Genomic DNA, 72089 nt, shown 5'->3' on the forward strand with positions numbered 1-72089 from the left:
TGTATTATTACTGGCGATGAGTCTTGGGTTTATGCTTTCCAAAAAGAACACATCACAGCAGTTCAGGTTATGGTTATGTTGGCAATTTTCTTCGATTATCGATAATATTTTGATAATACTAGGTTGTCAAATATTCCGCCTTTTTGTTTTTTGAATTTCGCGGCTATGTATAAAGCGCTACACAGCTCGTATCTGGCTATACATCTTTGAAAGGTCTTAACATAACCTACAAAACGACGCTTTGCATGGTTAGTTTGGATATTGCGTTCAACAGTTATAAACGTGTAAACATGGAGTTCACTAACGCGCTATTTTAAAATTTTCCTTCGTTCCTTGAGATTAATGGTGTTTTGGGGGATAGTACTCTATCACTTCGAACTGAGGACGAATGGTTTCGACGATTCAGAGCGGGTGAATGCTAAGCCACCCGGCGGAAGACCTGTGACAACGAATACCGATCAAATCATGGAAAAAATCGTCTTAGACCGCCATGTGGCATCTCTTGACATCGCGCAGAAGATAGAAGTTAGTCATCAAACCATTTTAAACCATCTACAGAAGGCTGGATGCACAAAAAAGTTTGATGTTTCGGTGCGGCATGATTTCATACAAAATTCAACGCCTGCGATATGCTGCTGAAACGGATCGAACTCGACCCATTTTTAAAGCGGATGGTGACTGGCGACGAAAAATGGAACACATACGACAATATGAAGCGAGAACGGTCGAGGTCGAAGGGCGGTTAATCGTCCCAAACAGTGGCCAAGTCGGGATTGACGGCCAGGAAGGTTTTGCTGTGTGTTTGGTGCGATTGGAAGGGAATCATCCGTTATGAGCTGCTCCCATATTGCCAAACGCTTAGTTCCACCATCTACTGCGAACAACGAGACCGCTTGAAGCTGCCGATAGACCAGAAACGTCCAGAATTGGCCAACAAGAAGGATGTAGTGTTCAACCAAGACAACGCCAGACGACACACTTCGTTGATGACTCGTTAAAACTACGGGAGCTCGGATGGGAAGCGCCAAATGATTACCACCTGTTCCTGTTCATGGCAAACGCCCTTGTTGGGTAAAGTTGAACTCAAAAGAGGCTTGTGAATAGTGGCTGTCCGAGTTCTTCGCAAATAAGGAGGGGATTTTCTGGTATAATGAAGTTGCCGTCAAAATGGAAATATATTATCGAACAAATCGGCGCATATTTGAACTAAATCCGAAAACAGTAACACTTTTCATAAAGCATTGAATAAAGAGCGAAAAAGCGGAAGGGAGATATGTTACAACCTAATATTTGATTGTTATGCGTCGTTTGCGCATTTTACACAGATTTTGAAGAATGAATTAATAATTTTAAAATTATGAACAAAGTCTTACTATTTTTTGCTCATAGTAGTATGTATTCAAACTTCGGTTTACAGCAACACTTATGACTCCCTTACTAATTTCTCTCATATTTGCTAAGCCAACATTTGTATTTAAAATTCTTCTGTTGATTTCTATTTCTATTGCAATTATTCAACATGGTGTTGCAAATGGTCTTTGTTATTGCCATTCAGGGTTCTTCGTTCCTTTTTTCCCCTGCTTTTATTCAACTCGCGCGCATTGTGTTCTGCTTTCATTGTGTTTCGTTGCGCATGGCGCTTTTGATTGTATTTGTATTGTTGTTGCCAAACATGCCACAATATTGTCGGTGTTAGTTGGCAACTTTGCACTATTGCTATTCGCATTGTGATTACTATATTGATTGTTGCCATTGTGCTGGCTGTTGAAAACTTTATGTCGCACTTATTGCCTGGATAGCCGCTCGTAGCTTTCTCTATTTCTGCGACCAAAGTTTTTTATTACAATGCGAATTACTTAGCTGGACGGCTTCTCGAATAGGGCTGCCATTGTGCTAAAAAAAATTAATTACATGGGTCATTGCACGGTTTTGTAAGTGCCGAGGTTAGATGAACACAGCGTCTTAAACATCACGTGATTTACATTTTTTGGTGGAATTCTGGCACCAAGTAAAATTAAGAGAAAATATTTTAAGAATTAAATTTCGAGCAGAAGAAATCAGATATGTAATTTCAGAAAAGTGTTAGAGATTAGTTTTTAAAACTCAATGTTCGAAAACTTAAGTCTAAACTTTAATTAGCCTATAAGCTAGAAATATACAGAATGATTCATGTAGGACACGAATATTGATCTAAAAATATCTTCACATATAAATCAGACGATAATTCTCGGTTCCGGACTTAGCCTTCGACCAATGAAAGATCTAGCCAAGAATAGTAGCGTGATCCATTTATTCTTAAGATTACCAATTTGACTTTTTCTCAAAGAGGGAACACGAGGACAGATTCTGATTAAAGTAGTGCTAGAACACAAAAAACTCGCTTATTACAAGTATTTCTCCTTAATATTTAACTGTACTTTTGTCACGTGACATACAATTTCAATCTTTTATGATTTGGTATTTGATTTAAGAAACGTTCAACCTTAAACTATAATTTTATTTTTTATACTCGTACATATTTCAACATTTAATTTATAGCATAAAATAAATACGGTGCTTGCTCATTTACTAAATCTTTCTATTATTTCTTCTGGTTCCGCAGCAATGTCGTAGTCATTTTCATTTTTCATTGTTGTTGAAAAAGCGCTACTTCTGTTTTGAGCTTCATTTTTTGCAGTTCTCTGTTTCCGGTCAAGATTTTCCCAAAACTTGTAATTAAGCATTCAATGAGTACAGTTAAATCCTTTTCTTCCAAATTTAGGTCGAATTTTGGTAACAGCTGACTCAAATTTAAACTTTCAGAACTTCATCGGAAAACCGCGTTTTTAAATCTTGCATGACCGTGTCAGTGAATTCTTCGTTTTTTACTATGTCTGAATTTATTGAACAAAGAAGTGCGTTAATGGACCATATCATACTGCATTGGTTATTCGTGATCATTTCGTCACATTTTCAACTAATATCGTGCCGCAACCACCGCATTCGCCTGATTTACCTTCGTGAAACTTTTGTCTATTCAGCAAATTCACATGACCAACCCGTTAGGACACCGTTTTGACTCAATTGAGGATATAAAAGCTGAATCAAAGAAAGCTCTGATGGCCATCACGACGGAGGATTTTTCCAAGTGCTATGATGACTGGAAAATTCGTTGGCATAAGTGTTTTGCAGTGGGAGGGGATTACTCTGAAGGAGATGAAATGGACAAAATTCACCTTTCAATTTGATCACAGTAGTATTTCCTTATAAATGTTTGTACATATGTGGCTCGTATTTGCTTTCGTAAACATACAGACAAATGTGCCAAAGAAGGGATATTTATATGTACAAACATATGTAGATATGTTTGTCCTATTTATTTGGTTTATTTTGCAAAACAAAACGCAGGGTCAATAACTTGTTTCAAACCTCTTTATTTATTTTTTAATTTAAGTCTGACTAGTTATAAGTAGTGACATAGACATACATACATTAATTTTAATTTATTATGTCATTTATTTAGTTTTATTTTTTAAGTCATAATAATCGGCGGAAATTATTATAATTTTTTTTATGTTAACCTACTTCCCCTATTAATTAATTTTCGCGAATTTCCCTTTTTATCCAATCCAAATACGGACTAATGCGCGTAAAAATAAATGGAAATCCCTGTTCTGGCGGAATTTCATAGCTTATAGCTTCGACACCCAGCAAGAAATACGACTGCATTTTTCCAACGTTCGCTAGCGACATCAGCGCACCGCCAGAATCTAAAATTTTGTTGTCATGAACAGCTTTATCTTTCGCACAAACGTGTTTTGCTGTCAAATTAATGCCGGCTTCAGTCAAAAAACGATCCTTAAATTGCTCCAAGCTGGATATATGAACAATGGATTTCATTTTGAATTCTGCTACTTCCTCGAACAAGTGCGCGCCCCATCCGGATATTTGCAGTATCTTGTCGTCGTTAAAACTAGCCGATAAGTGTTCAGTTTCGAAGGGTAAACAAATCGGTGCTACGTAACGTGTGGTATGTACCGACTCGACCAATTGCAGCAACGCGAGATCGTTATACAGCGACTCGTATTCGGGATGTTTGATTACTTTGCTCACAGCCAAATCGATTGAGATTGACTCACAATCTATTTGATCGGGCAACGCCTGATTTTTACAATCCTGCATCACCATTGTAGCCCACACACCCAAACGTACGCCGGTTAAGGTCCACTCTGGCTCATTCTCATACAGACAATGCGCCGCGGTGAGCACAAAGCGCTTGTGTATAAGCGTGCCGCCGCAGTAGGGACGAGTTTTTCCCATTTCTGTAAGGTACATAATTATTTATAAATATTGATATATGCATGTGTATATGTAAATATAGTTCAATACTTGTATATAGGAGCAACGCTGTCCAGGGATATTCCTCGCTGCTGGTAATTGAACCGGCGTCGAAATAGTTTTCAGCTGGGAACACTACGCCGCAATATGGCGGCAGCGGTAAACTCAATTCTTCCGCCACCAGCGCCTCTGGGCAGCAAACCTATTTTTAGCTGTATTATTTATATCAATTGTTATAATCTTTTCGTTTTCTTACTCACTTTTGGAAACTTAGCGCCATCACCGCAGAAGCTAGCATTCAAATATTTAGCATCATTTTCAAAAAAGTCAGGTTTCTGTAGAACCCGCAGCAGCGATTCGCAATGTATAACGGAAATACAAGTGCCATTAGCACCATTAGGTGTTTCACATTTTTCTACTATAGGAGCAGCTTAAAAGGTTGAAAGCAAAAAAGAAGACATAATGAAATATGGATGATTTTTTCGATGAATTTTCTTATAAAATCGAAATTAAAGCAGCAACTTGATTTTTGAATCACAAATTAATGTTCACCATATTTTTCTACTCAGGCTTTTGAATACCATTTATACATTTTTTCTTCCTCAAGAACAGTTGTTCTTAAAACAGACCAGATATCAGTTGGACTTTGGCTATCACAACAACAGTGAGAGCCAAAATGAAAGAGTTTCAAGAATAAAACACTTATCTAATTTATTCAATGACTTTTGAAATAACTTTGAAGGACTTTTCCTTCTCTTTAAATAAGTTACTTCATGACCGTAATGTTTGAAGTATTTTTTTTTTAATTTTGTCGTAAAGCCAGACCAACATATAGTATAATATATAGAAAAAAAGGAACGAGCTCATAAAAGCGAAAGCCGGGATTAAGGATACAAAGACAGCCGTAGAGGCAAGCTCATCCTTTTTAATTTTTTAAGGAACTAAATCCGAAGAACTTCATGGGCCTTGTTTCTTACCACTATAAAACATTTGTCTATAGATTTCTTTTAACGGCAAACTTTACACTTACCTGCTCATAAACCTAGGAAAAGTTTAAATTCGGATATATTTATGTATGGTACAGTTACTTACCTGTTGTTGTGGGAGTTTCCGCTTCTGGTACGGGAGAAACCACCGTTGGACAACAATACTGAAAGAAATACTCTTAGTTAAAAAAGAAGCGACCAAGCTCAGGCGTCGCCGAGAAATATAAAACTTCCTAGATATCTAAATTAAATCACTCCTGCAGACACTTCCTTGATATTGATATGTTCCCTACAAAAGAAAGAATCTAGTGCCATATTTATGAAGTCTCTCGCCACAATCTAAGAAGGACTAAGTAGTTTATCTCCAGAGAAATCACTAAATACTACTGTGCCCAAAAAAATAAGGTAACATTTGAATTTAAACTGCGCGCGTCCAAGGATTTATAGAGTTATTTTTTTAAATTGGTAGTACTGTCAGTCACATTTATGTCAAATTTCATGTCAAAATATTCATTAGTGTTTGAGATACGTGTCGTTTTGTGAGCTGCTAAAAGTGAGTTTTTCGTTTTTGGCGATGTCGAAATTTGTTGAGCAAGGAATTTGCATTAAATTTTGTTTACGGAATCAATTTTCTGTTGCGGATACGTTGAGGATGGTGCAGAAAGCCTTTGGTGATGAGGCTATGTCTAAAAAAATGTTTACAAGTGGTATAGTGAGTTCCAAGCCGGCCGTGAACGTGTCGAAGACGAAGAGCGTCCAGGGCGACCATCAACCTCAACCGACGAAGCTCACGTTCAACAAATCAAAGATTTGGTGTTGAAAAACCGTCGATTAACAATTGGAGACCTTGCTGATGAAGTTGGCATATCGAAAGGCTCAGCCAATACCATTTTGAAGGATGTTTTGGGCCTCAAGCGCGTCAAATCTTGACTTGTACCGAAAACATTGAATTTGTTGGAAAAAAGACATCGCGTTGAAGTGTGTGAAACGATGCTTTCCGACTACCAGGGTATCATGAAACGCATTATAACTGGCGATGAGACTTGGATCTATACTTACGACCCCGAAACAACCGATCAATCGAGCGAATATCGTGCCAAAAGAGAGCCGAGACCAAAAAAATCGCGCCAAAGTCGCTCAAAAATCAAGATCATGTTGACTGTTTTCTTCGATTATCGTGGTGTTGTGCATTATGAATTCCTTCCAACCGGTCAAACAGTCAACAAGGAATATTATTTGAACGTTATGCGTCGTTTGCGTAACGCTATCCGCCTAAAAAGGCCGGAATTGTGGAAAGACAATTCAGGACAGACCTTCAGGACAGACCTTAACAGTTACAACAACACAATAACTAGTAGGACATGCTCTAACCGGGTCTTTTGCTACATTTGTGGTCTCTTTCAATAACCTTTACTCATGAATCACTTTTAACTTTTTCTCGACTGAAGAAACATTTTATACTCACTCTATCTGAATTATCACATCTGCTCTTATCCAAAAATTCCATTTCTTCTTGTGTTGATGGATCTTTTCTAAGAAGTATTGCTATGGCCAAGCAATCAGCTGCATCCAAACAGGTACCAGGCACACCCCTTGGTGTTTTGCACACCTGACCGGCTGAAAGAACATTTGAAGAATGTACAAATATAGGTTTTCAGTACTAATAAGCACATGAATACACTGCTGAAAACGAGCACTTTTAGTGGACAATTAGCGATAATAAGACGAGTTTGGAATTGAGAGTATTGTCTTCTATGTCGGTATTTAAACTTTGCATATCCGAATTTTATATGTTAAATATTTATATAACGTATAATAAGGTCCATTTTATTTGAGGTATGGTTTTATTGGTTAAAGAGGTCTAGTTTCCATTTTGGATCCTGTCTTTATCCTGTTAATAGTACTGTTAATAATACTAGAAGTATTACAGAACTTGCTTTTGGAATATCGCCATCAAACACTCAAAGCTCTCAAATCTGATGATCTCGCGCTAGTTAATTTCACTTCTGTTTTAAGAGGTAAGTTTGACAGAGAGGTATAGCGCAGTTCGTTAAATTTAAAATTATGACTCAATTACGGTTTTTGACTGAAAAGCCGGAATACCCTAAACATGGAGGCTTTGTTTACTAATCGCAGCAAACAGAATAAGGTTTCATCGAAATGTATTTTCAGAAACCAACGTTAATAACAGCAATTCGTGCAAAAGTTTAATTTTATTTCAAGCGACGCGAGGAACTGAAATAATATCTAATGAAGTCTCGACTCTTTCTGAAATTTATATATGTATATTCATTCGAACGTATGTATTATATCTAATATGATCTGTTATTTTCCTATCTCTCACTAACCTGTCATCAAACGAATTCCATACCAAAATTCAGTATTACTTACAGACTTAATCGAGATATTCAACACCTGTTAATGAACTCAAGCATTGTAACAAATCGCCATAAAAGTTAAAGGACTGTATGTTTTCCCGCAGAGCGTTTATTCATATTGTGCACACTAACCTGCATCAGAAATTATAGGCACCTTATCATCATCATCCGGGCAACACACCTAAAAGAACACGTTCAAAATTTTCAATTCACCCATATTTATTCCCGGAATTTCGTTTAAGATTTATGAAAATACTCACACTAAAGGAATTGTCGTTACTTTTACATTGCTTATCTTTTAAATATATTGTATCTTCTTGTGTTATATCGGTGTTTATAGCGATGTTATATAAGACACTACAATTTTGTATCTTAACACAGTGACCGACAATACAACTTTTCTCGATTGGCGGAACTAAAAAACAATAGATGTGAAGTTAAATAATTACTCTTTTATTTAGATCACTCACCGAGTGTCGTCGTGGTTGTAGTCTGAGGCACTGGCCTTTCAGATATAGGACAGCACGCCTGAAAATTTAATTAAAAAATTTAGCAAAGGTTTCCATTTTTCACTGTTACCTGAGTTCTTACGCTATAAGGTTGGTTTTTGTAAGTGCAGACCTCAGCATGAGATTTTAATATAAAATGGTCAATGTCTGTCATAGGTTGCTTTTTAACGATGGCCATTAAAGATTTGCAAGTCTTAATATTTACACATTCGCCGTCCTCACCGTATGGTGTTGTACACAGATCTGTAATCAAACCGACTTATATTTACTACAGTTGTAGAATGAGTTGAATAAGAAAACTCAAGCTTCTACAAATAAAATATTGAAAGCAGAGCACTAACGACTTAAGTATACTACAAGGTATCAAAGATACTGCGCTTCTATTACTAATAATCAATTGTTAAAGTACTTCAGGCCTAACAAATGCTACTGTCTATGTTTATAAGACCGCTGCTTCCAAAAAGTCTATTGGCATAAATTAGATGTGGTTTAGCCAAGAAATGTGGCAACACCGTGTAAAAGTTAAATATTTATTTGAAATTAGGAAATAAGTAGTAATACCACACGAGAAAAAAAAAAATTATTTTCTTCACAAAGGAATAATGTTTATACATCATTTCCGTATACTTTAAAGTAGTGTTGTCAGCTGCGAAAAGTTCTTGATATTGTATTAACTATGTATACATTTGGGGGTTCTACAAAAACAATAATCATTATCTCATTTTGAGTTTGATTGGTCAGTAATTATGGCAGCTATATGATATGGATGTCCGATCAAATTTCGTTATGACTTAAATTTATAAATTAAGATATAAATTTGTAATTTGACGTAAGGGATCGTAATAGCAAGTGGGACCTGCGGACAAAAAATTTTGAAATACTGTGACACATCCTGCCCTACTACTAAAACTACAACAACCAAATTTGGCGAGCACCGCCCACATTTTGATGAAATTCGGGATCTGACCTACCAATTTCAACTAACTTTAGCATTCTTCTCACATGTCTATGTCACAGTGTGAAAATCGAAACACAACCATGCAATGGTATATATATATGTGCGACAAGAAAGCGTTCAATCGCGTCAATAATTCCCTTAGCCCCCATTTATTTAACATAAAGATATTCCAACTTCCGGCTGACTTTATACAGGTCAATATTTCACAATAAAATGTCAGAACATGTTTTACTCATAACAGTATATCTTTGTGACTAAAATATGTAGACACAATTGGGTGAAGACTTGGCCGATATTATCCCAACTCCTATGTATTATAGTACGAATCATGATTTTCTTTTTCTAAGAATCCTTATTACGAATTATGAGTTATACAAAATATTTATATATAAAATTCCTTAGATTCCGATCCTCTGGTTCACGTTTTACATCTTAAGGTATTTCTCTGGCTTTGATTCTTTCAAGTTGTAAGAGTATGAAATGTTCTGTTGCACCCGAACTTAGCGATTTCTTACTTATTTTATTTAGGATTGACTTTGGCAACAATTTCGCTGAATCTCGAAAAAGCATTTAAAAACGTCTTCTAAAATCAGCCCATCAGTAAATCGAGGAACCTGCACTTGCTCGTGGAGAAACTAATGCGTCCTAAGAGGAGTGACCACTTGGTGCAAACATTCCTACCACTTTTGCTTAAAAAGCACTACCGGAAACATCGGTCGAGCGCTATAATTTGATAACAGATTTTGCATAGCCGAAAATGGAGGTTATTTAATTGTGAAATAAGTGAAACGATCTGTAGGAATTGAGATGCGCATTCTCTCGAGTCCTTTCAGATGATATAGCATTCATTGACTGGAAATAGCTTCTTTTTCACATCGTGTTGATGAATTATTACTCGTCGTCGCTATGCATTAACAGATATGCTTCGTAAAAAATTAACGAATTTGAGGTTATGATCACTTCAATTAAATTGTTTTTTTAAACTTTATTTCACTATTTCATAAGGTCCATATTATCTCGCGCGAAGAACCGACACTCACCTCCTTTAGTGCTTGTGGTTAAAACCAGCACGCAAAATAAAAACAACTGTATTCCAGGAAATACACTCATTTTTCAAATACAAAATAAATTTAAAGCGCGATTAAAGTCCAACTTGGGCAGCGTTCTGATATGCACTGTGCCGCCTATGCGCTCAAGCTATACTGATTAAAATTTCAGCGCAAATATTTATGTACTTATACACATATATACTCGTATATACTCTCTTATGTATACAGAGTTATTCAGATGAATTTCTTATCAGAACTTTTAGTACATATATAAATATTTTAATACCCCCAATGGGGTGATTCTTAGAGAAGGTGTTCTGAATATCACTAATACGAGTACTTTAATAATACATTGTCTACTATACCATATAATACATACATGAAAAGTATATGAAAACTTGTTTAGACCCCCATAAGATTTACGGAGCAGTAAACTAAACACAGCTAATCGCTACTAATCACAAACGACAATAAATTTAATTCTGTGGGTTGCTTTTCGGGTACATAGAAATTTTATTTGAAATTTTAATATTAGTGAAATTGCAAATATTTTTGCTTAAAAAGTTCGCGATTTATATGATGAAACGATTGCGTCTTATAAACATTTTTGGTCTAATTATTCATCATACACCTACTTAAACATATGAAATTAATGGGTTATCTTTTCACTTCGTTGGATATTATAGCACCAAAAAATGTATATGCTTGACTGAAAGTTTAAATAAAAAAAGTATTAATATTTTTTTATTAGCTTCGTATTGTTGGTACTTTTTAAAAAATTATGTATAAGCCTTTTTCATTTGATTCCCATTATTACATTATACCATCAACAGGGTATATCAGGTTTGTCTACATATAAGCACACTAGTCCCCAGTTTTTGAGATCTCGATCCCTAATTTGTTCAACGCTTTTTTCTCCTCAAAAAGTTACACATTTGTCGGAACCGCCGCTATCGGCTCATTATAGCATTATTATTTTAACAAGTTTTAACGCGAATATGTCGATGAGGGATCATTATTTATATATAAAAATGTTTGAAAATACGAGTATGTTATCGAATATACCTGAATAATGTCAAAATTAATACAACCGTCCCGTTCCTCTTTCTGCCTCCAATATCTATATATTGTATATAACAAGTAAAATAGTGCCAAGTTCAAATCCAACCGAACATTTTATAGTCTTGCAACCCGCAGGGATTAAAGCCAGGGAAATATCTTCCGATGTAAAACGTCCACCAGAGGATTGGAATCTAAGAAATATAACTTATACACTGACCTACATATTACAATGTAACTTATACATTGACCTACATATTCGGCAATAACACCCGACTATATCCATTAACTATTATCATGCCACTGTGCCCAAAAAATAAGGTGACATTGTATTTATTTTGAAAATTCTTTATTAATTCTTCCAAATCAATTTCACCCCCTTCAAAGTAATCCCCTCCCGGTGCAATGCACTTATGCCAACGGATTTTCCAATCTTCGAAACACTGATTGTAGTCACTTTCCGGGATGGCCTTCAGTTCCGTCTTCGCTGCGGCTTGAATCTCCTCTATCAGATAAAAACGGTGTCCCCGGAGCGGTTTTTTGAGCTTGGTGAACAGCCAGAAGTCGCACGGCGCCAGATCAGGTGAATACGGTGGTTGCGGAACGATATGGGTTGAGTTTTTAGCGAAATGATGACGAATTACGAGGGCAGTAGAGAATGATGCATTATCGTGGTGTAAAAACCAAGAATTGTCTTTCCACAATTCCGGCCTTTTTAGGCGGATCGCGTTACGCAAACGACGCATAACATTCAAATAATATTCTTTGTTGACTGTTTGACCGTTTGGAAGGAATTCATAATGCACAACACCACGATAATCGAAGAAAACAGTCAACATGACCTTGATTTCTAAGCGACTTTGGCGCGATTTTTTTGGTCTCGGCTCTGTTTTGGCACGATATTCGCTCGATTGATCGGATGTTTTGAGATCCAAGTCTCATCGCCAGTTATAATGCGTTTCATGAGACCCTGGTAGACGGAAAGCATCGTTTCACACACTTTAACGCGACGCCATTTTTCCAAAAAATTCAATGTTTTCGGTACCAGTCGAGATTTGACGCGCTTGAGGCCCAAAACATTCTTCAAAATGGTATTGGCTGAGCCTTTCGATATGCCAACTACATCAGCAAGGTCTCTAATTGTTAATCGACGGTTTTTCAACACCAAATCTTTGATTTGTTGAACGTGAGCTTCGTCGGTTGAGGTTGATGGTCGCCTTGGACGCTCTTCGTCTTCGACACGTTCACGGCCGGCTTGGAACTCACTATACTACTTGTAAACATTTTTTTTAGACATAGCGTCATCACCAAAAGCTTTCTGCACCATCCTCAACGTATCCGCAACAGAAAATTGATTCCGTAAACAAAATTTAATGCAAATTCTTTCCTCAACAAATTTCGACATCGCAAAAAACGAAAAACTCACTTTTAGCAGCTCATAAAACGACACGTATCTCAAACACTAATGAATATTTTGACATGAATTTTGACATAAATGTGACTGACAGTACTACCAATTTAAAAAAAATAACTACAAATCATTCGACGCGCGCAGTTTAAATTCAAATGTCACCTCATTTTTTGGACAAATAAAGTTTCGTTCGATTCATTAAGGTACCTCACACACAATCTGTCTGAACAATTGTACATATCGCTCATTTGCTGCAAGACCGGCATAAGTCAAAAAAATCGATTCGCCAGAAAACGCGTTTAAAGTTTTCAACTTACTACAACCTTACACGGTGACTCCAACCTTACAGTTCTTCTCAAGCGGAGCATATAAGAGGTATTCATATGAATTTTTCACTCAACATGAAGTATGATATAACGAACAATTCTGCAGTATTAACTCAAAAATCACGTTTTTTGAATTATGCCGGTCTTGCAGCAAATGAGCGATATGGAGTAAGGTCAGTAAGATATTCGAAAAGCCGGGTAATGGTTATATGGGGTCTAGGAGGAAGGATTCTGTCTGAGCAATTGCATATCACACACTTTAAATGATATTTTCGGTCAAAAGTCAACTATAGATACTTGGATCCACATTTTCGGTATCAAGGTTCTTGACCAATTTTTGGGTTCGATTTGGACAATTTCTGTTCACAAGTTGGCATACTTTAACGGAATTATTTCAGGTACTACTATTATATTCTTCCGTTCTTCTTTTCACACTGTCCTTAGAAGTTCTTTTAATATTCGAGCTAAACAAATTTGGTTATTGTAGCTTAGTAGTTTACGAGATATATATATTAAACCTATTAGAGGGCGTGGCCACTCAAACTTTTTAAAAAATTTTTACACACAGGTGCCCCTTGCTACCGCGAACCCCAAAAATTACAGTATTATAGCTCAATTGAGTTTTCAGTGAATGCCGGTTTGTGGGCGTGGCACTGCTCCGATTACGCTCATCAACGAAGTCGGATAGCTTGTTGTACTAAGGAACCCGAATACTAAGTTTCATCAATATATCTCAATTTTTACTCAAGTTACAGCTTACACGGACGAACGGACACTCCGTCACCCGGCTTTCGATTTTTCTCGTCATCCTGATAATTTTTAATATATAACCCTATATCTACCTCGACTAGGTTTAGGTGACTTAATACTCTCTAGCAAGCATAGTATAAAAGTAATGCCACTTTTCGTTGCAATATTATAACTTAAGAACGGGCTCGCCCATCCAAACTAAGCCTTTAGGCTTTGTATTGTGTGCACACATGTGTTTTATTCTTTTGTAATAATTGCAATTTGATTTTAATTTGATTTAGCAATGGCACATATAAGAGAGTTTTGCCATTGCTAAGAAGATCACAGACTGCAGATGAACGTACACAAGCCAATACATCGCAGCGTGAAGGTAATGCACAAAATAGATCCGTTGCCCTGTTGGTCATATCCCTGTACCTGTACTGAATCTTGCACGGCGATCACGTCGTGCTACTTTAGTTCCTATTGCAACCTATTGCTGTTGGCAGCGAAAAAGTTGTTAGCAAATTTGATTAAAGCTATGGTCTTAACTGGTAAATCTAAGGGAGAAGTTTTTTGATACTGCGTATCCTTATGATTCCAACTGATATGCCATTTCAATTCAAACGATTACAATTAAATTATAAATAGCCATCAATTAATAAAATATTTATTTGTTTGAATAATGAAGTTTGATGTTAAAGTAAAATTTTATTATTATTTCACTTTATACATACATACGTTGCGAAACACGTCCGGACCGCCAGTACTCTATAAAACAATTTCCGGCTTTTCACCTACATTCAAACTGTTCAAGTCGGTAGAAATGTGTGATATTTTAAAGAAAATAAAGGGGCAAGTGCATGTGTATTAAATTGGTTATATCCCTAGTATAAAAATTTCGGGCCTATGGTTGATCAACACAATATATTAAATTTAGCCTCTTCTTATTTAAAGAAATTTTTTGCCTTTATCGTAGTAGTACTGTAAAATATTCCGTATTTTCTCTTTATTTTGCTCCATGTTTGCGACGCTATAACTCACGAACGACTAAAAAGAATCGACAGTCAATCAAACACGTGTTAGCGCGTGAAATGAGCTTTCCAAAAAGGTATAGCATGGCCCGATGCGACGAATAAAACTACACGCTTTCACCGCCAACTAGCGAAAATATGGTAACGGTATGTCACAATCGAAAGAATTCCCGGTTTTGATTCTTGCAAGTTACAAGAACATAAAATGAGAACTTATTATTCTTCTTTATAAATATTTGAAAAAAACTTCTGAACTTTTAAATGAATACCTGGTGTATTATACAAGAAATTATATTGGCGAAAAGACTTGATCACATTTTCGATGCATAAATTCAGTAAATACACATAAAAGGACAGACAGACTTTTATGTTCACAAACTCCAACAACTAGGTCAGGAGGTACTTATGCATCCACCTTAAGGTCCGGACCAGGCAGCAAGTGATTACTAGTAGTTCCTATCTCGTATTAAAAACTTATTTGGTTACAGTAGTTTTGTATGAATTATAAACAACATGCTTAAGTATATACATAAGTATATGTAAACAAGGTGTGTTCAAAAAGTATCGCGAATTTTGTGTTTTTTCAAAAATTATTTATTTATTCATGAATATCTATTTTGTCCCCTTCAAAGTAATCCCCATGAGATATTATACGCTTGTGCCAACGGTTTTTCCAATCTTCGAAGCACTTCAAAAAATCATTTTTTTTATCTTCTTCAGCTCCTCCTTCGAGGCCGTCTTTATCTCGTCAAGAGAAGCGTAACGTCGTCCTTTCATGAGCCTCTTCAGTTTAGGGAACAAGAAAAAGTCACAGGGGGTCAGATCTGGGGAATACGGTGGCTGCGGCATCATTAGTGTGTTGTTTTTGGCCAAAAAGTCGCGCACAAGCAACGATGTGTGTGAGCAGGGGCGTTATCGTGGTGCAATTTTTTTGATAGGTAAAAATCGAAGACGATCCAAAACACGTGCAAGCAAAGCAGCTGTCAACAATTAAATGAACATTCAAAATGGCCGAGCTTGTCGGCATAAGTGAGAGACATGAGTACCAACATAACGCCACAAAAAATTCGAAATTCGAATATACGTAACCCGCGAATATTCAAAGTCGCTATAATTTTTGAACAAACCTCATATGTACATGGATATATGTATTATTGTTCAAAATGAAACATGTTCGTGGCCGCTAAAGAACGGAATGCAGCAATATATTTAGGCACTTATATATATTTTACATATTAAAAATACTAAATAAGATAAGAAATATGTAATTCCAACTATTGTAATAGATAACGGGGCATCTCGACAGGCTAAAGTTTATGGCTTACTAACTGTCAAATCTATTGTCATTGCCGTTGCTAAATCTGTATGTGGGCATTTATTATCATAACATAATCATTTGCGAAAAGGCGTCGGGCGCTGATGTAGCGCATGTTTCGAGGTCACGAGGTCAATGTTTTTCTTGAAAAAAAAATATTTCATATTTTCGGACCATAATAATTCTAATATACATTTTATATACCAATTAAAACAATAAATTTAATATGAGGAATGAAATTTTCATTTATGCTTATATAAGTGTAGGAATTTTATCACATTACAACCCTGACAACTACCGAACGCATGCAACCATGGTCACGCTGAAAAGCAAAAAGTAAAGTACAGTAGAGAAGAAGTAAGCGACGACGACGGACCTTGCGAGACGAGAGTAATTTAATTCGAGAAGCATTCTAAATCTACATTAGTGTTCTAAGCCTAATATGTGTATTTAACATAATAATAAAACCAAACGTTAATGAATTGAACTAAATAAAACTTGAACGAAATTTAAATAAGTAAAATAGTGCTTTTTCTCTACAAAATGGGGACTCGCCCGGAATCTGAACGAAATTGAGCTTAAAGGTTGCAGGTTTCAATCGCCTCGCATATTCGTACATATATTCCACATTGAAGACGTTGAACTATATTTAAAGAAAAGTGTGAAGTATGATGAAAAAAGAGTGAAGAAGCTATGAATGAATTTTAATAGTTGCACATAGTTCAGGGAATTGTATTGTGCAGTTGCAAATCTCAATGTATCGCAAAGTTTTTTTTTTCAAGTTCGAATAAATCCGTTACGCCATTGCTCATCAAAGCAACGAGTATTGTGAACGCAGCAAGTCTATAAGTTGGAGAGAACGAGAGACGTAAATTGTGAACATTTATACATTTTTTCTTCCTCAAGAACAGTTGTTCTTAAAACAGACCAGATATCAGTTGGACTTTGGCTATCACAACAACAGTGAGAGCCAAAATGAAAGAGTTTCAAGAATAAAACACTTATCTAATTTATTCAATGACTTTTGAAATAACTTTGAAGGACTTTTCCTTCTCTTTAAATAAGTTACTTCATGACCGTAATGTTTGAAGTATTTTTTTTTTTTAATTTTGTCGTAAAGCCAGACCAACATATAGTATAATATATAGAAAAAAAGGAACGAGCTCATAAAAGCGAAAGCCGGGATTAAGGATACAAAGACAGCCGTAGAGGCAAGCTCATCCTTTTTAATTTTTTAAGGAACTAAATCCGAAGAACTTCATGGGCCTTGTTTCTTACCACTATAAAACATTTGTCTATAGATTTCTTTTAACGGCAAACTTTACACTTACCTGCTCATAAACCTAGGAAAAGTTTAAATTCGGATATATTTATGTATGGTACAGTTACTTACCTGTTGTTGTGGGAGTTTCCGCTTCTGGTACGGGAGAAACCACCGTTGGACAACAATACTGAAAGAAATACTCTTAGTTAAAAAAGAAGCGACCAAGCTCAGGCGTCGCCGAGAAATATAAAACTTCCTAGATATCTAAATTAAATCACTCCTGCAGACACTTCCTTGATATTGATATGTTCCCTACAAAAGAAAGAATCTAGTGCCATATTTATGAAGTCTCTCGCCACAATCTAAGAAGGACTAAGTAGTTTATCTCCAGAGAAATCACTAAATACTACTGTGCCCAAAAAAATAAGGTAACATTTGAATTTAAACTGCGCGCGTCCAAGGATTTATAGAGTTATTTTTTTAAATTGGTAGTACTGTCAGTCACATTTATGTCAAATTTCATGTCAAAATATTCATTAGTGTTTGAGATACGTGTCGTTTTGTGAGCTGCTAAAAGTGAGTTTTTCGTTTTTGGCGATGTCGAAATTTGTTGAGCAAGGAATTTGCATTAAATTTTGTTTACGGAATCAATTTTCTGTTGCGGATACGTTGAGGATGGTGCAGAAAGCCTTTGGTGATGAGGCTATGTCTAAAAAAATGTTTACAAGTGGTATAGTGAGTTCCAAGCCGGCCGTGAACGTGTCGAAGACGAAGAGCGTCCAGGGCGACCATCAACCTCAACCGACGAAGCTCACGTTCAACAAATCAAAGATTTGGTGTTGAAAAACCGTCGATTAACAATTGGAGACCTTGCTGATGAAGTTGGCATATCGAAAGGCTCAGCCAATACCATTTTGAAGGATGTTTTGGGCCTCAAGCGCGTCAAATCTTGACTTGTACCGAAAACATTGAATTTGTTGGAAAAAAGACATCGCGTTGAAGTGTGTGAAACGATGCTTTCCGACTACCAGGGTATCATGAAACGCATTATAACTGGCGATGAGACTTGGATCTATACTTACGACCCCGAAACAACCGATCAATCGAGCGAATATCGTGCCAAAAGAGAGCCGAGACCAAAAAAATCGCGCCAAAGTCGCTCAAAAATCAAGATCATGTTGACTGTTTTCTTCGATTATCGTGGTGTTGTGCATTATGAATTCCTTCCAACCGGTCAAACAGTCAACAAGGAATATTATTTGAACGTTATGCGTCGTTTGCGTAACGCTATCCGCCTAAAAAGGCCGGAATTGTGGAAAGACAATTCAGGACAGACCTTCAGGACAGACCTTAACAGTTACAACAACACAATAACTAGTAGGACATGCTCTAACCGAGTCTTTTGCTACATTTGTGGTCTCTTTCAATAACCTTTACTCATGAATCACTTTTAACTTTTTCTCGACTGAAGAAACATTTTATACTCACTCTATCTGAATTATCACATCTGCTCTTATCCAAAAATTCCATTTCTTCTTGTGTTGATGGATCTTTTCTAAGAAGTATTGCTATGGCCAAGCAATCAGCTGCATCCAAACAGGTACCAGGCACACCCCTTGGTGTTTTGCACACCTGACCGGCTGAAAGAACATTTGAAGAATGTACAAATATAGGTTTTCGGTACTAATAAGCACATGAATACACTGCTGAAAACGAGCACTTTTAGTGGACAATTAGCGATAATAAGACGAGTTTGGAATTGAGAGTATTGTCTTCTATGTCGGTATTTAAACTTTGCATATCCGAATTTTATATGTTAAATATTTATATAACGTATAATAAGGTCCATTTTATTTGAGGTATGGTTTTATTGGTTAAAGAGGTCTAGTTTCCATTTTGGATCCTGTCTTTATCCTGTTAATAGTACTGTTAATAATACTAGAAGTATTACAGAACTTGCTTTTGGAATATCGCCATCAAACACTCAAAGCTCTCAAATCTGATGATCTCGCGCTAGTTAATTTCACTTCTGTTTTAAGAGGTAAGTTTGACAGAGAGGTATAGCGCAGTTCGTTAAATTTAAAATTATGACTCAATTACGGTTTTTGACTGAAAAGCCGGAATACCCTAAACATGGAGGCTTTGTTTACTAATCGCAGCAAACAGAATAAGGTTTCATCGAAATGTATTTTCAGAAACCAACGTTAATAACAGCAATTCGTGCAAAAGTTTAATTTTATTTCAAGCGACGCGAGGAACTGAAATAATATCTAATGAAGTCTCGACTCTTTCTGAAATTTATGTATGTATATTCATTCGAACGTGTGTATTATATCTAATATGATCTGTTATTTTCCTATCTCTCACTAACCTGTCATCAAACGAATTCCATACCAAAATTCAGTATTACTTACAGACTTAATCGAGATATTCAACACCTGTTAATGAACTCAAGCATTGTAACAAATCGCCATAAAAGTTAAAGGACTGTATGTTTTCCCGCAGAGCGTTTATTCATATTGTGCACACTAACCTGCATCAGAAATTATAGGCACCTTATCATCATCATCCGGGCAACACACCTAAAAGAACACGTTCAAAATTTTCAATTCACCCATATTTATTCCCGGAATTTCGTTTAAGATTTATGAAAATACTCACACTAAAGGAATTGTCGTTACTTTTACATTGCTTATCTTTTAAATATATTGTATCTTCTTGTGTTATATCGGTGTTTATAGCGATGTTATATAAGACACTACAATTTTGTATCTTAACACAGTGACCGACAATACAACTTTTCTCGATTGGCGGAACTAAAAAACAATAGATGTGAAGTTAAATAATTACTCTTTTATTTAGATCACTCACCGAGTGTCGTCGTGGTTGTAGTCTGAGGCACTGGCCTTTCAGATATAGGACAGCACGCCTGAAAATTTAATTAAAAAATTTAGCAAAGGTTTCCATTTTTCACTGTTACCTGAGTTCTTACGCTATAAGGTTGGTTTTTGTAAGTGCAGACCTCAGCATGAGATTTTAATATAAAATGGTCAATGTCTGTCATAGGTTGCTTTTTAACGATGGCCATTAAAGATTTGCAAGTCTTAATATTTACACATTCGCCGTCCTCACCGTATGGTGTTGTACACAGATCTGTAATCAAACCGACTTATATTTACTACAGTTGTAGAATGAGTTGAATAAGAAAACTCAAGCTTCTACAAATAAAATATTGAAAGCAGAGCACTAACGACTTAAGTATACTACAAGGTATCAAAGATACTGCGCTTCTATTACTAATAATCAATTGTTAAAGTACTTCAGGCCTAACAAATGCTACTGTCTATGTTTATAAGACCGCTGCTTCCAAAAAGTCTATTGGCATAAATTAGATGTGGTTTAGCCAAGAAATGTGGCAACACCGTGTAAAAGTTAAATATTAATTTGAAATTAGGAAATAAGTAGTAATACCACACGAGGAAAAAAAAAATATTTTCTTCACAAAGGAATAATGTTTATACATCATTTTCGTATACTTCAAAGTAGTGTTGTCAGCTGCGAAAAGTTCTTGATATTGTATTAACTATGTATACATTTGGGGGTTCTACAAAAACAATAATCATTATCTCATTTTGAGTTTGATTGGTCAGTAATTATGGCAGCTATATGATATGGATGTCCGATCAAATTTCGTTATGACTTAAATTTATAAATTAAGATATAAATTTGTAATTTGACGTAAGGGATCGTAATAGCAAGTGGGACCTGCGGACAAAAAATTTTGAAATACTGTGACACATCCTGCCCTACTACTAAAACTACAACAACCAAATTTGGCGAGCACCGCCCACATTTTGATGAAATTCGGGATCTGACCTACCAATTTCAACTAACTTTAGCATTTTTCTCACATGTCTATGTCACAGTGTGAAAATCGAAACACAACCATGCAATGGTATATATGTATGTATGTGGGACAAGAAAGTGTTGAATCGGGTCAATAATTCCCTTAGCCCCCATTTATCTAACATAAAGATATTCGAACTTCCGGCTGACTTTATACAGGTCAATATTTCACAATGAAATGTCAGAACATGTTTTACTCATAACAGTATATCTTTGTGACTAAAATATGTAGACACAATTGGGTGAAGACTTGGCCGATATTATCCCAACTCCTATGTATTATAGTACGAATCATGATTTTCTTTTTCTAAGAATCCTTATTACGAATTATGAGTTATACAAAATATTTATATATAAAATTCCTTAGATTCCGATCCTCTGGTTCACGTTTTACATCTTAAGGTATTTCTCTGGCTTTGATTCTTTCAAGTTGTAAGAGTATGAAATGTTCTGTTGCACCCGAACTTAGCGATTTCTTACTTATTTTATTTAGGATTGACTTTGGCAACAATTTCGCTGAATCTCGAAAAAGCATTTAAAAACGTCTTCTAAAATCAGCCCATCAGTAAATCGAGGAACCTGCACTTGCTCGTGGAGAAACTAATGCGTCCTAAGAGGAGTGACCACTTGGTGCAAACATTCCTACCACTTTTGCTTAAAAAGCACTACCGGAAACATCGGTCGAGCGCTATAATTTGATAACAGATTTTGCATAGCCGAAAATGGAGGTTATTTAATTGTGAAATAAGTGAAACGATCTGTAGGAATTGAGGTTAAAGATCTTCGACAGCGCATTCTCTCGAGTCCTTTCAGATGATATAGCATTCATTGACTGGAAATAGCTTCTTTTTCACATCGTGTTGATGAATTATTACTCGTCGTCGCTATGCATTAACAGATATGCTTCGTAAAAAATAAACGAATTTGAGGTTATGATCACTTCAATTAAATTGTTTTTTTAAACTTTATTTCACTATTTCATAAGGTCCATATTATCTCGCGCGAAGAACCGACACTCACCTCCTTTAGTGCTTGTGGTTAAAACCAGCACGCAAAATAAAAACAACTGTATTCCAGGAAATACACTCATTTTTCAAATACAAAATAAATTTAAAGCGCGATTAAAGTCCAACTTGGGCAGCGTTCTGATATGCACTGTGCCGCCTATGCGCTCAAGCTATACTGATTAAAATTTCAGCGCAAATATTTATGTACTTATACACATATATACTCGTATATACTCTCTTATGTATACAGAGTTATTCAGATGAATTTCTTATCAGAACTTTTAGTACATATATAAATATTTTAATACCCCCAATGGGGTGATTCTTAGAGAAGGTGTTCTGAATATCACTAATACGAGTACTTTAATAATACATTGTCTACTATACCATATAATACATACATGAAAAGTATATGAAAACTTGTTTAGACCCCCATAAGATTTACGGAGCAGTAAACTAAACACAGCTAATCGCTACTAATCACAAACGACAATAAATTTAATTCTGTGGGTTGCTTTTCGGGTACATAGAAATTTTATTTGAAATTTTAATATTAGTGAAATTGCAAATATTTTTGCTTAAAAAGTTTGCGATTTATGTGATGATACGATTGCGTCTTATAAACATTTTTGGTCTAATTATTCATCATACACCTAAACATATGAAATTAATAGGTTACCTTTTCACTTCGTTGGATATTATAGCACCAAAAAATGTATATGCTTGACTGAAAGTTTAAATAAAAAAAGTATTAATATTTTTTTATTAGCTTCGTATTATTGGTACCATTTAAAAAATTATATATAAGCCTTTTTCATTTGATTCCCATTATTACATTATACCATCAACAGGGTATATCAGGTTTGTCTACATATAAGCACACTAGTCCCCAGTTTTTGAGATCTCGATCCTTAATTTGTTTAACGCCCTTTTCTCCTCAAAAAGTTACACATTTGTCGGAACCGCCGCTATCGGATCATTATAGCATTATTATTCTAACAAGTTTTAGCGCGAATATGTCGATTAGGGATCATTATTTATATATAAAAATGTTTTAAAATATGTTATCGAATATACCTGAGTAATGTCAAAATTAATACAACCATCCCGTCCCTCTCTCTGCCTCCAATATCTATATATTGTATATAACAAGTAAAATAGTGCCAAGTTCAAATCCAACCGAACATTTTATACTCTTGCAACCCGCAGGGATTAAAGCCGGGGAAATATTTTCCGATGTAAAACGTCCACCAGAGGATTGGAATCTAAGAAATTGTATATATATGTATACTAGATACAATATAACTTATACACTGACCTACATATTCGGCAATAACACCCGACTATATCCATTAACTATTATCATGCCACTGTGCCCAAAAAATAAGGTGACATTGTATTTATTTTGAAAATTCTTTATTAATTCTTCCAAATCAATTTCACCCCCTTCAAAGTAATCCCCTCCCGGTGCAATGCACTTATGCCAACGGATTTTCCAATCTTCGAAACACTGATTGTAGTCACTTTCCGGGATGGCCTTCAGTTCCGTCTTCGCTGCGGCTTGAATCTCCTCTATCAGATAAAAACGGTGTCCCCGGAGCGGTTTTTTGAGCTTGGTGAACAGCCAGAAGTCGCACGGCGCCAGATCAGGTGAATACGGTGGTTGCGGAACGATATGGGTTGAGTTTTTAGCGAAATGATGACGAATTACGAGGGCAGTAGAGAATGATGCATTATCGTGGTGTAAAAACCAAGAATTGTCTTTCCACAATTCCGGCCTTTTTAGGCGGATCGCGTTACGCAAACGACGCATAACATTCAAATAATATTCTTTGTTGACTGTTTGACCGTTTGGAAGGAATTCATAATGCACAACACCACGATAATCGAAGAAAACAGTCAACATGACCTTGATTTCTAAGCGACTTTGGCGCGATTTTTTTGGTCTCGGCTCTGTTTTGGCACGATATTCGCTCGATTGATCGGATGTTTTGAGATCCAAGTCTCATCGCCAGTTATAATGCGTTTCATGAGACCCTGGTAGACAGAAAGCATCGTTTCACACACTTTAACGCGACGCCTTTTTTCCAAAAAATTCAATGTTTTCGGTACCAGTCGAGATTAGATGCGCTTGAGGCCCAAAATATTCTTCAAAATGGTATTGGCTGAGCCTTTCGATATGCCAACTTCATCAGCAAGGTCTCTAATTGTTAATCGACGGTTTTTTAACACCAAATCTTTGATTTGTTGAACGTGAGCTTCGTCGGTTGAGGCTGATGGTCGCCCTGGACGCTCTTCGTCTTCGACACGTTCACGGTCGGCTTGGAAAAACTCACTTTTAGCAGCTCATAAAACGACACGTATCTCAAACACTAATGAATATTTTGACATGAATTTTGACATAAATGTGACTGACAGTACTACCAATTTAAAAAAAATAACTACAAATCATTCGACGCGCGCAGTTTAAATTCAAATGTCACCTAATTTTTTGTACAAATAAAGTTTCGTTCGATTCATTAAGGTACCTCACACACAATCTGTCTGAACAATTGTACATATCGCTCATTTGCTGCAAGACCGGCATAAGTCAAAAAAATCGATTCGCCAGAAAACGCGTTTAAAGTTTTCAACTTACTACAACCTTACACAGTGACTCCAACCTTACACTTCTTCTCAAGCGGAGCATATAAGAGGTATTCATATGAATTTTTCACTCAACATGAAGTATGACATAACGAACAATTCTGCAGCATTAACTCAAAAATCACGTTTTTTGAATTATGCCGGTCTTGCAGCAAATGAGCGATATGGAGTAAGGTCAGTAAGATATTCGAAAAGCCGGGTAATGGTTATATGGGGTCTAGGAGGAAGGATTCTGTCTGAACAATTGTACATCTCACGCTTTGAATGATATTTTCGGTCAAAAGTCAACTATCGATACTGGGATCCACATTTTCGGTAACTAGGTTCTTGACCAATTTTTTGGTTGGATTTGGACAATTGTTGGTCACAAGATGGCATACTTTAAGGGAATTATTTCAGGTACTACTATTATATTCTTCCGTTCTTCTTTTCACACTGTCCTTAGAAGTTCTTTTAATATTCGAGCTAAACAAATTTGGTTATTGTAGCTTAGTAGTTTACGAGATATATATATTAAACCTATTAGAGGGCGTGGCCACTCAAACTTTTTAAAAAATTTTTACACACAGGTGCCCCTTGCTACCGCGAACCCCAAAAATTACAGTATTATAGCTCAATTGAGTTTTCAGTGAATGCCGGTTTGTGGGCGTGGCACTGCTCCGATTACGCTCATCAACGAAGTCGGATAGCTTGTTGTACTAAGGAACCCGAATACTAAGTTTCATCAATATATCTCAATTTTTACTCAAGTTACAGCTTACACGGACGAACGGACACTCCGTCACCCGGCTTTCGATTTTTCTCGTCATCCTGATAATTTTTAATATATAACCCTATATCTACCTCGACTAGGTTTAGGTGACTTAATACTCTCTAGCAAGCATAGTATAAAAGTAATGCCACTTTTCGTTGCAATATTATAACTTAAGAACGGGCTCGCCCATCCAAACTAAGCCTTTAGGCTTTGTATTGTGTGCACACATGTGTTTTATTCTTTTGTAATAATTGCAATTTGATTTTAATTTGATTTAGCAATGGCACATATAAGAGAGTTTTGCCATTGCTAAGAAGATCACAGACTGCAGATGAACGTACACAAGCCAATACATCGCAGCGTGAAGGTAATGCACAAAATAGATCCGTTGCCCTGTTGGTCATATCCCTGTACCTGTACTGAATCTTGCACGGCGATCACGTCGTGCTACTTTAGTTCCTATTGCAACCTATTGCTGTTGGCAGCGAAAAAGTTGTTAGCAAATTTGATTAAAGCTATGGTCTTAACTGGTAAATCTAAGGGAGAAGTTTTTTGATACTGCGTATCCTTATGATTCCAACTGATATGCCATTTCAATTCAAACGATTACAATTAAATTATAAATAGCCATCAATTAATAAAATATTTATTTGTTTGAATAATGAAGTTTGATGTTAAAGTAAAATTTTATTATTATTTCACTTTATACATACATACGTTGCGAAACACGTCCGGACCGCCAGTACTCTATAAAACAATTTCCGGCTTTTCACCTACATTCAAACTGTTCAAGTCGGTAGAAATGTGTGATATTTTAAAGAAAATAAAGAGGAAAGTGAATGTGTATTAAATTGGTTATATCCCCAGTATACAAATTTCGGTCCTATGGTTGATCAACACAATATATTAAATTAGGCTCTTCTTATTTAAAGAAGTTTTAATTTTTGTTATTATAGCTGACTTGAACTAAATCATAGGCATACAACTAAGTCTAAGTTTATAGCCTTCAATATATATAAGTTAAGAATATATGATTGTAATAGATGTTTTATTCTTTTATCAAATTTTTTAATATAATGGGTTGTCAAAAAAGTCTTGCGGTATTTTTATTGAATTTTTTTTTTTTTTATTGAAATTGAAATGAATTTTTGATGACTCATGCCCAGCTCTTGACCGATGCTACGGCTGCTACTATGCCGGTCTCTTTCGACCAATTCAGCGATTTTATCGCAATTTTCGACGACAGACCTTCCGGAGCGTGGCGCATTTCGACCACCTCTACACCAGAACGAAAACGTTGAAACCATCTTTGTGCGGTGGAAATGGAAACTGTATCGGGTCCATAAACTGCACAAATTTTATTGGCGGCTTGAGATGCATTTTTGCCTTTATCGTAGTACTGTAAAATATGCCGTATTTTCTCTTTATTTTGCTCCATGTTTGCGACGCTATAACTCACGAACGACTTAAAAGAAACGGCAATCAATCAAACACGTGTTAGCGCGTGAAATGAGCTTTCCAAAAAGGTATAGCATGACCCGATGCGACGAATAAAACTAGAACTACGAGCTTTCAGCGAAAATATGGTAACGGTATGTCACAAATCGAAGGAATTTCCCGGTTTTGATTCTTGCAAGTTACAAGAACATAAAATGAGAACTTATTATTCTTCTTTATAAATATTTGAAAAAAACTTCTGAACTTTTAAATGAATACCTGGTGTATTATACAAGAAATTATATTGGCGAAAAGACTTGATCACATTTTCGATGCATAAATTCAGTAAATACACATAAAAGGACAAACAGACTTTTATGTTCACAAACTCCAACAACTAGGTCAGGAGGTACTTATGCATCCACCTTATGGTCCCGACCAGGCAGCAAGCGTTTACTACCAATTCCTAACTCGTATTAAAAACTTATTTGGTTACAGTTATTTTGTATGAATTATAAACAACATGCTTAAGTTTATATATAAGTACATGTATACAAGGTGTGTTCAAAAAGTATAGCGAATTTTGTGTTTTTTCAAAAATGATTTATTTATTCATGAATATCTATTTTGTCCCCTTCAAAGTAATCCCCATGAGATATTATACGCTTGTGCCAACGGTTTTTCCAATCTTCGAAGCACTTCAAAAAATCATTTTTTTTATCTTCTTCAGCTCCTCCTTCGATGCCGTCTTTATCTCGTCAAGAGAAGCGTAACGTCGTCCTGTCATGGGCCTCTGCAGTTTAGGGAACAAGAAAAAGTCACAGGGAGCCAGATCTGGGGAATACGGTGGCTGCGGCATCATTAGTGTGTTGTTTTTGGACAAAAAGTCGCGCACAAGCAACGATGTGTGAGCAGGGGCGTTATCGTGGTGCAATTTTTTTGATAGGTAAAAATCGAAGACGATCCAAAACACGTGCAAGCCAAGCAGCTGTCAACAATTAAATGAACATTCAAAATGGCCGAGCTTGTCGGCATACATAAATGAGAGACATTAGTACCAACATAACGCCACAAAAAATTCGAAACTCGAATATACGTAACCCCGAGAACATTCAAAGTCGCTATACTTTTTGAACACACCTCGTATATACATGGATATATTATTGTTCAAAATTAAACACTTAGGCACTTATATATATTTTACATATTAAAAATATTAAATAAGATAAGAAATATGTAATTCCAACTATTGTAATAGATAACGGGGCATCTCGACAGGCTAAAGTTTATGGCTTACTAACTGTCAAATCTATTGTCATTGCCGTTGCTAAATCTGTATGCGCTGATGTAGCGCATGTTTCGAGGTCTTGAACTGTTTAATTTTTTTATATTTTTTTACAAATGTTTTTCTTGAAAAAAAATATTTCATATTTTCGGACCATAATAATTGTAATATACATTTTATATACCAATTAAAACAATAAATTTAATATGAGCAATGAAATTTTCATTTATGCTTATATAAGTTTTATTTTAAGTATTTTAAGACTTCGCTCAATTGATAATCCATTTTTTATAATTTTTCTGCAAATTAACAATGTTAAACTAAGTATTATTTTTTTTGGAAAAATTTATTAAATTATTTTGAAAATGTACTTTATTTTTATAATTTAACACAACCGTCTTAATACTTGCTCTACTAGTTTTAATATTACCGAAATTAAACTGGCGCACAGTGGCATTTCGGCGGAAAAAATAGGATTTTTCCACTTTCCAATTTCAAAACTTTAATGTTTTTGGTTTGTAAAGAAATATTTGGATAAGAAAAATTCAGCAAGGTTTTTTATAAAAAGTGAAATTTTTTAGTTAAAAAAACTAACAGAAGTCGACGGAAAGTTATTCAATAAAATCAGATTAAAATTATTGTCCAAATAAAGAATTTTTTTTTGTGTGTAAGTTTATAGCTATGACTTTTCTTTTATTTTTTAGTGAAAATATAGCACCTACTTGTTTATAAAAAAAAAGATTTATTGAAATTGGCAAAGGAAGCTAATTTTTATAATTTTTCAAAAATTATACTAAAAAATATCAACTTTTCATTTTTTGATGGAAAAAAAACTTTATGTGCTTTGCCTTGCTTAGCCCTCTTACTATAAAGAAATGAAAGTTACAAGTCTGTACTTTCAATTAAAAAAAAAATAAACCGCCAATTACCGTCCCTTTTAGTAACATCGATTTTAATTTCAAAAGTCGCTTCCAATATTTCATACAAATAGTCAAAAAGCCGAAAAAATGTAGTATACTTTCAGGCGCTCATGTAAAGGGCAAGGAAATTAAATTAATAAAATTAATATTACACAAGCTCCTTTTTACAATGCTGGATGGTAAAACCGCTCAGATAGTGACACATACTACTGCAGCAGCAGTATGCTACATTTGTATAGCGAAACCTACTGAAATGAACAACTTAGAGTTAGTTTCCATGAAAACAATTAAACCTGAGGCATGTGAATTGGGAATTTCAACCTTACACGCTAGAATCAAGTTTATGGAATGCATTCTCCATATAGCTTATAATTTACCATTTCAGAAATGTGCTGCAACCTTCCAAAACAAAGAAATTAAAATACAAAATAAATTAAAAATACAAGCGGCCTTTAAAGATAAAATGCGGTTGCGAGTTGATTTTGTTCAACAAGGTACAGGAACTTCTAACGACGGGACCCACAAATGGTTGCGGATATTACTGGCGTCAATGAAGAACTTATCAATCTATTCAGGATAATTCTTCAAATAATTACATGTGGCGAAAAAATTGATAGTGACAAATTTAAATTATATACGTCGGAAACTGCGAAACTGTTCGTACAAAATTATAGTTGGTTTCATATGCCTGTTACTGTGCACGAAGTACTAATGCATGGTAAGGATATAATGGATGCTGACGTATTACCAATAGGAATGCTTTCAGAGGAAGCCGAGGAAGCCAGAAACAAAGACTACAGGAAGTATCGATTGATGTTTTCGAGAAAGTGTGATAGAATTTCCACAAATACTAATGTCTTCAACAGACTTCTCATAACTTCGGATCCTTACATAAGTAGCTTAAGGCGTCATTCGAACAAAATTTCCTTAGAACTAGATCCCATTGTTAAAGATATGGTGCTTGCATAATATTACAAATAAAAACTAACACAATTTTTCCCCTGTTACATATTCAATTAAAACATTGCATATTATATTGGACTTTTATCAAGGTAAAGGTATAAATAACGTCACTTTAATTTTTTTTCATCAGGAGAACTCTATTAAGAATTTCAAGTCCCTAGGTCCAAAAATAAAAATTTTGGCAATTGCAGTTATATGGGAGGTGGGTGTGGCAGTGGGCGGTTTTCCAAGATTTTTTCAAAATTTCTTAATTTTGTCCAGAGAAGTGTTTCTGCAAAGTTTCATTGTTGTACGACCACTCCTTCTATTTTTTTCCAAGAAATGTATGGAGCGGTGCCACTGTGTGGCGTCGGTATATGTGTAAATGGGATTTAAAGAAATGAAAGCTGATTTGTCAAACTGCTGAAGTGACAGTTCATTGCTTTCAATATATGGCATACTAATTACTATTCTATAAGCAGTATGGAGTCCCACAGGCAATACGCATAGCAATACAGTTAGTACATAATAAATTTTTGCCTGCCAAGATGCCCCGTTAGGCGGAGACAGTACAAACCAGTGCAGTGGCATAACCAAGAATTCAAATGAAGCAAAAATCGTGTAGTTGAGTTTTATTATTATTATTAATATTATTGTATCTAATTCGTTCATAGAATATGTTTTCTTTAAAGCATAAGTTAAAGTTCTTCTTTAAATAAAAAGAAAAGTTTGTAAATGAGAATTTCAGCTGTGATTAATAATAGCAGTATTGAGGATTTTACATCAAAAATCAATTAATTCAATATAATAATATAAAGTAAAGTTTAAACAATTAGTATTTCGTGGAATGACCGTCGTTGGAAAACACAGCTGCGCATCTCCTAGGCATGGAGTCCACTAAACGCTTGTATTTCTCGATAGGAATGACCTTCCACGCCTTCCATAATTGCTTCGTATTTGACGAATTCTCTTTCCCTAGCTTAGAAACGATATTTATTTTTCCCCTTCTAGTGGTAGAAATCTAAAGAATCTGATTTGATCACACAAATCAAGTATTTTTTATGGCGTGCACTATCCAATCAATAAATGAACCAACACGTGCGTAAATTCCAATGGAATTTTCACTTCCACATTTTTGTTCCAAGCCGCTGTATGAAATTATGCCGATTAGATACCAATTTGTTCTTCCATTTACATTTTCTGTGATCATTAGCGGTCCACCAGAATCGGCAGGACACGAATCGTGATCTTCACCTGTAGCACACATTTTGCTGTTACTTATTAAAACATGATTGCAATAGTAACGGACTTTCTTTCCTTTTCTTTGCTTTTGAACGACTGGTATTATATGAACCGTGGTTTTTAACTTAATAGGACTATACACTTCATTTTCAGTGCCTCCCCAACCGCTGATAACGGCTTGCTGTTTCTCGTATGAGTTATCACGTTGGCTATAATCGATTGGCAGACAAATGGGTTGTACATTTTCAGTGAATTTGACACCATTTTTTATACGTAACAATGCTACGTCATTATCCATGCTTTTTTCCTTATACTGTGGATGTTTTATAATTGCATCTATTTCCTTTTCTTGAAGAGGTAGTTCACAACGATTTTTATTACAACCGTGATCTGTATTCAAATTCCATTCACCCAAGCGAACTAGAACATCCGATAATGATGTTTGATTAAAACAATGTGCGGCGGTGACAACAAAGTATTCGTTAATAAGAGAACCAGAGCATCTCAAAAAGAAATTGTCTTTGTCTGGAAAGGGAGTTTATTGTAATTGTTTAATAGTTTTGTGGTTTTTTATGAAATACCAAATTTGACATACCTCCTTCATTTCTGAGTAAAATCAATGCAATCCAGGGATATTCATCAATATCAGTTTCAGTACCACCGTAGATGCGATTTGATAATGTTAATGTTCCACATTCCTCAGTTGTCGGTAGAATACCCTAAAACATGAGAAAGATATGAAAAAATATGTGAACTGAACAGACTGCTCACACTACACCATAGTTCCATTTTTTGTTTTAATAATCAATGAAACGACTATCACACTATCCACTTTTAACACCCTTCTATATTTTTTAAAACAACTAGACATTGTTTCCAAAAACTTTGAAACCAAAAAAGTCCAATAAAATCCTCTCAAATTTAGAACACAGCGAGTTTAACACACTCAGAATTCTTTGTTCGGAGCGTACAGCATTAATAGTGGTGCAGAGAAAGTTTACTGACAGTATAGTCAATACGAGCACCTTAAACCACGTTGAAGTTGAAACGGAATTGGAACTCATGACACTCAAATAATTCGGCTCCACTGGTCGCATAGATCGACCAGAAGAATTAATATAAAACATTTAATAAACTCTTGCACTTAGTGCCATTTCCAGAGCAGCAATCAAACCCTCTGGAACATTCTCCATGAAATTCGTTCTGGTGGTCAATCTCTCACCAATTGTAGAATAAGTGTTCGTTTTGGCTTTAGAAAATAACAGTTTACATTCTAAGTCCACTCTGACAAGATAGGCCATGCATGTAATGAGTCCCCGTTTGATACTAACCATACATTTGCATTATCACTCAACCGAACACATCTAACATAACGTTACATAAATTTTTGGCTATGTTGTCGTTGGCGGTTGACTTATGGTAATTACCACCAAACTGCAACTAGGTAAGCCATAACAGAATAACGAAATATAAACAGATTAGTTATTTACACATAATGTAGGCGTGGTTGCACAAAATATTTAACGAAAATACTTTACCTTATCCGCTTTTCCTCTTCTTGTTCTTTCTTCTTTGTCTCTATATATTAGTATACTTTTGATTTCCTCTCTAGGGCAGCAAACCTGTAATCCGAAATATATTATTGAAAGAGTGTTTTTCCTCAAAATTTTTGTAATGCTTACTTTGTAACTGAAGTTATAAGGTCCACAATAACTTTCTTTTAAAAGTTTGGTTTCCCTGCATGTTCTGTTTACCTTTACAGAGAGTATTCTTAAGGACCTGCATTCGAGTATCGGTACACAATTTCCGTATTCGCGTCTTGGGGTCCTACATTTTACACCCTTAGCTGCAATATAAGGTTAATATAGTAATTTTCGATGCATTTTTTAAGTCAAAGAATTACATTTTCTTAAATGGAAATTCAGATTTTCCGACAAGAGCTCTAGAATGAATTTTCTGTTTCCGTGATGTGCTACTTTACATACATTTCAATTCTTCCAAATATCTTTCGTTTCCCTACAGTTCTTTTATAATTCAACTCTTTGAAATTTTGAGCCGAGATACTTCTAGAACATTTCAATATTTAAGTAACTTAGATGTCTTGTTGTTTTAGAGCCAACTCAAACGAAAACGTCATGATTCTATGTAATAGTACAGATACGGTAATTTCACTCGTTATCGTAGTTGGAGTGTACGGAATAGGCTTTAACGGATATTTAATTTACTTCCATATATTCAATTCAGTTCTAACCTATTTTCTTGAGAATCGAAGGAGCTTCAGATTTTATTAGCAGTGACAGATAACGCGTCTTTAGACAAATTAATTGGATCATGGCTGTTAATGAATCAGGTATGTATTTTCATATGCAAATGAAAATCTCTCACTACTTATTTAATTTAATTGCAAATTCCCCCTTCCTTTTTTAAACAAATAAGTATATGAATGAAATTCTTTTATCACTTACCACCGACAATTGTATTGAAGAAACACAGAGCACAGCACAAGCTCAACAACAAAGCAAAACAATTATTGACCGCCATTAACAAAGGAATCAAAATATTCACAAGTACAATTTACAACCACTTTTGACAGCGATCCCGACTTGACTAATCGGCACTAATTATATTGTACGTAACACAATGTAGAAACTTCACATATTTTGTATTCATTAAAAATTATTTTTGTTACGATATGACCTATGTTGAACCGAAAACTTTGAAACTGAAGTGCTTACGCACAAAAATTGGGGAATTCAGATTGCAGATAAATGACGAAACACATTTTATTGGATATCCGATGTTACCTTCGGAGAATAATCAACTTCGTTGCAGACTTAATATTAACTGCTCAAGATACCATTAAAAAAAACGATTAGTCATACATAACTTGAGAGCGAGCGAAATACGTCGCGTCGAGTTACCCCATGAGTAGCAGAAACACAATCACAATAATAATTGTAACCCATGATTCACATTTTTGGAAATCTTATGTATGTACATACATATATGTACATCTTATATATAACAAGTAAGGAAGGGCTAAGTTCGGGCGTCACCGAACATTTTATACTCTCGCATGATAAAGTGATAATCGAGATTTCATTATCCGTTATTTACATATTTTTTTATTTTGCTGTAAAATTAATTAGAATTAAATTCTGAGAGATTTACCGATATATTCGGTGAAAAATTAGGTTAGGTTAGGCACTGAGCTCTTCGTGTTCGATATCAGGGACCTTGAAAAGTTATAGTCGGACCACGACAACTTTTAAGTGGGCGACGCCACGCCAATTTTCAATTTTTAAAAAAAGCCTGGGTACAGCTTCCTTCTGCCATTTCTTCCGTAAAATTTAGTGTTTCTGACGTTTTTTGTTCGTCGGTTAACGCACTTTTAGTGATTTTCAAGATAACCTTTGTATGGGAGGTGGGCGTGGTTATTATCCGATTTCTTCCACTGTATGTAAATTACAAATAACCGTCTTGTTTTTTGTTAGTATTGCTTTATTGATCAGACCATCCTGTCTGATGAGTTCTCTGTTTAAAACTAAACTTACATTCTAAATGTCTTAAACCTGCACCTTGTCTCAGTTGTTGTGGAGTTATTGCAGCGGATACGACGCCGACGCTTGCGTTGGCAGTTTGCCGCTACCGCTGTGCCTTACCTGTCAGCGTGGGAATGTGAATTCGCTGACTCAGGCCATGCGCGGACTTTATTGTTGATAAAGGGCAGCTTATGTTAACTCCTCCCCTTCTAAATGAAGGCCGTCCACGGACTTCTTAAGATTGTTTATGACGTTCTGAAGATTCTGGGATTTGAGTCTTCTTTTTCGCTCTCGGTATAGTTTAAATAGACCGTAACAGGTAATTAGTATGACAATGCTAGTGAGACCTGATATCGTTGGTCCCATCATAGTCCTCCCTTCGATTTTCCCGATAAAACGCAGGTTTTCCATACTTATCTTGTGAAGGTATGGAAGACTCAAAATCTCTTGATGACTGGTGATATTGAGGAGCGCCGTCGTTGCTGATCCTGGTAATTTTTTAAACATGCCGTTTATGTTTTTGAAGTAGGATCCATTAATTTGAATCTCATTTTCGAAGGAAAGTAAATAAGTTCCCTTTATGGTCTTCTCGGTGTCTGCGGTAGTCTTGACTAAAGCGGTATTATCGTTAATGATGATTATGCCATCATCGACCACCATAATTGGTTCAAGGTGGCTAGGGCGAGTGCTGCAGTGGGCAACATTACCAGAATGAAGCTGCTGGGCGCACGTTGGATGTTGTAATTTTTTGCAAAACGTTGATGTGAGCGTTGCGCTGCAATTTCCAATCGCCAAAATTTGATTATGACAATCGGCAACATTGTTGTCATTCCCAAGGTGCATTCCCTTGTGTTGTACAGGAAAAATAATAATTTTCTTACAGATTAGTACTGGCTTGGGATATTTGATAATAAAATGTAGAAGATTACCAGTGATAGTTGTGTTTGTAGAGTGCATTTCAATAATGTTTTTTATATCATTTGAGTTTAACAACATGGGATTTATTATCCCTATCTTTGCAAGGGTAGTAGTTGAAATTAAAGTTTCAATTTCATTTATAATGATCCTATTTCTTGCAAGCAACATTTTATACAAGTGACCAGTGTCGATCTGTCCAGCTTTTGAGTTTTTAATGATGTGGTTAACCGTTTCCGTCAGTGCATTTATCTTTTCTTGTATCCTTGTGTTTATTTCTACCTGATGTCGCTCTGAGTCTACGAGTTCCTGTTGTCGGAACTTTAAGTTTTCGAAATCGTCAAAGTCAGGCGTACCTGCGATAACCTTTAGGGCAGTACCCAAAACGTTAATGCTCCTAGCCTGCCTGTGATGGATGTCCAGTGTTGTCAGAAGCACCTTTATATGTGCAATGTCTGCGTCGAGTAACATTCTCATATGGGATAGAGGGAATTGCGTTGTTAAGCCTTTGGTTTCCTCAACTATTCCCTTGTATACTGTAAGATTAGTTGTATGCCTTAGATAGCCAAATTCCTCCCAAATCGTCGCGTCACCATCCTGAATCGGTATGTAGTCGGAAGTCGAATAGTCGGTCAATTTTGCCGTCGTCGTTTGAATAAGAAGTATCAATCAGTATCCTGAAAGATAGTGTGAAAGAAGCTTAAATAATTTACCCTATGCTATTTAAAGAATTCTAAAATATGCTAAGAATTTTCCCTTACTTTAAGTTGTCCTTGTGGACCACCCTCCCTTTTATGAGAACCGTGGTTCCCAAGTCTGCTTCAACTTCCTCCTCAACATATAAAGGGGTTAATTTATTTCCGAGTCGTCTGTTAGTCTTTACCAATACTCTTTCCCCCACGTCGAATACTCTATTCGTCTGGAGGGGTTATTCCTATCCATTTGTACTTGTTGAGCCTTCATCATTTTCATGGTTATCTCATTCCTCAGCTCGGGTGGGTTGGCGTGAAGTATTTCGATTGGTTTCATATTGGTCACCGAGTGAATCGTTCGATTGTATTTAGTTGTTGCCATTAATATGAGGTCTGTCGTCTCGTTAATTTTTCTGTCCAGTTTCAAACATCTGGCTATCTCCAAAAGTGCACTATGGAGGCGTTCAACCTGCCCGTTCGAGGTGCTATGAAGGGGTGGTGCGTTTACGATGTCCACACCAAAACTATTCCTCAACAATGTGGTTATCGTTTCAGAATTTAGAGAAGCTTCATTATCACAATAAATTGTTTTTGTGTTTGGAAATATATTCATTAACTGAATGATTGGGACCTTTACATCCACAATTGTTCGAGAAGGTATAGGCTGCACCACCGCAAATTTTGAGAATTTGTCCAGACAGGTAAGAAAGTACTTTTTATCTGTCGAAAAGATATCAATGTGCAACATTTCCCCGGTATAGGAGGGGATTGGAGTTACACCATGTTCCTGCTTACGTGGGTGTCTGTCGTATTTGGCCTTACCACAGATCCTACAATTCGCGACAACTTCATTCGCCAAATTTGTCATCTTTGGGAAATAGTAATCGCAGAGGATTTGTTTAATATTCTCCTGGGCTGCTCTGTGAGCTCCATTGTGCTCAGCAACAACAATCTCCCTCTGCTCGTTTTTGTTGACAATATCAGACACCATGTTTTTGCAGTGCCAAAACTTTGTTGACGGAAAACTCCTTACCAATTCATCTTGTATGCTGGCCAATGTTGGTAGATCGCAATGTATGGCATTTACCACATTTGGGTTTACAGCTATTTTTATCTCCTCAATAAGGTGCTTCCTATTTGTAAATTGAATTATATGACGAGTTTTATTGCCAAAGTATATGAAATTCCGTCTTAAAGTCATGTCTGCTTCTTCTAAAACGATTTGGTTTCGGAAGCAATTTAATGGTTTCTCAGTTCCTTCTATCGTATCGATAGTGACATATCGCTGTGGACTGTAGCCAAATCTGATTGGGCATCCTCCTCTAGAGCGTGGATGTTCTGTCGTGACAGCGCGTCAGCAAGATCATTTTCCTTACCCGGTTTGTAAAAAATTTTAGCGTTGTGCTCATCGATAAACGCTTTCCAGCGTTTAATTTTGGCATTTGGGTTTCGGTCTGAAACCGCAAACGTAAGTGGCTGATGGTCTGTAAAAATGTTTAAATTTTTAACGCCATAGAGATAGATTCTAAGGCTTTTTAGGGCCCAGACTATGGCAAGTAACTCGAGCGGTTGGTTAGTTGCAAAGTTTTTCTCACGATCTTTCAAAGTCCTTGAAATAAAGGTGATTGGCCTATTGTCTTGTGACAGTACTGCCCCTATACCCAAAGATGAAGCGTCTGTCGTTAGATCAAATGGCTTCCTGAAGTCTGGGTAGAGTAACATAACATCCTCCGATGTAAGGACTTCCTTCAATTTGTTAAAAGCAAGTGATTGTTTTTCGTCTAGATCCACTTTAATCTTTTTCGATTGTCTGGCGCTAACCTTACCGTTTTCTCCTTTCAAAATATCTGTTAAAGGCTTTGCTATTGCCGCAAAGTCCTTAATAAAGCAACGATAGTAGCTTGCTAAACCTAGAAAGGATCTGACATTGAAAAGAGTGGCGGGCTTCTCGTAGGCATGTATAGCATCTACTTTGCTGCGGCTCGTTTTAATGCCTTCCCTAGACACAACAAAGCCTAAGTATTCAACGCTTTCCTTAAAAAATTGTGATTTCTCGCGCGAAATTCTCATATTAGCTTCATGTAACCTCTTTAACACCCACTCGATATGCTCGATATGTTTTTCTTCGGTTTCTGAAAAGATAATAACGTCATCGACGTAAACGTAACAGGACTTTCCTATTTGTTCTCTCAGTACGTCGTCGATAGCCCTTTGAAAAATGCTGGGCGCATTCTTCAATCCAAAAGGAAGCCTGCAGAATTCGTATTTTCCGTTGCCTACCGAGAAAGCGGTCTTTTCCCTATCGGATTCTGCGAGAGTTATTTGGTGGAAGCCCGATTTCAGGTCGAGTGTTGTGAAATACTTGGCCTTTCCTAGATTTGATAGTATTACGGTTACATTGGGGATGGGATATTTGTCATCGATGGTTTTTTCGTTTAATTTTCTGAAGTCTATTACAAGACGTTTCTTCACATTGCCTTGTGCGTCCATTCCTTTTTTATCTACAACCCATATTGGGTTGTTGTATGGTGATCTAGACGGTCGGATAATACCATTTCTTAGTAAATCGCGAATTTCAGTATTCACGAATTCCGCTACACCCATTGGATAAGGGTATAGCTTAGAATATACCGGGTCGTCACCTTCGGTGCGAATAGTGGCGACAATATTTGTGTTAAATGGTAGGGCCTCATTAGGATCAGAAAAAACGCGTAATAAATTTTTCAACATTTTCTGAAATTTGCCCTTTACAACCTCGGGGACTTCTATGTCCTCTACTCGTGTGAAATTCACATTTGCACACTTTAAAAACTTTATTTCTTCTGAGCCATTATTAGTTATTATTCTTTTTGATTTTAAATCTATTGTTGCGTTTGTTTGCGTTAGCAAATCCAGACCTACTATTCCGTCGAACGTTGAAAGAGACGGGAGAATAAAAAAGGTACTGTTTGTGTCGAAAAGGTTTACCGTGCATTTTTCTTTAATGTGAGTAAAGCCATGGATTGACTTTACCAAGAAAGAATTTTCGACAGGTGCTATGTGCTTAAGCACTTTTAGAGGCTTTATATAGTTCTTTGATGCCCCCGTATCAATCAATAATTTTAGTTTTCTCCCTGCAACTGTTCTTTCAATGAACGGTAGCAAGGAGTCCTGTCTAAAAAATTTAACTGGTTAGGTTCAGTAAGGTCGTCTTCGATTGATGAGGCCTCTGAGTTTGCTACCTCATGATACGTCGTATCTTCTTGATTAGAAGTAGAATTTACGTTTGGCAGGTAGTTAACCCGTTGTTGTTTTGGTCCTGTGAATTTTGCAGAACATTACTTGGTCTCTTCACTGTCTGTCCGTATTTTTGATTTTGATTATTAGGATATCGGGATGAGTATCCACTATTTTTCTGTTGTGCTGAAGGTTCTCTGAAGCGTTGCGAGGTATCAACGTCCATTGGCTGTACTGGCTCTAGTTTCGGCGGAATCCTGCTGTTGAAGTCCCGCGTTCTGTTAAAATGGGGATTTTTCGCAAGATACGTGTCATTCGTCTGATATCTACTACTTGTACCTTTTTGCCTAGATTGCTCTATATTTAGCCTTTGGGATTTGTCTTCCAGGCTCCTGGCATATGTGCTTGCGAACTGGTATCGCTCATGGTTAGATTCCACCTCCTGTGCTAACGCTAGAGCCGAAGGTAGATCTTTAGGCCGGGCTGAGAATAACACATCACTAAGGGGTTTCTTAGTCCCTGAAATAAATACGCGTAATGCATCCATTCTGTATTTTTCGTTCAGTGATGCAGCAATTGATTTTTCGTAAGTCATTATCGTTTTGTTAGTTAAAAGGGTTAACTTTTTCTCTGCCTCATCGTAATATTGTAGTAGTGACAAACTTCCTTGGCGGAGAGTTGACATCTCCAGTTCGATCAAGTAAATTGGTCGTTTGTCGGAATAACTAAAATCGAGTCGATTAATTATGGCCTTAAAATTTAGAACGGTATTAAATGAGGCCAGAACCATGATGGCAACAGCCTGATAATGTTAGCTGCTACCCTCATAGCCCTCAAAAGCTTTGTAGGCGGTGTGTGCCGCCTGCCGCCACGATACATAATTCTCCTGCTTACCGTCGAAGTCCGGTAATGACTTTACAATATCGAGTGGCTCCTCACATCTAATCCCGGGTACAATTTCTGTTTCCCTATATGTTTCTATGTTCGGTGTGTCGATTTTAACGTCATTTAGTCGTTGATTAATAATTGCAAGCTTTTGTTCGAAATTTTCTCTTTGAGTGGCAAGTGCACTACAAACTGCACTTTTAACTAATGCCCTTAATTGGTCTGGTTCCAGCGCCATTTCTTGTCTTTTGTCTGCCACTCTATATTCTGTCCACCAATTTTCAGTATTATCCCTATTGTTGCACTGTTTTTTACTAACTTCTATTCCGTTAAGTCTCTCAAATATTTTGTCCAGGTCCTGATCACTCATGAGCTTGAAGTAAAACCGATACCACTAAGCTGGCCTGCGCAAAATTTATTTCTCAAAAACTCGTGCAAAGATTTACAGTTATATTTAACAAATGTTTTCTTTTTTATCTACTTTTTTTATTAGAGCAATTCAACATACTATATTTTTTGCTCTCTACTTACATATTTTTGAATCTTAATTCTATTGTCTAATGTTTGTAGAAATTTTCGATCCCCTTTGGTCCGTGATTCCTTTTTTTGTGACGTCTCCTCCTTGATGGTCGGTACAATTATTCCCGAATAGTTTTTTCTATTTTTTATCGAACTTTAATTTTTGTTCCCGAATAGCTTTTACTATTTTTTAACGAACTTTAATTTCTTTTATTCCCATATAGTTGGGCGCCAATTACAAATAACCGTCTTGTTTTTGTTATATTGCTTTATTGATCAGACCATCCTGTCTGAAGAGTTCTCTGTTTAAAACTAAACTTACATTCTAAATGTCTTAAACCTGCACCTTGTCTCAGTTGTTGTGGAGTTATTGCAGCGGATACGACGCCGACGCTTGCGTTGGCAGTTTGCCGCTACCGCTGTGCCTTACCTGTCAGCGTGGGAATGTGAATTCGCTGACTCAGGCCATGCGCGGACTTTGTTGTTGACGAAATGCTGCTTATGTTGACTGCTAGCTGCCAGCGTGAGAATGTGGATTCGCTGACTCAGGCCACGCGCGGACTTTATTGTTGATAAAGGGCAGCTTATGTTAACTTGTATGTGGAAATACCTGAAAGAAACGACTCTATAGAGTTTGGTTGACATGGCTATAGTAGTTTCCGAGATATGTACAAAAAACTTAGTAGGGAGCGGGGCCCCCCCACTTTTCCAAAAAAATTACGTCCAAATATGCCCTTCCCTAATGCGATCCTTTGTGCCAAATTTTACTTTAATATCTTTATTTATGGCTTAGTTATGACACCTTATAGGTTTTCGGTTTCCGCCATTTTGTGGACGTGACAGTGGGCCGATTTTGCCCATCTTCGAACAACTTAACCTTCTTATGGAGCCAAGAAATACGTGTACCAAGTTTCATCATGATATCTCAATTTTTACTCAAGTTACAGCTTGCACGGACGGTCGGACGGACAGACAGACATCCGGATTTCAACTCCACTCGTCACCTCGATAATTTTGGTATATATAACCATATATCTGACTCTTTTAGTTTTAGGACTTACAAACAACCGTTATGTGAACAAAACTATAATACTCTCCTTAGCAACTTTGTTGCGAGAGTATAAAAATTAATCGCAAAATGTGTTGGTAAGCGCATAACTCAAAAACGCCTGGACCAATTTTGCCAATTTTTTTTTTTAAATGTTCGCTGAGGCTCAAGGATGGTTTTTACGGCATTTCGAATAGTTGCCGGGAACCCCCTAAAAACAGCCCTTTTCTTTTTTCCATTCAAACGAATGAATGTTTGTTTATTAGAAACGCTAAGGGAACGACTGGACCAATCTTGATGAAATTTTCAGTGAATGTTTTGTGTGGATCAGGGAAGGATTAGAAATAAAAAAACCTGTATGCTTTTCTTGAGGAAAAGCCGGAAAATTGGAAAATTCCAAAAAGTTAATTTTTTCCATACAATTTTTTTTTTTAATTTTTTTGTTTTGTTTTTCAATTATTTGAATCGTTCAAATTTGTCGTTTGTTTCAAAAATTTTTGAAAATTATTCAGTGAAAACGTTATGTGTGCTGCACACAAAGTGATTAATTATAGATTGAAATTTGTTACGATGCCATGAAGAGGTCGCGCTAATATCGGTCGGAGTTCTTTTTGGCATCGATATACATTAGCAGCAAGGCACATGACCGAGTACTCCCAGGATGCGATGATGTACGTGCGGTATTATGGATCGCGGTCAATCAACAAGCGATCGTCACGATGTCACCGCAAGACTTTTCAAGCTACAGCTTCGATGGACTTTATCTTAAAGCAACATATAGTATATGTGGTGCTGTTAGATGCTAGATGTAGATGATGTTGAGTGGCAAAAGAGAGGTTTGTCGCACGTACACATTCTTCTTTGGATGGTGGATGGTGGTTACACCAGATCAAATTGATAAAATCATTCAATCATAAAGTTCCTGATGCAGTGAAAGATCCAGTATTTTACGAAGTGATGAAAACCAATATGGTTGATGGACCTTGCGGGCACCACAATCCCGTTCGGTTTGTATGTCTGACAATAAATGCACGAAACAGTATCCACGATTCTTTCGGAAACACAAGCTGAAAATATCCACTCTATCGGCATCGCTCACCAGATAACAATGGGAGAACATATAGCAATCAATTTAGAGGTGTGAGTATCGAAATTGACAACACATGGATCGTACTATATTCCCCACTGTTGTTTAATTCACATTCAAAACTCATATCAATGTTGAGTATTGCAGTTTGGTGAAATCTATAAAATGCGTTTGTAAGTACGTCACAAAAGGAAGCAATACGAAGCAAGCCTGCAATTACAATTGCTGGAAAATTATAATCACTAGAATGCATATGAAGTTCGCACACTTTTCGCGATAATCATTTCGACATATCAGCCTTCATATCCATGCATATTATGGAATACAAGCAAAAATGACATTGCCGAAGACATTTTACATCGTCTTCGCTAAAAATTTGAAATGGATCAATTCCGGTTGATACTTCCGGTGGTTTGATATCAATTCCATCCGCCGTTTATCGATCCACGAAAGATGAACTTATCACGAATGTTTATCCGAACATTGGCCAAATTATCGTAACTACGATTCCTTAAGTGTACGCGCAATGTTAGCTGTCAAAAATACCGTTGTTGTTGACTTAAACTGGAAAATTCAAAAGACGACGCCGTGAATTATCCAGTGGAATTTCTAAATTCTTTGGAGAGGCTTGGTATGCCACCGCATCATTTGCGTTTTAAAGTTGGATCTGTCGATATTATGTTTCGCAATCTGATTGTGACGCACCGATCAAATATAAGGAGCAGAATACTTGATTCTACGGATTTTTTTGAGTTCTAACGATTTGCAATTTCAGTTCAAACGTATTCCGTTTCCAGTGAAAATTGAATTTGAGATGACGATCAGCAGAATAGTGGCATAGTGGGTGGCATAAATTTGGAAATGCTATGTTTTTCACACGGCCAGATATACGAGTTGGAAAACCATCTTCTACATTTACACACCGGAACAGAAACCAAAAAATGCTATTTATCAAGCTGCGTTACATTGAAAAAAATGTAGAAAAATCACAAATAAATGATTATCAACACAATATCTTTTCATTTCAAAACACATAATTTCACCCAGGACAACGGCTGCGGTGTCAGCTAGTACATATATAAAGTCGGATAAGGGTCAAACCAGCGAATTAAATATACATAAGTTATAGCATTGACAGACGGCAGCGTTAAACCAGATTATTTGCATTTTTCGGGATTAATTCAGGAGTTACCACAGCTAACTCCGTTGCTGAATCCAAACATAACTCTCAAAATTTTAGGGAGTTTGTGAGATTTTCGTTGGCAACATTGTTAATAATTGACAGCTGTATTCTATTGTGAATGAAAAATAAGAACAGTGACAGCTGTTTTACGTTTAAATGTATTCAAAGTTATTTTAAAAAGCGACGATTGAAGATTAAAAGTAAGTAATTTTATTATTTTGCATTGCCTTCTAAACGAAAATTATTATCTTTGTTTTAATTTCAGATGGCTGGCAGAAAAAAACGGTCAGGGTGGACTTTTAAGGATGAGTTGGAGCTGCTGGAAAAATGGGAGGCACGTTCCCACGACCTCCGGCGTGCAAAGCGAAATGCTCATATATACAATGAGATTTCGCAGGAAATGGCACAAAAATACACCGCCGAGGAAATTCACTGCAAAGTGAAAAATATGACAAAGAAATACAGGTGAGTTTTTTCAATAATTAGATTTCTTCTTTTAACACATTAATAACTCTACTTTCAGAGAGGAGAAAACCAAAATTGGCCCTTCTGGTGGTAGTCCCTCGCCTTGGAAGCATTATAATGCTGTGAATCGCATAGTAGGGTGTACTGCCGTTAATTCGGCTTTGTAACGGGTGATTTTTTTGAGGTTAGGATTTTCATGCAGTAGTATTTGACAGATCACGTGGGATTTCAGACATGGTGTCAAAGAGAAAGATGCTCTGTATGCTTTGACATTTCATCATGAATAGACTTACTAACGAGCAACGCTTGCAAATCATTGAATTTTATTACCAAAATCAGTGTTCGGTTCGAAATGTGTTTCGCGCGCGTGTTTTGTTCAGCGATGAGGCTCATTTCTGGTTGAATGGCTACGTAAATAAGCAAAATTGCCGCATTTGGGGTGAAGAGCAACCAGAAGCCGTTCAAGAACTGCCCATGCATCCCGAAAAATGCACTGTTTGGTGTGGTTTGTACGCTGGTGGAATCATTGGACCGTATTTTTTCAAAGATGCTGTTGGACGCAACGTTACGGTGAATGGCGATCGCTATCGTTCGATGCTAACAAACTTTTTGTTGCCAAAAATGGAAGAACTGAACTTGGTTGACATGTGGTTTCAACAAGATGGCGCTACATGCCACACAGCTCGCGATTCTATGGCCATTTTGAGGGAAAACTTCGGACAACAATTCATCTCAAGAAATGGACCCGTAAGTTGGCCACCAAGATCATGCGATTTAACGCCTTTAGACTATTTTTTGTGGGGCTACGTCAAGTCTAAAGTCTACAGAAATAAGCCAGCAACTATTCCAGCTTTGGAAGACAACATTTCCGAGGAAATTCGGGCTATTCCGGCCGAAATGCTCGAAAAAGTTGCCCAAAATTGGACTTTCCGAATGGACCACCTAAGACGCAGCCGCGGTCAACATTTAAATGAAATTATCTTCAAAAAGTAAATGTCATGAACCAATCTAACGTTTCAAATAAAGAACCGATGAGATTTTGCAAACTTTATGCGTTTTTTTTTTAAAAAAGTTATCAAGCTCTTAAAAAATCACCCTTTACATAGAGACATACTCGTATTCCGAGGTAAAAACGAATTTATTTTATTTATATAAACACATGCATTTATAAAGTTAATTTTTTTAGAATTCAACATTAAACCAATTGTTGCCGCCGTCCGACCCATCATTATCACCTCCGTTGCCATCGCCATCATGTCCGCTGCCACCTTCGTTGCCGTCACCATCACCGTCATGTCCGCTGCCACCTTCGTTCACCATATTTAATGAAATGTTTTGTTATTTTCTAGTCCTTAACCATTATTTAATGAAATGTTTTGTTATTTTCTAGTCTTAAAACATAATATAATGTAACAAAAAATGAATTTAAATAAAAAATGATCTCTTTAAAAAATGGATGTTTGTAATTATGTGTACTAATATTTGTTTTCTGCTACTCTATACATCTATACTCACGAAAACTCAGAGCTATTGCATTTCTAATATTTTTAAAAAATTGTGCAAAATACAGCATGCATGTATAATTTATATATAATTTATATTTAATTTATAATTTGCATCATCTGTGCGGCTAACAATCGCAATGCTTGTCTTCTATCCATTTTTGTTTTATAAAATTGAAAATGTTATTAATATGCCAATCAGCTGTTCGGTAACTCGCTTCGCTGCTGTCTGTCACGTATAAATTTGGATCTGATTAAGGGCGCAGTTAATCAGGGTTAACGCTGCCGTCTGTCAAGGCTATTATACTTGTAAGCTAATGCAAACTTTATGAACAAGGAACTAGTTTGTAATATCTGTAGTGATTTTGAATTTTAAAGAAGTTTACTTTTGATTATGGGTCAAACCACGTCAAGTGGTCCATGAAAATTTCACAAACCTACCGATTTTGAAATCAACGCCCGGGTTCAGGTCCAGAGTTGTTTTAAGTCTTATCTGATCATCAAAAGACACACCTTAAATGAAAGAAATATCGTAAAAGTAGAACTAACCGATGTTGGCAGCTCAATATGGAAGGCTGACAACCTAGCTACCTTTACTATCTTAAAAGCTGTCTAATACTCGTACTTATCATGAAATATCGAGTTATACGAGAGCATTTTTCTAGGAGTTCTGTTGCCTATTTATTCACCCATTCAGTACGATGATAGATATTTTCCTCTTTTACCTTCTAAGACTCGCACTCTCAGTGAACTTGGTGAAAAGCCTTTTATTCTTAAATAATTTAAAAAAATACTTAGACTGTTATTACCAGAAATAAGTAATCGTCTGAATCCGAAGAATTATTGAGTTTTCGAAACTTTTCAGGTTTTAGTACGTTTCGATACTTACTTCTAAATGTGAGAATTATTAACTAAATAGAAACTGTAACTACTTCTCTTAGTCGACAACCAGTAAATAATTTCATAGAAGAGCGTTGCAGCTATGGTTCTCTACTAGAGAGTACTTCTTTTTACTTGATTCTCGCTCTTAATGGAGCCATAAAAATATGACAAATTTCCCGACAGACTTTTGTTTTCCAAATACCTAACATCATTGTTGTTTCTAACTGATTGCTGATAGGGCCGAGTAGACGATATTCTGGTCTATTGGTGGAATTCTAACAGCAAATCGTGTGTTGTATGCCATAAATATAGTTCCAGTGATGAAAAAATACCATCAATTCAAAAGCTGAGCACCTTTTGTAAGCCCAATGTTTGTCATCAATTTGTGCTAGTACACTGTTTTGATACTTTTACCAGTAATTGCATTTTAAACACTTACACAATGTATGAGGATGCAAATAATTGCAAAGTTTTAACTTCTGAGTATTCCATACACAGAACTTTTGCCACAGAACATTGTGTGGGGTATCACTATACCATTTCTGGTAAATTTAGGGATACGTACAACATGGTATCTTGAATTATAAGAATTAAAAAATAATTTATATATTTTTAAAAGAGAGAAGATTTGAGGGAGTTCAGAAAGTTTTGAGATAAAAAATTCGCATAAGAATCTGTAACATATAACTGAACAATAGTTTGTCTGTGAACACTGGAATTACGCAAATTCCAATTTTATTAATTATAATATACTTATCAATTTCGCATTTTAAAGAAATAAACGAAAATATGTTCTTGATTTATTTATGTACATATATATTATGGTTGACACCTTTTACATCCCAAAATGTTACTTCCTAAGTATTTGAATAACACACACAGAGTGGCTTTAATGAGTTGGGTCAGAAAGCTAAGACAAATTTTGGGAACGTTGCTGAGTTATAATTGCGAGTACGGATATGAACTGTTGAGTTTTTGTAATTAATAAACACGATCTTCTTTATATTTTAGTATCGCTGTTTTACACTTTTCGCAGAACAAGAAGTTAATATAGCAATTATTTACATCAAATCTCGGTTTTCCCTATTTCTTTAATAGTTTTAATACGAAAGAATCTGAGTCAGTAGTTTATAACCAAGAACATTTTCATTTTTGCCTGAAGCGTGGTCGAGCGAATATGTGCTTAATAAAGTCATCTTCTTTAGTACCCATCAGTACAAATTAGTTGGTTGGAGGGCTTTCTCATTCTAATCTGAATAAAGCTTAAAATTATGCGCAACGTCATTTATTCAGAAAACAGAGCAGTTCAAATTAGATTTTAAATAGAGAACTGCAGAATCTGCCGTTTCTCTTGTACATTGTCTTCTTTTAGATGAAGCGTCGTAGTGATTCTTATTCCGACGATTTTGTAGGCCCGGACCACGCACAAATGAAACATCATGTTGATTCAAATACATATTCAGTTGCTCGCCTTAATTCAAATTACATTTCACACTGTAAGAGCAAAACATATTTTGATTTTAAACTCGCGAATAGTATTCAAATCTTTCTTCAGGTATCTCATAACAATAAGATATTCAATATTTCTCAAAATTGGGACATTTTTTTTATGGAATTTCACGACCTCCAGCTGCATCAAATTTTATTTTTTATGCGCAAACTGATTACTCACCTTCATACTCTTATCGAAATAACTTATTTTTTTACTAGGGTTACTTTTTTCAAAGAAATTTGAACAGTGTGTAAACAGAAGTGCTAATGAATCATGGATATATTTTTTTCAATTGGACGCAGTTAAAAAGTTGTAAAGGCATTATATGTGTATTCATTTTTTTGTGAAGCAAACCAATTATTAGGAACGGCATTCGTTTGGGAAATATAATTATATGCGCATTACTCCACCGCAGTACTTAAGGGGGAGCCTGATTTAGAAGCTTTAAAAAATCGATATATTTAGGAGGGAAACAATTAATTGATTAAAATGAAATTTCTGGGGTTTATAGTTATTTAAACTTCATTCTCACATTGTTTGAATACAAAAACTTTTATATTCTGCTTTTGGGAAGCCATTGCCCAATGCATTTCGTAAAAATGAACAACCGAGAAATCGCGCGTTAAAGTTTTCGCTTTCTACCCAATCGCTCATATAGTTATCTGCTAAACGCTCGGTCATTATTTTCCTTCCAGCTTCGAAAATATTTCAAATTTCCATCTATAACTTTGGAGACATATTCTTAGGTATTTTCAAAGAGATTTAAGCAAAAAAAAAATAAATTTTTTGAAGCTTCTAAATCAGGCTCCCCCCTTAAATACATATTAACGGGTGATTTTTTTGAGGTTAGGATTTTCATGCATTAGTATTTGACAGATCACGTGGGATTTCAGACATGGTGTCAAAGAGAAAGATGCTCAGTATGCTTTGACATTTCATCATGAATAGACTTACTAACGAGCAACGCTTGCAAATCATTGAATTTTATTACCAAAATCAGTGTTCGGTTCGAAATGTGTTTCGCGCTTTTTTATCGACAAATTTTGTTCAGCGATGAGGCTCATTTCTGGTTGAATGGCTACGTAAATAAGCAAAATTGCCGCATTTGGGGTGAAGAGCAACCAGAAGCCGTTCAAGAACTGCACATGCATCCCGAAAAATGCACTGTTTGGTGTGGTTTGTACGCTGGTGGAATCATTGGACCGTATTTTTTCAAAGATGCTGTTGGACGCAACGTTACGGTGAATGGCGATCGCTATCGTTCGATGCTAACAAACTTTTTGTTGCCAAAAATGGAAGAACTGAACTTGGTTGACATGTGGTTTCAACAAGATGGCGCTACATGCCACACAGCTCGCGATTCTATGGCCATTTTGAGGGAAAACTTCGGACAACAATTCATCTCAAGAAATGGACCCGTAAGTTGGCCACCAAGATCATGCGATTTAACGCCTTTAGACTATTTTTTGTGGGGCTACGTCAAGTCTAAAGTCTACAGAAATAAGCCAGCAACTATTCCAGCTTTGGAAGACAACATTTCCGAAGAAATTCGGGCTATTCCGGCCGAAATGCTCGAAAAAGTTGCCCAAAATTGGACTTTCCGAATGGACCACCTAAGACGCAGCCGCGGTCAACATTTAAATGAAATTATCTTCAAAAAGTAAATGTCATGAACCAATCTAACGTTTCAAATAAAGAACCGATGAGATTTTGCAAATTTTATGCGTTTTTTTTTTAAAAAAATTTATCAAGCTCTTAAAAAATCACCCTTTATATATAAGTAGATCTTGAGTCACAACGCATATTAAGCTCATAGGTAAACCTTAGAGTATGAAATTTTTGGAATTTATAAGAAAATTGTTCCTCGAAGAATACGTGGCCTGATGATTACATTAGGAGTAATTCTTTTCTGCGGTATTTTTTTAACGGAAAAGTTACTGGTTGTAAGTTTTTTATAATGGAAATTTAGTGATTATATAAGGCCGTAATCGGGTGTGGGCGAACGTGAGCTTACAGTCGGCTGGCGCTAAAATTTTCATTCAGGAAGAAATGCAGCTAATTACAGCCGTGCCCTTTTCAGCAGACACTATCCAAACCACGGTATTGTCAACAACAAAAAATCTCATATCTCAAAAATAAAGTCAGAGTGTCTTGAAACATAAGAAATAGCACTCCTAATTGATTATACGATTTATTGAGTATATTTGTGACCGAGAACCACACCGTGGGAAGGTAACCAGGTAACCTTAGTAACCTCAGCTGGTTAGCTTTGAAACTGGAATCGAACAAGGCATTGTGATCGAAAAAGAATAACTTAAACGCGAGCGTTTTTAATATAAATTTCTAGAAGGATAAAGATATTCTTTCATATAGTACTAAGACATAGAGAAAATAAAACTGTTTTTATGTTTGTAAAGACAAAAAGGGAAAAAATAGTTTAATAGGGAATCGCTTTGTCTGAAACCTCTGTTGGTATCGAACGGCTCGGAGACGTCCTTCCCGATCCTGACGGAGCTTTTGGTGTTGCTCAACGTCAGTTTACACAGCCATATTCGTTTTGTTGGGATACCAAATTCAGACATCGCGGCATAAAGGCAGCTACTTTTCGTGCTCTCGAAACCAACTTTGAAATCGACGAAGAGGTGGTGTGTCTCGATTCTCCTTTCATGGGTATTTTCCAAGATTTGGCGCATAGTGAATATCTGGTCGGTTGTTGATTTGCCAGGTCTAAAGCCACACTGATAAGGTCCAATCAGTTTGATGACGGTGGGCTTTAATCTTTCACACAATATGCTCGATAGAACCTTATACGCGATGTTAAGGAGGCTTATCCCACGGTAGTTGGCGCAGATTATGGGGTCTTCCTTTTTGTAGATTGGGCAGAACACACTTAAATTCCAACCGTTGGGCATGCTTTCGTCCGACCATATTTTATAAAGAAGCTGATGCATACTCCTTATTTATTTGCCACCGTGTTTGAATAGCTTGGCCGGCAATCCATCGTCCCCCGAAGATTTGTTTTTCTTCAGGCGGGTAATTGCTATTCGAACATCTTCATGGTCGGGCAATGGAACGTCTGCTCCATCGTCATCGGCTGGGGAATCGGTTTCGCCTTCTCCTGGCGTTGTACGATCACTGCTATACAGCAGGCTGGAGAAGTGTTCGCTCCATAATTTAAGTATGCTCTGGGCATCGGTGACTAGATCACCTTTGGGGGTTCCACAAGGGTATGCTCCGGTCTTGACACCTTCTGTTAGTCGCCGCATCGTTTCGTAGAATTTTCGAGCATTATCCCTGTCGGCCAGCTTATCAAGCTCTTCATACTCACGCATTTTGGCCTCTTTCTTTTTCTGCCTGCAAATGCGTCTCGCTTCTCTCTTCAACTCTCGGTATCTATCCATCCCGCACGAGTTGTGGTCGATCGTAACGTTGCGAGGTAGGCTGTTTTCTCTGCGCTGCGGCACGGCACTCCTCGTCGTACCAGCTGTTCTTTTGCATTTTCCGAAAACCAATGGTTTTGGTTGCAACTGTACGTAAGGAGTTTGAAATGCCGTCGTACAGTTTCCTTATACAGAGTTGTTGACAAGTGCTCTCAGAGAGCAGGTGTGCAAGTCGAGTAGAAAATCGTTCGGTTGTCTGTTGTAATTGCAGCTTCTCGACGTCGAACCCTCCTTGTGTTTGTTGAATTGCACTTTTTACTTCACAGAGGCGCGTGCGAATCTTGGCTGCAACAAGATAATGGTTCGAGTCGATGTTAGGACCTCGGAGCGTACGCACGTCTAGAAAACTGGATACGTGTCTTCCGTCTATCACAACATGATTGATCTGGTTGGTGGCTTTTCGATCCGGAGACAGCCAGGTAGCTTGATTTATTCTCTTGTGCTGGAATCTAGTACTACAGATAACCATATTTCGGTCCCCGACGAAGTCGATCAGCCTCAACCCATTTGGGGATGTTTCGTCATGGAGGCTGAATTTACCGACCGTAGTGCCAAAGATACCTTCTTTGCCCACCCTGGCGTTAAAGTCGCCAAGCACAATTTTGCCATCGTGGTGGGGGCAGGTCTCATAAGTGCGCTCCAAGCGCTCATAGAAGGCATCTTTGGTCACATCGTTCTTCTCTTCCGTCGGGGTGTGGGCGCAATTCAGCGATATATTGAAGAACCTCGCTTTAATGCGTATTGGGGCTAGACTCATTAACCGGAGTAAATGATAGTACTCGGCTACGGAGTCTCTCATGCATGATCAATGTCATCAGAAGGGGGGTCTCTCATCCGAGGCTGGTTGTTAGTTTTCATTGGGTCTCAAACCCAGCGCGCAACCCTATGTAGGGGATGTTTCGACTTCTGACTTTAGCTCGCCTTCAAACGAGTGTTCTTAGGCTACCCAGAGGATACTTGGTCAAAAACCGGAAGTCGTGTGCTGCTTGAGCCATATGTAAAAGAATCATCTCTGGCCACTCCCAAGTGAATGGCGCTCAGAAACTTTCCTCACTTGCGTGAACTTCTACACATGACTGCATCCTCCATGGCGGTGCAACGTGGATTTATCGAACCGTATTATGGGTGGAACTGAAATACGTATCGATGAATGTAGAATTCTGTGCGCTACCTGTACAAGATATCAAAATCGATGAGGTTATAATTAATGCAGATTTTGACAGAAAGAAAATGTTACATGATATAGCTTTAGTACGTTTGGTGCCTGGGATTCTTAAGTATATCTGGGCTTTGCCGATACCACAACCGAAATCGCTGGATGGGGAGAAACGGAAAAGGAAACATATAGTAATAAGAAATGGAAAGTCAATATACACAATCTGCAAGAATGCACAAGCAATATTACACATGATGATATAGGTTTCGGGCATACTTATGATCCCGATCGACAATCGTGTGATGTTGTCAATGACAAAATTGCTTGTAAAATCGACACTGGGGGTCCACTTATGATTTTAGACAAACCCAGTGGTAGGACTTCTTATTATTTGATAGGCATTTTTTCTAGTGTGGAGTAGTCTTGTACGGAGAGGAAGCCACCAGCTATGTATACATTTTTGAATAGAGAAATAGTTTGGTAGTTAACTTATATACAAGTCAATTAGAGCGGGGTGATTTTTAAGCAGCCAAAAAATACAACGAGCTAAGTAAGTTCGGATATAATCGAACAATGTATACTCTTGCAACTTGCAAGGATTAAAGGACGTACCTTCAATTACACAAGGCATGCTAGTTAAATGTGGTTTAAGGGGAATTTCACCCGAATTTGTTAATTTTAAACATGTCCTGGAATCCCCCTAGGAGCTCTTGAGTGGAGGCTCCACCGCCGGGACTTCCACTGTGGCCTCCGCAGATGCAGCCTGCTCAGCCTTACTGGTGCAGGAACAAGTAGCTCCCTCATCTAATCAAGTTCTTGGTTGAAGTGTTTTGTATTTGATATAAAAGGTAAGATAAGATAATGGAAATCCTATATAATATAATTTTAAAAAGATCTTATAAAGCGAGGCCGAAAATCCACCCTCAGTGATAGACTCATATGTTTTTCCAAATTGTTTCTGAGTATACAGATTTTGTTAGTCCCATATGCTTGCCAGGGACATAGCAGCAGGACTTATTAGGTTACGCTAATGTTAGTGCAGAAGTTAACGGTTGGGGCAAAACCAATTTAGCTCCAACTAAGGCAACTGTACAAATTTTTGGGTGTAGATTATGGCATTATATATTCATCGAATCGGCAATCATGCGCAAAGGGCGAGGATACAAATGCTTGTGAAGGTGATACCGGTGGACCGTTGATGATTCGTGATATACAGAATAATATAGAATCTTATTATTTGATTGGCATAACCTCGTTTGGTTTCGATACGAAGACATGCATGGCGAAGGGCTTTCCGAGTATTTTCACACGTGTTGCACCATATATACTATGGATTAAAGATACTATTTCAAGTTCTTGAGGCCTATGGTCACTATAGCGGATATAAAATCACGTGCAGATACATAAATTTTTTACTTGGTATAATCATTTATTCACAAAACTAATGGAACTCTTATCAATTTTGCTTCCTAAGCTACATAATTAAAATTATTTTTTCAGTTAATTTTGTTGACTTTAATATAAAAACGGGATGACTAGGCACCTTAATGTTGAAGTAGTTTAATACTATTTCTAGTGGAGATATACACTCCTTTACTAGCTTTGCTACTTCGCGCAAAGCAGTGTCGTCCGACCTGACTTTGATATAGGCATGCTGTGCCCTTAACAGTTTACCCCTTAGTATTCGTCTTGTAATACGAGTATAGAGCTCCATGAGTCTCGCCAACGATTTCAATAAAACCGAGGATAAACTAATGAGCCTGAAGTCCTTTGACTTGAGAGCTTTTTATAGCCTTCTTTATAAACATAACCTTAACCAGTCGCCAGGCCTTTGGAATATGGCCAAGATGGGGGCAGCCAGCTGTATGACACTTTGACCGTACGCTGCAGATTTCCTCAGGGCCTTGAAGGGATTGAAACAGGTAAGGTGACTGTACTTTCCTCTCGAAGCTCATCCGAGTAAAAACTGGCTTTGTTGAATGTGGTTTCCCTTTACCTTTCGAAGTTTTTAGAAGAAAGGAGCTTTCTATAGTACCTCTAAAGAAAGAGCTGAAAACTTCGATGAGCATCACAACCGTAAATAGGATCCATCTCGGGCACGGTTGGAAGAGCTGATCGAAGCTCTTTGCAATATAGGCCCCAATTGATAACGTTTCTATAGGTTCTGCACTCTGATCGCAAAGCGTCCAAGTTGAAACCCATCTATTTCTGATCAGACAACGATTGATCGTTAGGATCTCTCCATTCCGAGATCAGGGTTGCAAGTTCCCTGAAGGCTTCTGTTACGTCAAGAATTTCCGCCCTGCTAGCAATCACAAAAGTGGAAAATTTTCCCCTATTAAAAAGACATTTGGGTCTAATTCCCGAAAGACTTTTAAAAACTCATTATTTTTCGAACGACGATTTATTATAAATTACACAAGCTAGGTGGCAAAGGCGCAATTTCATATTTTTAAAGGGCTCCAGAAAGGTTCCAATCATACCCCGTAGTAAAAGCTTGCTACCGAGAAATGCTTTTAGAATTTATGTATAATATTTCAACTACGAAAAGCAGTATTAATGCGCTTCTTATATAACTTATACAACATGATTTTAAGCATCAAATGATCGCAAGTATATAGTCACAATAACAACAACGCCACAAAATTATAACCAAAAAACAAATTGTAATTGTATACAGCATACGTGTCAGCTAAAGTAGTTGCAAGTGCAAATGCAAGAAAAATAATGTAATATCTCTGCTTTGCCAGGCGATTGTTCGTTTGCATTTACATATGTTAGTTTGCACAAGCAAATTGTTGCAACGCATTTGTCGGCAAATGTCGCCACTACTTTACAATTGTTGTCATTGCCATTGTTGTCATTGTCGTTGTTATACCGTTGCTTTTCCCATTGTTGTACTACTTTTACAGTTAGCAGCATTATACGTTGATTGTTGGCCCATGCACTCAGAGTGGATTGTTAGTGTTGTTGCAACTGATTTGTTGCATTTGCGATTACGTATTTGTTTCATTGTATGAGACTGTTATTTTCTTATGTAAGAGGGTGACTGCATCTCATTTAACACTCCCCGAATTTAATGCAAATACATACATAACTCAGGACAGCTTAGTAACTTGAACTGTTGCTTGTATACCATTTACGTTGAAGTCTATAATGTGTAATGACTGAACTCATGGGTACACTAAACGGCCAGATGTTCGCGGAAGTTGATTTTAGTAGGTTTATAATTCTCCAAATCAGGGATGCCACGGAGATTTTGCTTTTTCAACTACTTTAAAACCGTTATATCCGAAACCACTATATGTTTAGGAGAGTAAATTAGAAAATAATGGAAGCACAAAGCATAAACTAGGCCGAACGTTTGAGCAAGTGGAGTGGACGCACTCGGCGATACTGTTTTCTTCTTAGACTGGTCTTCTTCTTCCTTACTTTTCATTATGCTCAATTATTTATTATTTCTTTCTTTTTCTTCCAAACTACGAGTATTTATTACTTAGGTATTGAGGTGCTGAGGGTAGTTGATTAGAGTAAAATAGTACACCGGAAAAATAGAGCTAAAGAGCTCAAAAGGAAAACGACACTCGGTTGTAACCTTTGAAAAATCGGTTATACAGCAAGAAAAAAGCAGACAAGTGGATGGATCTTTTATGGAAATTTTGCCCTGTTTAGTATTTAGAAAATGACAAAAACTGCCTGTAGGTCTAATAGTCTAATTGGTCTTTATGAATTGTGATAAAAAGATCAAAATATCAAGCGATCATAAAACCCTGTGATCGTGAATCTACCATAAGAGTTTAGGAACAAATTATGAGGAAATTTTGCAAAATGTTTCGCAATAATATGATATGTCAAAGAAGGTCACATTTAGCTCTTGAGCAATTAATACATAGTTCCTTTCCTGACTGTGTTAACTTAATATGGGCTCTATGGTAACATATGGTACTTACCACGTTCAGAAACATGCTAAAGAACATGGTTCATAATTTCCGGTATTATTTTGATGTTATTGTCGTTTTCGTATAACTCGGGCGAGGCAAGTTTTCTTCTATCATACTCGTAGAATAATTCAAAGTTGCTTCTGATAATTCAGAAATCTGCAGATCTTCATATTGTTGATCCTGTTGCTTTCATAATTGCAATGATAACAAACGCAAGTGCATATTATTGTTGGCACCATTGCGAACTTCATCTTTTGTCATTATTGTAATAGACACTCACACATCCATGTGCATACTCGTATCAACACTTGTCTGTTTGTGAAGTTTGAGCTTTTCGTTGAAAGATTTTACAGACTTGCAAATGTAGATTCTTCTTTTAGTTGCAAGATTTTCTTCGCAAATTTGTATCCCCCGCCTACCACTTCATTACATTGTCAGTTTTATTGTGCCCTTAGCATGTGTGATGTATACGAGTATGTGTTATGTGTCAGTGTTTGTGTTAACGGAAAGGTTTTATTATCTCCGCCTTGTCACAAAATCCATTGTCTGCGTGCGTATTTCCAGCTTTTTGTATTAAAATTAGCAGCATAAAACATTCGTTGCTCTTCATAACTCTCTTGTCTCGCCCCAAAGCTGCTGCTTATGCTTTTCAAGACAGACTTTTACCCATCCGAGTATAAATTCGCAAGGAGATTTGCATGTGCATTTGCATTGTCTTTGTCTGTGCGTGATCGCCTCGCGACATTTAGTTGCTTCCTTTCGCGTTGTCTCTGCTTGACGTCGCTTAAAATTGCAATTGCGCTCGTATTGTGACTCTTGACGGAAATTATTCGCATTATTCATTCGCAATTCACTGAAGCAATCTGTTGCTGAAGTGCTTGGGCACAAAAAGTACCGCTTTTCACACAGAAACCTATTAACACAGTTGCCAGTTGGGAGAGGGAGTGAATGTTCAGTTCTGAAAGGTGAATTGAAGAGAGGAGTTCTTCAGCTAGGCAGTTAGCTTTAAAGTTCAATCGAATATTAGTGCATGCTGCAACCTTCATACAATTAAGATAGAGAAGTTTTTTCTCTATTCATTAATTATAATTTAAAGTGTTTCGTACCCATAAATATTGTGTTTATCGAAACTATCAACCTCTCGTTCAATTGTGTTAGCTGTCCCGCAAGGAATACGTGCGATGGCTTCAGTTCTTGAGTGAGTATAATTTTATAGGTTGCAAGCCCAAATCTCTTCTCAAAATCTGCCAGGTTGTGGTTTGAGACAATCCCAATTCTCGAGAACATCTTGGAATCGACAAATTGCTATTTTCATTATTTCGAGTGGGTCTTTGTCTTATTGGCGCTTCAACATGTTATGAAACAAAAAAAACAACAACTCGACGAATAGCGAGCACATATGGACATTATCACGACCATAAAATGTCAAAAGCGCACGAAAAGGTGCAACTGGACAACTATTATTTTGAAAATAAAATTGAATAATTTGCAAACGTTGTTCTTGCGTGCATGATGAAATTGCAAACATTACTGAATATAACATATATGAACATAGTACAAATGATCGAAACGACACTTAGAAAACATCTCTTCCTACCATTTGTTCGCGAATCGAGGTGGATTCGACAAAATTATGGAAAAGACTGACCAAGACCGTCACATTACATGACATCGCTAAGGAACTTAACATTCATCATCAAAAGGTTTGGAAATATTTAAAAATGGTCGCAAAGCCCGGACTGAGGCATCGAATATTTCGTTGGATTGGAAAAGAATCATCTACTATGAGCTGGTCAAGCCTGGTCGAAAGATTAAATCTACATTTTATTGTCAGTAACTGATGAGATTAAAGCAAGCACTCGAAAAACGGCCAGAACTGATCAACAACCTATGAAAATTACTTGTCGCAGTTTTTCGCCGGAGGATGGAGTCTTGTGTAGAAGTTCACGCAAGTGAGGAAAGTTCTCTGATCGTCATTCACTTGGGAGTGGCCAGAGACGATACTTTTACATATGGCTCAAACAGCTCACGACTTCCGATCTTTGACCAAGTATCCTCTGGGTAGCCTAAGAACATCCGTTTGAAGGCGAGCTAAAGTGAGAAGGCGAAACATCTCCTACATAGGGTTGTGCGCTGGGTTTGAAACCCGCCACGTAAAAAACACCACCAATGAAAACTAACAACCAGCCTCGGATAAGAGACCTCCCTTTTGATGACGACCACGGCAAACGAAATAAGGACTACGAATTGAGGGCATGCACCTGGGATGTCCGATCCCTTAATTGGGAAGGTGCAGCTGCCCAGCTGGTTGATGTCTTCGTGAAAATAAAGGCTGACATCACCGCTGTCCAAGACAAGGACGGAGGCGAGTAGGTCCTTGTAGCATCTACTTCAGTGGCCATATAAAGGATCGCAAGTTTAGTGTGGGATTCGTGGTGGAGGAGACTCCGTCGCCGAGTACTATCATTCACTCCGGAGAATGAACGTCTAGCCACAATCCGCATCAAAGCGAGGTTCTTCAACATATCGCTGATTCGCGCCCTCGCCCCGACGGAAGAGAAGGACGATGTGACCAATGATGCCTTCGATGAGGGCTTGGAGGGCACCTATGAGAGCTGGCCCCGCCAAGATGTCAAAATCGTGCTTGGCGACTTTAACGTCAGGGTGGGCAAAGAAGGTATCTTTGGCACTATGGGGGCCCGGAATGTGGTTGTCTTTGGTACTAGATTCCAGCATAAAAAAATTCACTAAGCCACCTGGCTGTCTCCATATGGAAAACCATCAACCAGATAGATCATGTTGTGATAGACGGAAGGCACGTCTCCTGTGTTTTAGATGTGCGTGCGCGTGAAAACAGGCTGCCTACCTCGCAACGTTACGTTAGATGCCGAGAGTTGAAGAAGGAGGCGAGTGAACGCATAATGCCGGGAGAAGGCAAACCCGATTGCCCAATCGATGACGATGGAGCAGACGTTCCATTGCCCGACCATGAAGAAGTTCGAGTAGCAATTATCCGCCTCAAGGACGACAAAGCGGCGGGGCCGATGGATTGCCGGCCGAGCTATTCAAACACTGCGGCGGAGAACTGATAAGGAGTATGCATCAGCTTCTTTATAAAATATGGTCGGACAAAAGCATGCCCAACAATTGGAATTTAAGTGTCCTCTGTCCAATCCACAAAAAGGGAGACCCCACAATCTGCGCCAACTACCATGGGATAAGCCTCCTCAACATCCCGTATAAGGTTCTATCGAGCGTATTGTGTGAAAGATTAAAGCCCACCGTCAACAAACTGATCGGACCTTATCAGTGTGGCTTTAGACCTGGCAAATCAACAACCGAGCAGATATTCACCATGTGCCAAATTTTAGAAAAGACCTGTGGAAAGAGAATCGACACACACCACCTATTCGTCGATTTCAATGCTGCTTTCGACAGGACGAAAAAGAGCTGCCTTTATGCCGCGATGTCTGAATTTGGTATCCCCGCAAAACTAATACGGCTGTGTAAACTGACGTTGAGCAACACCAAAAACTCCGTCAGGATCGGGAAGGACCTCTCCGAGCCGTTTGATACCAAACGAGGTTTCCAATAAAGCGACACCCTATCGTGCGACTTCTTCAATCTGCTGCTGGAGAAAATAATTCGAGCTGCAGAACTTAATCGAGCAGGTGCAATATTTTATAAGAGTGTACAGCTGCTGGCAGATGCCGATGATACTGATATCATCGGTCTCAACACCCGCACCGTTAGTTCTGCTTTGTCCAGACTGGAAAAGGAAGCAAAACAAATGGGTCTGGCAGGGAACGAGAGCAAGACGAAAGATCTTCTGTCATCAAATAAACAGTCATCGCACTCGCGACATGACGGTCATAACTTTGAAGTTGTAGATAGTTTCGTATATTTAGGAACCAGCATAAACACCACCAACAATGTCAGCCTGGAAATCCAATGCAGGATAACTCTTGCCAACAATTGCTATTTCGGTCTGAGTAGGCAATTGAAAAGTAAAGCCTTCTCTCGACGAACAAAAACCAAATTCTATAAGTCGCTCATAATTCCCGTCCTGCTATATGGTGCAGAGGCTTGGACGATGACAACAACCGATGAGTCGATGTTGTGAGTTTTCGAGAGAAAAGTTCTGCGAAAGATTTATGGTCCTTTGCGCGTGGGCCACGGCGAATATTGCATTCGATGGAACGATGACCTGTACGAGATATACGACGGCATTGACATAGTTCGGCGAACTAAAAGACAACGGCTATGCTGGCTAGGTCATGTTGTCCGGATGGATGAAAACACTCCAGCGCTGTTGTTGACTCGGCTATAATCGCGTCAGCGGTGTCTACGCCAGTAAAGAAGAAGAAGAACAGGCAACTGAGAAGTAAAGTCCTCCCTCGACGAACAAAAACCAAACTCTACAGGTTACTCATTATTCCCGTCCTGCTATATGGTGCAGAGAAATGGACAATGACATCATCTGATGAGTCGACATTTCGAGTTTTCGAGAGAAAAGTTCTGCGAAAGATTTATGGTTCTTTGGGCGTTGGCCACGGCGAATATCGCATTCAATAGAACGATGAGCTATATGCGCTGAGCGAATTATGACAAAAGCACTTCAGCTCTGAATGTATTCGACGCAGTACCCGCCGGGGGAAGCATAAAAAGAAGAAGATCTCCACTCCGTTGGAAGGACCAGGTAGAGAAGAACCTGGCTTCGCATGGAATATCGAATTGGCGCCACATAGCGAAAAGAAGAAACGACTGGCGCGCTGTTGTTAATTTGGCTATAGTCGCGTAAGCGGTGTCTACGCCAATAAAGAAGAAGGCATACTTTTCAAGAACGTTTTACAGTATTTTAATAAATATTCATGATACATATTGTCATCCATATTTGTATAATAGATAAGAAATCAATTTTCAGTTATACATAACATGCGTTGGAGAGCACAACTTTATGAAGTAGTTTTACTACACATAAATCTTCATTAAAAATATCCTCAGTACAACAAAAGATCAATTTCGGTTTCTCTAACAGTATTTGGAAACTCATATATTTATTTTTTTAATTGGAGTATATTCACATTAGGGTGGAGTCAAGGGTCAAGTTGCTTTTAAAAATAAAAATAATAATATATAAAATCTACATTGTATTTATTATAAGTTGTGTATTATAAATAACCGAACTGTATGGATATAAAATAAAATACACATTATATTATATTCAAAAGTTATTTTTTAGATACTCATATACAATGTTTGGAACGATCAACCACCGTATGAATACAGTTTTTTAATGTCATTTATAGGAATACTCTGCAGCGCCTCGGTTACGGCTGCTTGAATCGCTGGGATATCGTCATAAAATGCTCTTTCAGGTGGAATAAAATGCGTACAGTTTGGAAAAATTTGAAGGAAGAGCACCAAAATCATAGACTATGCAGACTGGACTAGCTATACTAGTGAGGGTCAAGTTCCGGGACACCATTAGTAGCGTGATTGGTAGTGCTTTAAACACCAATGGTACTCTTTACAAGGGCTTTGGAGTAATTTTGAATAACAAAGTGATGTAGAAACTCAATGTGGAGGTCATAGTGAAAGAGGACTGTGGTGCCCTTTTTACAAGTAAAAAGATTCGAGGGTCTATATGTGACCTATCACCCTGCCTTATTCATTGGTATTACTTTTTGATTTCCGATGCTTTTGGTTGGTTTGACTCAGTGTCAGAAAATCTTATACCGAAAGCCATTGGAACCTTGCAGCAAAATTCTGATGGTGGATAGTTTTCAAACTTAATGATTTTATATAGAGAAAAATAGCAATATCTTTTGTGAATCACCCTAATATATTATACAAATGTACCTAATACTCGTATAGTATCAATTTCAGCAGGCTGAAAAATTTACCTTTTATTTGGAATACTATACGTGTACAAATACAATCGGCCTTACATTCACAAAGTCATGTGAGTTTGAATAGAAATTTTAAATAAAATATATTACTCTTATTTCCAATATACCGGATAATTTCGTGCAATCCGAAAGGCTTTGCACATAAATATTTGCGGAAACATTTCGTATGCAATGACTTAAAAGCAAATAAAGCCTACTTTCACACAAACATATTGTATAGACATATGTATATAACATTTTTCCTTACGTAACTGACAGTACAACTTTGCTGTTATGCCGATTCCTTAGCTAACATAGTACCGTTCCATTGCTGAAATTTGGTTATTTGCAAATGCTGCTGAAATTAAAAGAGATAAATTCTACTACAAATGGAGATATACTCTAAACAAATGTGTAGGCATATGTGTGTGCGTGAATGTATTGAAACACAGCACGTGGCTTGACAGTGTAGTTACGTGCAAGAGCGCATTGTGCAATATACTTTGTAGATATTTATTCGAGCCTAAAACATGACATTTTCACACCGCAGCACGTAAGGTAAGGAGGAAAGGGCTGTAGAAAGCAAGAGAGAAGTTGATATGTGTGTTTATGTGTGAGAAGTAATGCACTAGCAACGAATTGATTGACGAAATGCTACTACAGCAACAACAATAACGGTTGAAAATACACTTGCAAGTAAATTTTGTATTTTTGTATAAACACACACATACTACTGCATGTATATGTATACCTTGGCAGTCACATGTATTTGTGGTGCACTTAAAATGCAAAGTGCATGCAAATACGAGAAATATAAACAAACTCTATGTATATTCGGGTAAATGCATCGAGGTAACGGAGGTAACGGCATATTTGCATTTGTCGAACTGAAACATTTAAAAGCCAGTCTTTGATTATATACTAAGTGAATTGAAATAATTCACTAGCTGAGCGCACGTGCACTCATGAGGCAACTCCTCAAGCACACCACACACACACACACATCAAAAAGTTATACGTTGATTCATCAAATTGTACATACTTATATGCTAGCGCATTGTGCAACAAAGCAAATGCTCGAGTATAAAGTAAATAAGATCATATGAAGGAATAACCGAGAATTCAATTGTTCAATGAAAGAAATAACATACTATATAAGCCAAGAATAATAGCGCAATGTAATAATATGTGAATGAAATGCTTTCGCAAACTTATTTACAATTCAATAAACTGTTCGATTGTGCAATGGGCATGAAGAGATTTTAATAATAAATGCTTACTGGATTTGGTCGGAGAAACACAGCGAGATTAAGGATATGAATATGAGATACATCTCAACTTCACATTTGCATGTTTTATAATTTAAAAGGATATAAGAAGGTTTTTTTATTTTGATGTATGTCGTTTAGTTTTTATGGCAGCGTTATGTTGAAGTAACCCGACCTGAATTATTTGTTCGGAGGTTATACCATTTTCGTCAAAACAATTTGATTGTATAGTATTATGTATTATGATGGTCCGATATCGTCGGTTTCGACAAATCCGGCAGCTTCTTTGAGGGAAAAGAATGTATGTAGAATAGTAGTATATACAGCCAGACGGGCATACAAGATATTAAAAAAAATGGAAGGAGAGGTGAAAAAGCGAAGCTCCCGAGATTGGTTATTTATTGCTTCTAGATATACGAAATAAATCTGCAGGCATTTGAAAGACTATAAAAAAATGTTGGCATGAAAAATAACTTATTGAGCTAAATATAAAAAAAAACAAGAAAAAACGTCAACTTCGGCTGCACCGAAGCTAATATGCTCTTTCTAGGTACATTTCTTTTAATAACTATGTGTTCAGTTAATATGGAAGCTATATGCTATAGTAATCCGATCTGAACAATTTTTTCGGAGATTACATTGTTGCCCTAGGAAATAGCCTGTGCCAACTTTTGTGAATATGTATTGTCAAAGGCAAAAGTTTTCCATACAAGAACTTGATTCCGATCGTTCAGTTTGTATAGCAGCTATATGTTATAGTGGTCCGATATCGGCAGTTCTGACAAATGAGCAGCTTCTTGATGAGAAAATGACGTTTGCAAAATTTCAAAACGATATGATGATGAGGGACCAGTTCGTATATATACAGACAGACGGACGGACGGACAGACAGAGAGACGGACATGGCTAAATCGAGTCAGCTCAACATATATATATATATTTTATAGGGTCTGCGCCGCTTACTTCTGGGTGTTACAAACTTCGTGACAAAATTAATATACCCTATTCAGGGTATAACTAATTAATCTCACTACTCACCAAATAATTTGCTAAATAAAAAACAGACAATGAACAGTGATTTGCTAGAACCAAGCCCATTTAATCAGCTTAAGGTCACATTTTTAACTTATCCGCAACATATATACATACATATGTATATACTTGGAACTGTTAAGTCACTGAACCAGAACCAAAAGTTATTCAAAATCAGTAATACAATCTATAACTCTAATCAACCTAAAGAATGTGTAAGACAATCTAGGACTGAGCATGAGAACATGGTTTAAACTGAACAATGCGGTAGTATAAAAAAGACTTGTATGGATATAACAATCGAACGATTGGTATCAGAAGAATTGCAAAAATAAGTTAACGCAGAAATGCCGAGGTTTGGATTGTCTCAAACCACAACCTGGCGGATCTTGAAAAAGAATTCGAGCTTCAATCCGCATAAAATTGTTATCACTCAGGAAATAAAGCCATTGGACCACCGTAAAGGTTGGACATTTGCTAATTTTGCCTTGGAACGACTTGAAAACGATAGCGATTTTTTTAAGAAAAACATCTCCGATGAGACTCACTTTAATCTGAGTGGTGCGGTGAATAAACAAAACCAAAAGAAATCTACAAATTATTTATCAGTAACGATTACATTCACCTAAAATGACAGTTTGGTGTGGTTTTTAGTCTGCTGGAATCATCGGTCCGTTCTTCTTCGAAATGATGCTGGTGACAATGGAGAGCAGTACAGATCGATGATAACCAGCTTTTTATGGCCGCAATCGGAAGAAGCTTGCAACAACCGAATTATTGCGAGAAAAGTTTGGATATTCGATTATTTCACGAAATTGTGACACAAGAAGTTATGATATAACGCCATTAGACTGCTTCTTGTGGGGTTTTTGAAGTCATTGACTCTCCTCAAGCTTAAGAAGTTAATATTGAACGTGCTATTTATGACATATTGGGTTAATTCAATTCGTTCCAAGAAAAGAAGTCGTCGAGGTCATTTGAATGATGTTATAATCAGAACTTAAATGCATCGATTGTACTTCATAACGTTCTTATTGGAAAACACCGTATTAAATCTAAATAAGCGGGTCTGGTATGGTAGTCGAAAAAGTATTTTCGTATTATGTCAATAGCTGTCGTTGCAGTCGTATATCTCCAGGGATACCAATCACATTGTGTCGTTGTACCATGCAATGTTGGAAAGGTCAGATCTAAGCTTTATTCAACCAAAAAAAGTAAATTCAGGGAAGTTGAAAAACGTTACAGTGATGTGAAAATAATAAAGAGTTCGCTATATTTTGAAATTTTTATAAAAAATTGCAACGCAAGAAAGCAATGAAATTTGTGAAGTTTACGGAGACGATGCTGTATCAGTTCGTGTAGCACAACAATGGTTCGCTCGCTTTCGTTCTAGAAATTTTGATTTACATTGAATACAAATACGAAAAAACTTTTTCGACTACCCAATTTATGGCTTCTTTAAGCCTATTTAGTAATGGCTTTATACATCATAGAAACTAATTTTGAACGCATAATAGATCACCAAATCACTCGGCGGTCTGACATAATGTATGTATGTAGTAAATAACATATAGGGGATTCACATAGTCTCATAAAGTTATAAATTATACGATCCGAAAACATAGCATTGAGAATTGTAAATGTGTAAGCTAATTTTTGTATTTAATCGAACAACAATTTTTTTTAAACCATTTTTATGATTTTACAATGCTTTATGACGGGTTGTGAGTACTCCAATATTCATTGCACAAGAACGTTATATGCTGCGCCTTTCAACAAGCTGGCTGTAACCTTTGTTAGTTTTTTCAGCTTTCAATGAGAAACTTATAAAACTAAAATTCTTAGATAAAATCATTGCGTTCCCCTAATGATAAGGAACTTCACCACATAAATATATCTAAAAGCTGTTTCTAAAGGTACAGAATTTTATGACTAAGTACCCAATAGTTCCAGGAGAGTGTCACTAATACTCCTCAATTGCTAATATGCCATTTTGTAGCTTTCGTAAGATATTTGGAAACATCTTTCGAGTTTTGTTCGTTTCATCCCCACTAGGTAGGAAAGTTCTGGGTGGGTGCTGGGCGTTCGAAAGCATCTTAGATTCTAGAATGTGCATAAATATTTACTTTGGCTTGAATACTTTAAAATCGTCGTTTAGCATTTTAATATATTGTAAAATGTTTATTGCTCATTCCATTTAAGTTCTTTTATAATAATTCTGCTCAAGTTAATAAATTTAGCCACCTCTTCTTTTGTGAGTCACAAATCGTTTAATTTGCGGCCACAGAGTGTTGCCACTAATTGCTGCCAACAACCGCAATCTTATATGGAATTCATCAGCATAGCAACAGCGGTTATGAATAAATATGTAATGTATGTATAATACTTACAAACACAGCAACAAAGCACTTATTAAATATTTAATTATTGCGTAGATACAATGTAGTTAGCAACAACACTAAGTGTATTGGAGAGTAATTACAAGAATTGACCACAAGATGGCATTCGAATTATGTGATGGATGAATATATTTGTAAATATATACTTATGTATATGAGTAGGCAAATTTACAAAGCATTTTATTAGAGAGCGTTCAGTGTAAACAATTACTCAAGCATTATTAATGTAAACATTAATACTTATGTATGTATATATTTATTATAAGTATTTAACTATATAAAGACAATACATAAAATAAGTATGTAATTTTGTTATTCCAGTATATACATGAATAACGTATTGTAACGGTATTTGCATAATTATAATTACGTACACATAAACATACATATTAAAATACTAGACCGTTTGCACTGCATCATCACCTTAGCATTACTTTGCATTTGGATTTGTCTTTGCCAAGTTAAATGCTGCTTGACCAGCAAGAGCGTGTGTGCGGGGCATTCAAGCGTTTGCCGACCAAGCAAATAATTACGTCATCATCCAATTATGCAATCGAACACGTAGACGTCATCTTCAAGTTTCAGTTGGTTGCATTAGTATGCAAATATTTACAAATAAATACTCAGACACATGTACACATACTTGGGGAAGGAGAGTGAAAAATATACCTCAGTGCAACCGTGTGGTATTCTAATTAATGGTGGGGTCATAAGTAACATTAAAGCATCTGGAAAAAAAATAAATATATTTGCTCTTGAAGATATGAATCGGAACTGATAACATGAACAATAGAACTTTGTCGTGGACTCATGAATTTAAGTAGCTATCAATATCAGTTTTCTCTGGATATTAGTACGACATAATAGGTCAAATATATAGTATAGGGTCAGCTTCGTAGGATAGGGTTTTTGTATAAGATCACAAAAACGGTCATATAAAGCCATTTCATTAAAAATTATCCGGTAAAGAGCTTGTCATGACAAAATATTACGCATACTCAAATGATCCCATAATATCTGCTGCTTGTAATAGTGCAGACGCTTGATTCTAACGATTGTAGTCCACGGCTAAGCATAATTTGTACTGTTTAATCCTTTTCTTAAGCCTTCCATTACTAAAAAAAAGTTCCTCTCGGCAGAATTCTTCATCTATCGATTTTTTTCAGCCCAGATGTACTGTAGGTATTATATTTTATGAGAGCTAGTTCCCCAATTTTAAGCAGAAGGACTTTGCGATAACGAAAGCACTGAAAGTACGGTCTTCGGTTAGTGAGCTCACGGAAAGTTTAGCCACCCAGTAGCACAACAGAAGAGATGAACGGAACCTTATTTTTACATTCTCTGGTTAAGGATATTGAACAGAGAAACTTTCATATTGAAACCCGACAGTATTTCAAGAGTTTCCCTTATAAAATTATTTAGATTATTTTCCCTTGTCTCTATAATTATTTCCTAAAATTAGTATATCATGTTTCTTTTTGCCGGATTGTTTGTTTTATTTATGTCGTAAATCTTACTGTTAAACTATTAATGAATAGAGATTTTGATAGATAAAACATTTGAATATTTATCTATTGATCAACAGTGAGTGTTGTCACTGGAAGAGTTCAAGGAGAGTATCTACATATATTACTGTTTGTAACGTCTTAATATAGATAGACAATGGAAAAAGTGATTCTAAAAACTTTTTCAGTTCCAGTTATTAGAGTTTACTCGAGCAACGGTTGATCCATTTCGAGGTTCCATGCTTAAAGAAAAGTACAGAAGCTTTGAATTTAATGGAAAATGTTTATTACCATTCGAAAGAATCTTTCTTCGCATCCATTAGTTGAGTACAATTTTCGAAGACTCGTTCAAGCATTTCGATTGGTAACTGGCGAATGACACCGTGATGTTTTGCTCGAAGACCTGAATCAAAGCGGGACTTTGCCCATAGACTTTAGACTTTACTTATCCCAACAGAAAAAAGTTTAACGGTGTTATCACATAATCTTGGTGGGCAATCGACCGGCCCAGAACGTGAAATTATCTGGTCACCGAAGTGTTCTCAGTGTTGTCTTTGACGGTTACGTTCGCACCGTCATTATTTTTGGAAAAATATGAACCGATGATTCTACCAGCCCACTGTGGCAATTTTGTTTGTTTACATACCCATTCTTCTTCCTGGATCTTCTTGGAACTTTTCAAGAGCCCATAGAATGAAGCGTTGTCCTTTGGAAAGGTCGAACGGATTCAGTTGTATTTCAAGCTGTATTTTGTACGGGTTCAATTTAAGATCTCGACGTAAATTGCGCCAAGTCGATACGTCAGTCCGAGTTGCTGCGAACAGCGCCGAATCCACGGTCATCTCAGCTACGGCTATTCGGTCAATTATTATACAATGGGCCTAATCATTGAATCCGCAACGAATTCGATTTCGATACGATACAGATTTTCGATCGAAAATTTTCATGCAATCATTCATTCCGTCGATAAACTGCTTTATCAAAAAACACAAATGTCAAACTACATTATCGACGGTAAATTTGACAAGTTTGAAAAATTAAATTGGCTGGGCTTTTGCTTCGTTTATATAAATATTTGAAATGGATACAATCATGTTACATTTAAGTGATAGCGATAATGAGGATGAAAATTGTATACAAATTCGTCGCGAGCGCAGAAATTTGCGGAATAATTCAAAAGACATATTGGAAATGGATGATTATAAGTGAGTATTTAAGCTAAAAACGACATAGATAACTTTGTTTACATGCATATACATTTACAGTTTCTTCAAAAATTTTCGCATCAACAAAGCAGCATTTATATACATTTTAGAGGAATACGAAAATGTATGTGGAAATGATAAGAGACAAGGTTCTCTTTCTCCGAAAATAAAACTTGCTGCATGTCTGCGCTTCTTTGCCACAGGCAACTATCAGCATTGTGTTGGAAAGGACTTCAACATAAATGTGGCCCAATCGACATTCTGTGGAATATTAGAGGAAGTTCTAAACAGTCTTGAGTACAGACTATGTTCACGGTGGATTTCTATTTACATGAATGAAAACGAAGAATTGGAATCAAAAACATTTTTTTTTGCCAAGTCAAAAATTCCGGGTGTGACAATGGCAGTTGATGGAACTCACATAAAGATAATGGCTCCAACGAGAGATAAACATCTTTATTATAATCGCAAAGGATTCTCAAGTTTGAACGTTATGATAGTGAGACTTTTATATTTATCTTTAAACTGAATATTTATATATATTTGCTTTTCTGAATGTATATAGGTGTGCGACCACAAAATGCAAATACGCTACGTTAATGCAAAATATCCTGGCAGTAGTCACGATTCTCATATATGGGATTTGAGTGACATAAAAACTATCAGCGCAACCAATTATCGGAGAGGAAATGCAAATTTAATATTAGGTGAGAAACCATTGATAAAAGTACGTTCACCTAATAAAAATGTACGCATTAAAGGAGACAAAGGGTATCCTCTTCAACCATGGCTCATAACTCCATTTAGAGAACCAATCACATGCCTCAGAAAAAGAAGGTTTAATACGTATCATGCTAAAGGCCGAATAGTTGTTGAGAAAACAATAGGATTATTAAAATCAGTATTTCGTTGCCTTTGCAGTGAACGAGGACTACATTACGCACCATATAAAGCAGCGCGTATTGTTAATTTCTGCTGTGCATTGCATAATATTCGTTTGCATTTTAATTCTAACGAAAATTTTAATGAGCCACACCTGGATATATCTGAAAATGAATATTCAAACAATGATGACAATGATTTAAATGATATGCCTTCCGACGAAGCAAATAGAATAAGAGAAACTTTTTTAGATATGTTTTAGTATAAGTTCATATATAACTAAATATGTTGAGTTCATTTTTATTAAAACTAAGTTAAAAAACGTAAAAATTCATTAAAATGTAAATATTTTGAATTAATAATAAAAACTTATGGATTATTTAAATGTTCAAGTTCCAGTTCTAGAATTTTTTTTTTTGGTTTCCAATTTATCAAAGGCTATTTTTTCCATGACAGCATTATGTCGCT

At 36.7% G+C, this 72089-nt stretch overlaps 4 protein-coding genes across 5 annotated transcripts; 2 read left to right on the plus strand and 2 right to left on the minus strand.

Moving 5' to 3' along the window:
- Window positions 1–3392: 3392 nt before the first annotated feature.
- Window positions 3393–22429, minus strand: LOC105224105 (phenoloxidase-activating enzyme). The gene is made up of 16 exons (XM_049458819.1): window positions 22262–22429; window positions 20328–20488; window positions 20207–20264; window positions 19997–20151; window positions 19869–19917; window positions 18824–18975; window positions 17465–17522; window positions 8273–8433; window positions 8152–8209; window positions 7942–8096; window positions 7814–7862; window positions 6769–6920; window positions 5410–5467; window positions 4578–4747; window positions 4369–4519; window positions 3393–4301 (listed from the first exon to the last, which is right to left on the minus strand). The coding sequence occupies exons 1-16, from the start codon at window positions 22329–22331 to the stop codon at window positions 3577–3579; spliced, it is 2382 nt and encodes a 793-aa protein (XP_049314776.1). The 5' UTR covers window positions 22332–22429; the 3' UTR covers window positions 3393–3576.
- An 8483-nt stretch (window positions 22430–30912) lies between these two features.
- LOC105226882 (CLIP domain-containing serine protease HP8-like) lies at window positions 30913–34389 on the minus strand. The gene is made up of 5 exons (XM_011206001.4): window positions 33940–34389; window positions 33157–33320; window positions 33013–33096; window positions 32070–32193; window positions 30913–31999 (listed from the first exon to the last, which is right to left on the minus strand). The coding sequence occupies exons 1-5, from the start codon at window positions 34013–34015 to the stop codon at window positions 31281–31283; spliced, it is 1167 nt and encodes a 388-aa protein (XP_011204303.3). The 5' UTR covers window positions 34016–34389; the 3' UTR covers window positions 30913–31280.
- Window positions 34390–44047: 9658 nt separating this feature from the next.
- Window positions 44048–45202, plus strand: LOC125778957 (uncharacterized). Its single transcript, XM_049458867.1, has 2 exons — window positions 44048–45026; window positions 45085–45202. Exons 1-2 carry the CDS (start codon window positions 44827–44829, stop codon window positions 45191–45193), a joined length of 309 nt encoding a protein of 102 aa, XP_049314824.1. The 5' UTR covers window positions 44048–44826; the 3' UTR covers window positions 45194–45202.
- A 25202-nt stretch (window positions 45203–70404) lies between these two features.
- Window positions 70405–72013, plus strand: LOC125778950 (putative nuclease HARBI1). 2 transcript variants are annotated; one of them, XM_049458853.1, is made up of 4 exons: window positions 70405–70739; window positions 70800–71238; window positions 71305–71446; window positions 71501–72013. In XM_049458853.1, exons 1-4 carry the CDS (start codon window positions 70615–70617, stop codon window positions 71881–71883), a joined length of 1089 nt encoding a protein of 362 aa, XP_049314810.1. In that variant the 5' UTR covers window positions 70405–70614; the 3' UTR covers window positions 71884–72013. The 2 variants fall into 2 exon arrangements, with proteins under 2 accessions (XP_049314810.1, XP_049314809.1); XM_049458852.1 differs by having other exon boundaries at window positions 71305–72013.
- Window positions 72014–72089: the final 76 nt, after the last annotated feature.

This window comes from Bactrocera dorsalis, chromosome 5, assembly GCF_023373825.1.
Source record: "Bactrocera dorsalis isolate Fly_Bdor chromosome 5, ASM2337382v1, whole genome shotgun sequence".
In the NCBI taxonomy this organism is placed as follows: Eukaryota; Metazoa; Arthropoda; class Insecta; order Diptera; family Tephritidae; genus Bactrocera; species Bactrocera dorsalis.

Coding starts and splice junctions, on each gene's coding strand:
- LOC105226882 (XM_011206001.4), bottom strand. CDS start 34,015: ATGGCGGTCAATAATTGTTTTGCTTTGTTGTTGAGCTTGTGCTGTGCT. Junction 33,321..33,939: donor CTTCAATACAATTGTCGGTG/GTAAGTGATAAA, acceptor CTTATATTGCAG/CTAAGGGTGTAAAATGTAGG. Junction 32,194..33,012: donor GAAGAGGAAAAGCGGATAAG/GTAAAGTATTTT, acceptor CTCATGTTTTAG/GGTATTCTACCGACAACTGA.
- LOC125778957 (XM_049458867.1), top strand. CDS start 44,827: ATGGCTGGCAGAAAAAAACGGTCAGGGTGGACTTTTAAGGATGAGTTG. Junction 45,027..45,084: donor AATATGACAAAGAAATACAG/GTGAGTTTTTTC, acceptor CTCTACTTTCAG/AGAGGAGAAAACCAAAATTG.
- LOC105224105 (XM_049458819.1), bottom strand. CDS start 22,331: ATGAGTGTATTTCCTGGAATACAGTTGTTTTTATTTTGCGTGCTGGTT. Junction 19,918..19,996: donor GTAACGACAATTCCTTTAGT/GTGAGTATTTTC, acceptor GTGTTCTTTTAG/GTGTGTTGCCCGGATGATGA. Junction 6,921..7,813: donor GCCTATAATTTCTGATGCAG/GTTAGTGTGCAC, acceptor ATGTTCTTTCAG/CCGGTCAGGTGTGCAAAACA.
- LOC125778950 (XM_049458852.1), top strand. CDS start 70,615: ATGGATACAATCATGTTACATTTAAGTGATAGCGATAATGAGGATGAA. Junction 70,740..70,799: donor TTGGAAATGGATGATTATAA/GTGAGTATTTAA, acceptor ATACATTTACAG/TTTCTTCAAAAATTTTCGCA. Junction 71,239..71,304: donor CAAGTTTGAACGTTATGATA/GTGAGACTTTTA, acceptor GAATGTATATAG/GTGTGCGACCACAAAATGCA.